This window comes from Ascaphus truei, chromosome 8 (assembly GCF_040206685.1).
Source record: "Ascaphus truei isolate aAscTru1 chromosome 8, aAscTru1.hap1, whole genome shotgun sequence".
NCBI classification, from domain to species: domain Eukaryota; kingdom Metazoa; phylum Chordata; class Amphibia; order Anura; family Ascaphidae; genus Ascaphus; species Ascaphus truei.
This window is the reverse complement of record NC_134490.1, coordinates 17,754,529-17,826,617: the sequence shown is the minus strand read 5'-3', so window position 1 is coordinate 17,826,617 and position 72,089 is coordinate 17,754,529. Positions and strand designations below refer to the sequence as shown.

Genomic DNA, 72,089 nt, shown 5'->3' with positions numbered 1-72,089 from the left:
TGCAGCGGAATTATTTGTACTGAGGATTTCTACTGCCAGTATTCACATCACTTAGACCAGGGGTGCTCAATTCCCAGTCCTCAAGCCCCACCCCCCCCCCCACCGGTCCGGTCCAGCACAGGTGGATCTGAGGCTCAGTCTCCTCTGATTGAGCCACTTGTGCTGAGGTTGGGATATCCTGAAAACTGACCTGTTGGTGGGGGAGAGCGCCTGAGGACTGGAGTTGAGAACCCCTGATTTAAGACACTCCAGATGGTTCTTATAAGAAGGATTCAAAGGTCTGAAATAAATTCACAGGCTACACACTGAAATAAGGGAACAGAAGTGTATTTATATTATTTGTTCTTGTGTAATACACATTTTAATGAATGTCACCATAGTCTATGTATTAGCTCAATTTTAAGTTCAGGAATTTTGTTTAGGTTTTTAAACCGTATGTGTCAAATAATTAATGCATTTTTTTATATAAATGAATGAAGCCATTACTATGTGCATATCTAAGGCATTTATCATTGCATTTTTTTTTTTTGCTTTATTTCAATGTTGAAAATAGACAAAGATATAAATAAACCAACCATCTGTCCATATTTCTTTTTGAGCAGAAATAGAACACAATCAGCGCTTATTATTGTGCTTTTCAATGCATTGCTTACAGCTGTTATCCCCAAGCGCTTATTTACACAGACAAATAGATTAAAAATATCTTTCATGCATCATTTTGACATCTGACCTTTGCAAAACTTGCCCATTTGTATGATAGTTTCTTTCGATGAAGTTTTTTTTTGGCAGTCTATTGGAAATGAGATACAAAGCTGCATTCTATAGATTGTGTAATGACATCATGTACTCATCGCAGTGTGATCTCAGCTCATTGTCTCACCAAAGAACCCATCCTGCACCCAGCAGACCACATGTAGTAGCCATATATCCATTGTCAAGTGAAATAACAGAGGGGGGAGGGGGGATTATATTTGACAACCAGAAATTCAGGAGATTAGTTAAAACATATGAACTTAAAGCTGCAGTTCAGTCAATATCCTGCATGTATTTTTTTTAATAAATCAGTTCTGTAGTAAGAAAAAATACTTTAAGCATTTTCTGTTTTAAAAACAACAACTTTGAAAGACAAATTTTCTTGTATTCTATTTTAACAAGCATTTACTAAGGCACTGCCCCTTCATGTCCTGTCACAAGCTCTGGCACACCCCTTTGTCAGCCCTGCTCTCCCTCTTGCACATGTCAGTGCAGGAGTGCTCATGAATATTCATGAGCTTCCACTGACTGATAGAAGCAGATGAAAAACATATGCCATATCTAAAGATGTAGCCAAATTTCGCCGACCAATACATGGAGAACGAATTGACTGGCAGCTATACAGTTCTTTAGGTAATTAGAGATTGCCCACATTAAACTATTGAATTAAAAAAAAAAAAAAAAGACTGAACTGCAGCTTTAATACACAAAAAAAATCGACTTCTCACTCTGCAACACATTGACATACACCTGTCTTTTTGTGTTGCTCCAAATACACCCAATCTTTCCCAAAACTGACACAGGAAAGAAATCACAATTTCTGGACAGCTTGCCGCGTTATGAATTGCAATGATCTAATTAAGAAAGTGCTTTTTAATTATTCATCAGACAGGTCAGTGCGGAGGTGAATGGAAAGGCAGGCTGAATATAGAAACATGCAAAGAACAGTCATTTGGTATTTCTGCCCCCCTCCCCCCCCCCCCCCCTTCATGCCAACAAACTCTGTGGAAGGGATCTCCTGCTACTGGGGGTTAAATGCACATCTGAAACAGACGTGTTGCGCTCTAGCAATATAAAAGGGATATTTTATATCAAACACAGCAGCAATTGTTTTTTCCCCCAATGGGGATTTCCTACTGACCATGATCTGCTACTTTGACATTTTTCACACAAACTGTACACCACAAGATAAATGGAGATTCATGGTCGTTCAGTCGTGACCGTGAACTACAAACATTACACTTCGGTAACAAAGAAAGACACCAAGCTACTAAAAACGAGTTTGCTTCTGCCACATCATGGTCGACACGATCAGGCACACAGGGCAAAACCGAGCAAGGGGAACCTACTGCTTTCAACTACAAAGCCACAAATTGTATGGCAATACCTAGAGGGAAAAAATGGTTCTCCATGAGGGTTAATTCTATAAGCTCTGAGGCTGCTATTCACACAGTGATCGGCCAAAAACTGCTACTGACTTGAATGGGAGTGTTCGAGCGATAACGGTGTCATCGGCTGCTTCGGAGCTTATAAAATAAGCCCTAAAACCTGACAATGCATGACACACAAGTGTTCGTTTTTCTATTTCGTATTCTTGTTGATGAATGGGCCATGTGTCGTCTTCCTGAGCTAGAACCCCACCGCTTATTAAATACATTCCTTAAGTGTCGTGGATCCCATTATTTCACCGCTCTCTGTGTCACTACACGCCCACCTTTCTTTGCCACTTTCTGCTGTTCCCAATGTGTATGTCACACCCCCCCCCCCCCCCCCCTTGTAAATCTGCCAAGTCTCCTTTAGGGACACCAGCCGTCCAGGTTGGGAAAACACTGGTTTAGTGCGTCATTTTTCACTTTGCCATGTAGCATATTTTCTGTTGATAAGATACCTGGTACTTTAGGCGAACTTCACACCTACAATCCTAGGCCGTAACGCTCTGGAAAGTGCTCTATTAAGTGTGGAGCGCCCCAATCTAGCACAATGCTTGTAATGAAAGATTTTATTCATAGAGTTCTATATATCACTGTCTGAGAAACTGGGGCTAAAAGCCTGAACAGATTTAGTAACCTCTTCACTGCCACAGTAGGCAGTGTTAGCCCCAAAAGTCAGAAGAGTGGTTTAAAGGGTAACAAATCCATTGCTTTTAACCAGATTCTATTTCCTTGGTTAATCTGATGCGGTCTTTTGCAACAGTTTGGACGCAGGGAAACGTAGACCCAATTAAGTTTAATAATGTTTCATTCTCGCTGTGGCGTCTTTTATCAACGTTGCACAGCAGATAGCAGAAAGAAATCTGAAAGACGTCACAGCCGCATTTCACCGTCACAAAACTGTACTCAAGCATGGCAAAAGGTTTCCCAGAACTGGACCGTACCTTCCAAAAACAGAGGCCCCTCTATGTGAACACTGCTTATTCAAACAAGAAAAGCAGACATTTTTATCCCAAGTGAAATCCTTAGCATGTTATTGAGACAGTATTTTATTGTCCATCTATAGCCATCTCTCTCTCTCTCTATAGCCATCTCCCTCTCTCTCTCTATAGCCACCTCTCCCTCTCTCTCTCTATAGCCATCTCTCTCTCTATATATATATATATATATATATATATATATATATATATATATATATATATATATATATATATATATATATATATATATATATATATATATATATATATATATATATATAGCCATCTCTCTCTCTCTATATATATATATATATATATAGCCATCTCTCTCTCTCTATATATATATATAGCCATCTCTCTCTCTCTCTCTATATATATATAGCCATCTCTCTCTCTCTCTCTATATATAGCCATCTTTCTCTCTCTCTATATATAGCCATCTCTCTCTAGCCATCTCTCTCTAGCCATCTCTCTCTCTCTCTCTATATATATATATATATATATATATATAGCCATCTCTCTCACTCTATATATATATATATATACAGTGGTTGACAAATCACCAAAAAATCTACTCGCCACACAAAAAAATCTACTCGCCACCTAGTACCAAACGTGTGCTGCTTGGGCCAATATTTACTCGCCCGGGGGTTAAATCCACTCGCCCGGGGCGAGCAAATGTATAGGTTTGTCGAACACTGTATATATATATATATATCCATCTCTCTCTCTCTATAGCCATATCTCTCTCTCTATAGCCATCTCTGTCTCTCTCTATAGCCATCTCTGTCTCTCTCTATAGCCATCTCTGTCTCTCTCTATAGCCATCTCTGTCTCTCTCTATAGCCATCTCTCTCTCTCGTCATCTATCTCTATATAGATATCTCATATATATTGGATATTCTAGGCAAAAAGTGAAACATTGTGTACTCATTTGCATGTCGTCATTTCCCAGAATCCCTTGCTGCGGTGGAAGCACTGTATGCTAGGTGATAATGGTTGAAAGGCAAGGTTGCAGACCTGTCTAAGACATGTGAATGTGCTCACGAGTGATATTCTTTATTGGAGAGCTATAGATATATTAACGACAAAAAAAGAATCCAACAATATACTGATAACCCCCCAAAAAACTGGCGTATACTCAGATTATATATTACAGGCCAGTGGTGCTCCAGGGAAAAAGGATCATAGAACAGGGGAGAAAGTATAAAAAATGGTGGGGGACTCCTCACTAACACCTCAGGGGACAAGAGGGAAAGTGCATGGAAACACACAAATGTCTGGACGGTGTGTCAAACACTGGGAAAAAGTAACTGAAATGACACAACTAAGTATACAACCGTATGCTGGACCTGATAATAATGTATCCAGCTACATATGAAACAGGCTGATGGAAAGTGGCAAGGCATACATGTAAATGCACCAAAAATACACAATATGCACACTCGCAAAAATGCTAAGCAAACACACTTTAATAGATGGTGAGCCTCGCAAATAGTCCAGATTCCTCTGGAATCTATTAGTGTGGTGATGTATCTGACACTAGTATCTATATGGACTATAGTGATCGGACATTGGAAACTATGCTTTGCAGCATTAACGCATGATTTGGATTTTAACCATCTACTATTATCATTACTCTTGTTATGATTAAAGCAACTTTTGCGGATTTACTCTGTGTGTTTGCTCAGCATTTTTGCGAGTGTGCATATTGTGTATCTTTGGCCCATTTACATGTATGCCTTGCCACTTCCCATCAGCATGTTTCATACGTAGCTGGATACATTACCATCAGGTCCAGCATACGGTTGTATACTTAGTTGTGTAATTTCTGTTACTTTTCCCCAGTGTTTGACACACAGTCCAGACATTCGTATGTTTCCATGCACTTTCCCTCTTGTTCCCTGAGGTGTTAGTGAGGAGCCCCCACCATATTTTATACTTCCTCCCGTTTTTAATTATCTCAATAAACTGTTATTTTTCGATATACCCATGTGCTCCGGTAGGGATTCTTTTTTTGTCGTTATTCTATGATCCTTTTCCCTGGAGCACCCCTGGCCTGTAATATATAAATCAGAGTATACGCCAGGTTTTTTGGGGGTATCAGTACATTGTTGGTGTGCATGCTGTAGTCTGTGTGTCGAGAGAGAGGTGTGTGTCTCTTCAATGATTTACTGACAACAGCTCATAAAACCAAAACATTCATTTTTTAATTGTTCAAGGAAGGCCTTTTACACAGGTTCAATAACTCGTATGAAGGTATAGCCCAAAGCAACTTGTATACCTGTGTCCTCAGAGTATTACCAGCATTCCCAGGTGACATGATTGGGTTTATCATGTTGATTCTAGGACTGCAGATATGCCCAGTATCAGTCTGTCCATAAAAGCTGCCACTGCTCAGCTCTCATCTGCCAACATCAATCCCCTTCAGTGCTCATGGTCCCAAAATATATTGCATTGCAGGCACCACCAAATGGCATGATAAATCTTTCCCAAACCTCAGAAAAATGCAGTCAGTTGGAAATTAAAGTTACACTTTTATATCTCATGGTCGATAGTTGGAAACCTTCTCAGTAGTGCGTTTATTTGTTTTGGTGGAAGCCGTCCTGCTTGTGCATCCTTATTAATTCCAGACTTTTTATCTGCCTGAAAGAGAGAACAAAAATTAGCAACTATTTCCTATATTTAAACAGCATTGAAAAAAATATATATATTGTTACAGTGTCTATCTATACTATATTTCTAAGTTTGTTATTCGTTTGTTTGTATGTCCAAAGCATCGAAATCTCAAAACGGCACGACGTAGCACAACAAAACCTTTACTGGACATTGTGCTGCGGATTTGTAGGTCAACGCAACTATTTTGAGCTTCCAATATGACTCACCTCCCAAATTATGGACATTCTAAGTTTCCATCGGGTGTCCTGCAAAAATGTTAGAGCAGGAGCAGGGGCGTGGCTACTAAGGGAGGGGGCGTGTCCTTGGCTGGATCAGGGCTGTGTTTGTGATGTGAGGGGAGATGTGCCAGCTTTATGTACCGGTGAGGGGGGGGGGAGGGAGAGATGTGCCAGCGGGTGGGAGGGGGGGGGGGGGAGAGATGTGCCGGCAGCAGGGGGGGGGGGGAGGGGAGGCGGGAGATGTGCCGGCAGCAGGGGGGGGGGGAGGGGAGGCGGGGAGATGTGCCGGCAGCAGGGGGGGGGGAGGGGAGGCGGGGAGATGTGCCGGCAGCAGGGGGGGGGAGGCGGGGAGATGTGCCGGCAGCAGGGGGGGGGGGAGGCGGGGAGATGTGCCGGCAGCAGGGGGGGGGGAGGCGGGGAGATGTGCCGGCAGCAGGGGGGGGGCGGGGAGATGTGCCGGCAGCAGGGGGGGGCGGGGAGATGTGCCGGCAGCAGGGGGGTAGGCGGGGAGATGTGCCGGCAGCGAGGGGAGATGCGGCAGCAGCGCGGGGATTTGTGCCGGAAGCTCCCCGGGCGAAGCCAGGTACAAAAGCTAGTACTTGAAATAAAAAAGCTCTGTTGCATTAATAACAAACTCAAGTACTGAAAGATGTGAAAAAATAGTGCTACCGACACGTTAAAAAGAAATTAAAAATAAGCCCACATATCTATACTTAGGTCAGTGGTTCCCAACCTTTTTTGGTTAAGGAACCCTATAATTAGATTATGAAACTCCAACCCTCTCTAATAGCACATCTGAGATCAGGTACATAGTAAATTCTTCTATATTTGGAACAATTTTCAAATGATCTGAAAATTGCAGGGAACCATTTTAGGATGACCGCAGAACCCAATGCTTCATAGGAAGTCTAGTTTAAAAAACACTGACTGGAGTAGAGGATTATTTTCCAGCTAAAGTTCTGTCAAACATTCCTGTGCAGACTGGCCAGCGAATATGTAATCATCTTATAAATTTTAGTACTGTCAATTTAAGCATCTTTGTATGTAGTACAATATTTAATCTGCAATGAATTCCTGCCAACACATTCAGAACTAGCTTTTTTAAAAGCAGCCATCCCGGCGGATGCTTTCCCCCCCCCCCCCCCTTCCTTTAATTATTTCTCTAAATCTTAACTAAATCAGGGGTCTCGCAGTTCCAGAGATGTTTGTAGTCTTATTTGTGCCAATTTTGACACACAGAAAAACTACAAATATGTCAATTGACAACAAACATGGCTGCCGGGCTCATTAATGGAAAGCATCTGGTGTAACAGCTTTCTACTGGCTGTCACAGCAAGCCCTGACCCTGGCAGCCATTATGTTTCTCCAGTCTCAATAAATAATGATACTATCTTTGTAACACTGTTATTTATATTGTATTTAAAGATTACGGTGTGGGATGCGCACCACATGAGAACAATCGCCCAATGAAAACCACTGGGAGCTAAATTAAATGTAATTCTTCATTTACCAGTCTATCAGTTTTAACCAAAAAAAATGATAATTGGTCAGTGATGTTTTATCAGGTTTTTTTTCTTCTTCCGGGTAAAAGTTAAAACCGGAATTCCCAACTATACTTCATCTGCCCACACTGACAATACAGCTGTTGCACAGCCACACAAGTGCTGACACTGAATCAACCCCAATTGCACAACACAAGCCTTGGTGCTACTTTAACGCTATAGGCTGGCACTGAAGGAGTTAAACTGGCAAAAAATGAATTACCTCTGTTTTTGTAACACAATCAAAGAAAATCTGAATTTCCTTGGAACAGGCGGTGTCACTGAACGTATTCTGTTTCCAACATCCCATCATCAAGGACATTTCTGTTATACAACTTGCCTCTGCACAAAATCGAAAACGTTAATAAATAAAAAAAGAGAATATTCTATCATAAATCTGACATACTGCCAATTACACTATGAACACCAAGTGGCACACACACACACACACACACACACACACACAACTGTACAATCCATACTGCAACATACAAAGCTACCCAGACACACAATTTCCCTTTTAAAAAGTTTCCTCTAATTTGTGCAAAATCCAAATAAAAAATTTAAAAATCATTAAAAAAAACAAACAAACAAAACATGTAAACGTTTAGATTTTTAATTCAGAGGAAGATAGCCATGTTAACCCTTCCACGCCCAGAGTGGTAGCAGCAGCCCCCCCCCCCCCCCCCCCTCATGTAAAGGGTTAAGCCAATTATGTTTTCTGATCATAGTTCATTCTTATATTGCCACTTTGCCATTTACTTTTTCTTAAACTTTTTTTGCAATAATAAAAATGGGCACAATTGACATTAAATATTATAGTAAGTATTTTTCACATTCTTAAATATACATGAAGCACAATCAACAATTAACTCTTGGGTTGCCAGAGGGTGTGGCCGGTTAAGTGTTGCCTCGTTTGCAGTTGCCCTGTAGTACAAGTCCTAGGTAGGAGAATAAAGGATCCCAAAGGTCAAACATTTCCTCTCCTCTGCAGGCCACCTCACACCCCCCTGCTTAGGCCCAAGGGTCCTGCCCGTCTGTATTCCCAGGCTCCCCAGCCTTCCACCCACCTCCCAGCCTGGGCTTCCGATTGCCTACAGCGTTGGCCAGCACCAGGGGCCGGTTGGGCTTCAGTACGGGCTTCCCGTGCCGCCGGCTCAGCAGCTTGGCTATCTTGTTGTGCAGCGAGTTGCTAGGAGCCGCCATGACAGCTAAAGAGCGCCGCAAAGGACTGTGGGACTAGGAAAAGGGGGGAGGGGCGGGGGACGTGCAATCACGGCCCAGCCAGCCCGTGTGACGTCACTGCAGCCCTGCAGTGCAGGGAGTGGGTGTGCCTATCTGTGCAGCACTGAAATGGTTAATCAGAGTAAATCATCCCCTATATATCTTATGGGAATAAGTTACAAATAACTGATTCTCTAGACAATTATTGTAGTTATATATATATTTAATATATGTATAATATTCTATGCATTGATATGTTTTGCTGAAGTGATATACATATACTTTTAAACACACAAGTTCCTGCCCTGAAGAGCTTACAATATAGTTTGGAGTTGGAGGGGCCAAATTGTGATGCAAATGTAACCCATATTCTTTCCCCCCCCCCCCCCCCCCTAGACTCATCTGCTGTCTCTAGGGTGTGTGAGGGCAGATTACATGTGCTTCGGTGGTGCATACCTGTGAGGAACAGGAGGGCCTGAGCTTCCCGCGTTGTTGGGGAGACAGGACCAGGCTTCTGGGGTAGTAGCCTCCATTCTCTTAGTGGTGGTGCAGCGCCTTCATCTTCTATAGCTCCCAGGGATATGGGATAGGACCCGTATAGAAGAGAAACCCTGGTCCCAGGGTGGATGCTCCAAATGCCACACACAGTCTTTAGTAAAAGCGGTAATGTCTCTTTATTATCTCGCCACGGAAGTCAAACAGCATACAGCAGTCCAGTACACACAACACTCCAAATGTATGTACAGGCCTTTCCTCCTCTCCTCCCTCCAAGTATGCTCTCCTCAGGATGGTCTGTGGGGGGCCGCAATACCCTGATGCCCACCTCAGAGGGTATCCTCTGGGTGGGGGTAGAATCTCCCTCTCACCCCCTCATCAGGGTGAGGGGCATTGTTCCACCGGAGCCTCTGCTCACTCTCCAAACTCATAGGCCAGACTCTGCCTATCGTCCTCCTCCAACTCCCAGGACAGACAGGACTGGACTCACTCCAGCCTCAGACCAACTAACTGTCTCCTCCAACTCCCACGACAGACAGGACTGGACTGCTAATTAGAGGCAGCCCCACCCCTCATGATGTCAGCAGAACCTCCCCTCTGTCTCATGCCTGCAGCAGAGTCAGAGGCCTGCATCTATCACTCAAGGCAGGGCTTGAAGGGGGAATATCCCATGATTACTACTGGTGCCTGCCCTTAACAGGACTTACCACAGTAGGAGGAAGATATATAGCCCGTGCTGTTTACAGGGGGCTACACATATATTTTTATAGCGCCAACCGGGTACTCAGTGCTTTTCCATTTTGATGGTGTCCATTGTGCATAGTCTCCCGCCTGGTGGACCAGAGAAAGGAACCAGTGTTCCACAGAAAAGACATTCTGCTAAAAGCAAAAAAGATTTTATCTTTGATAAATATGGTGCACTTTCTTTTGGGCCCCATTATTACCCCCATTTTGCAGGCCTGAGACTTTGGTAAATTGACCCTGAAGTGACCTGCCCACTGTTTTAAGAGCTGACACTGGTACTCTGTACCACTCTGTGCCAACACACTTTTGCTACTGACTCTAGGTTTCATTTATTGTGGACATCTGTCAAGTTTGTATTTCCCATGCAGCACAGTATACTTTGTAAGCGTCTTTCCCTTTGCTCCAAGGGAAGCACACAGAACATTCTCTCCCTACCAAAAACATTCCCCCTGTCGCCCCTGTAGTTCAAAGTTCTAACTGCACTTATAGCGCCGGCGACAGCGACGCAACGTCACGTCAAAAACAAATGCATTGTTGCCGTCGTCGGCGCTTATAGTGCACGTGATGGCGACCAAACGACAGCGCTACCAAAAATCTGGTAGTCACTGTTATTTGATTTTTTTCAGCGACGGTCTCTCCTTGTGGCCAATCAGAGAGCTTCTCCGTCCCTCTCCCTTCCCCTTTTGTGACATCACTGGCCTTGCAGCCAGCGACGTCGCCTAAAAATGAATTGCAACTATCGCAATGACGACAGGTGACGTCATTGGTCGCGTCGCCGGCACTATAAGCGCAGCCGGTCGTCACCCTGGAGAAATGCATCTCCTTGTACCCTTCAATTGACAGTGGCATTGTATTGTATCACATCCTGCTCACAATATTGTGTGCTAATTCATTCAGATCACGTCCTCGTTCCCCTAATAAAACCTGTCTCTGAAATGCACCAGCTTTTTACAGGAATAAGGATGCTTGTGATAATATGTAACGATTTACGTAAAACACTAGCATTTGATTGATGGGAAGCCATACCCATGCAATGTATACAGATGATGTACTGTGCTTCAACTTGGCACCTAGTGCTAAACTGTAGCACAGCAAATTAAATCCATTACTATATCAGACAGTAAGATGCTCGTTCTCTTTTCCTTCACTTACAGTTAGCATGAGGGTTTAATACAGAAAGTGTATTATAAACTAATTACTTCTTATTTTGCAGTAAGCATCAGCGTTTGAAGAGCTTTATTTCAGGAAATTCTAACCTTGTTAAACATTGGAGCAATCTGCCTTGGACTTTATTTTACAAAGATTTAATGCAATGTGTAAAGTGAGAAAAACTGAAGATATATATATATATTTTTTACAAGTAGATAAAAAGTGGTGCTACTTTGGGGTGCGAAATAAAAAGTTAGAGATATTCACTGGCATCCCCAATGGTACAATAATACTTTGGCCGAGATCAACACAAGGGTGCAAAAGCGTGCAAAAGCGTGCAAAAGCTTAGCACCATTTTGTCGATCTGGGTCTTGTTCTATTAGTGCAGGGGTGGCCAACTCCTGTCCCCAAGGGCCACCAATGGGCCAGGTATTCAGGATATCCCTGCTTCAGCACAGGTGGCTCAATCAGTCCCTGCTTCAGCACAGGTGATCGAGCCACCTGTGCTGAAGCAGGGACTGATTGTGCCACCTGTGCTGAAGCAGGGACTGATTGTGCCACCTGTGCTGAAGCAGGAATATCCTGATCTGTTTGTGGCCCTTGAGGACTGCAGTTGGCCACTCCTGTATTAGGTCTTTAGATCCATGCTCTATTGAAGGGGCAGTCCCTACAACCAAAGTGTGAACTAATGGACCAATTTATTGAGTTCACACGTTTAAGTATTTTAAAATACTGGTTTAAAGTTAGCAAACAAGCAATACAGGAGAATTCAGACACAGTACATGCATAAGAGCACCAGCCTTAGAGGCAAATATAGAACGGGATTCCCTTCTCCAAAGTGTTTCTAAGAGCTTACAAGTTACATTTTCAGATAGATGCCCTCTGTCTCCAGGCACAGACCCCAGCAGGGAAAAGGTTAAGCTGTATCTAGATGTGAACATTTGGCTTTGACTGTGAAGATGATTAGCTAATGGAAGCAGATTCCAGACAGAGTCTCATTGAGATACTGACATCATCCAGCTCCATAAAAATCTCACAAACTATCAGAGACGAGCCAATTCATTCTTCTCCTCCTTCAGTGAGCACAAACTATACAGAATTCTGATGACAATGGCAGGGTCATTCACCAGTGTTAAAATGTGCTTGATTGATCTCTTTGTTTGTAATAATATACTAATTAATGATAGAACTATAGAATTTAATGTAAAAAGCCAAACTCTTGAATTGTCTCTATATCATTTTTTTAAAATAAAAAACTTGGTGGGCCACAGGACAACTACAAACACTCAGTTAGTCTATATTCTAAAGCGAAGATAATGTTGCACGCTAATACTGTGTACAGGTACTAATAATAATAACTTTCATATAGCACTTTTCTCCCAACGGGACTCAAAACGCTTCCCAATTACAGTATAGTGTGCGGTACGCAGCACCTAGGGATGTTACGGACACAGACACTGCCCAGATGAGCTTACAATCTATGTTTTTGGTGCCTGAGGCACAGGGAGATAAAGTGACTTGCCCAAGGTCAAGGGGAGCTGACACCGGGAATTGAACCAGGTGCCAGTGTCATTATTTACAGTCAGTGTCTTTACTCACTGAGCCGCTCCTTCTCCCTTCATACAGATTTATAAAGTTTCCAGTTAAAGCCGCAGTCCCCCCGCAACCTCCCTCCCGCCCCTTTAGTATGTGCATCAATACAATCCCCAAATAAGTAATTAGCTAAGTTGCCAATCGATACGGTCTTCTGTGATCGATTGGCGATGATTCAGCTCGGGGGTTCACTAAATGGCTGTCAGTGCAGCAGAAGAGGACCAAAGATGCAAGTTATGTGGGAAAGATCATGTGACCAGGCACTCACTAGATACAATTGGTGCACTGCTAGAGAGAGGACAGGGCTCAAAAAGGGGTGTGCCACAGCCTGTTTCAGAAGAGGAAGGGAATGTGACTTTGTAAATGGTTGCTAAAGAAAGAAAAAATGCTTGTTACATTATAATACATTAAAAATGTCATACAGAGTTGTTAAAAAAATGCTACAAATATTTTCTCATAGTGCAGAACTGATTTATTAAAAAAACTCATGTAGGATATTGCTTGGTCTGCAGCATTAAAGAAAGAAAGTCGCATATGTGGCCGTATGTATGTGTGTGTGTATGTATGTATGTATGTATGTATGTATGTATGTATGTATGTATGTCTTAATTGATATAGCGCCATCCAGGTACCCAGCGCTTTACAATACACATAACATAATATTATAACACAATGGGAATAAGCGCTTCAGACAGAACAATAGGAAAAAGAGTCCCTGCCCCGAAGAGCTTACAATCTAATGTGAGACAACCATGTATTTTATTGCAAATAAGTCATTTTTTCCAATATAAATTTCCTCTGCAAAATAACGTGTGATATTGTTTCTTTGTTAACTGAAATTACAAAGTATGTTCAGGAGGAAAATCTATTTTCAGGACATTCTAAATAGGACATTTAAAGGGTCAGTCTCACTTAGCGCACAAAAATGATGCTTCCCCCCCAACAGGTCAGGTTTTGAGGATAGCCCTGCTTCAGCACAGGTGGATCTATCAGTCCCTGCTTCTGCACAGGTGGACTGAGTCTTGGACTAAGCATCTGATTGATCCACCTGTGCTGAAGCAGGGACTGATATAGTCACCTGTTCTGCCGCTGGGATATCCAGAAAATGTGACCTGTTGGGGGGAGGGCTTGATGACTGGAGTTGATTACCCCTGACATACATAATGTATTCAACAACCCACCCAGCATCCCATGATGAGTCATATCCGAGCCCAGTTGGGAGGTAAGAGCTGTTTACTTTAGTCTGACACAATCTTTCTGTGCCCATCTCACTAAAAGGTTTTGGCTAATTAAATGATTCATTTCAGAGACAGAAAGGTCTTGGAGCTGAATAAAATACACAAACCTCCTGTGGAATACACTTACATCAGAGTCCCAAGAGAGTCATGTATCACTGTAGACTTGGGTGGATTAATACAGCCACTGCAAAATTCAAGCCCCAGGATTGTAAGGGTGTATTGTATTGGCGTCCTATGCAGAAATCTGTTTGGGAGAGAAAGAATGTGCTGCTTTTGTCTACAGCACAGATGGTTCATTCAATAATGCCTAAACTAATTGGAAAGTAATTCTATTAAATGCACACCCATACCGTAATGTGCTTAATGTAACAATCTTTCATTATCCAACTTATTCATGTCAATTGGGCTTCCTTACATAAATGCAATCACCCATAAAGTGAACATTTTACTCATTTGCCTCTTGTACAACAAATGGAGATTGTTTATATTTTTTACAGTGTTTTAACCGTTTTGGCTAATGATGGCATCGTAATGACTTTACAAACAAAACCCAGAGAAAAGAAGTTGGGGTTGACAGTTTACCTGCAGTCCTATCACAAAAGGGGTTCCATGCGCCTTTAAATCCACACATTGAAGGTTCCAAAAATATTAGTCTTCTAGAAATGGTCCTCCTGTTAACCCTTTCCACTCCATTCACATCCTTCCCTGTCAAATTCTTCAGTGGTTCAACATCCGAGAAATACTCAATCTTAAACACGACCAACATTATGAAGTCTTTTTTTTTTTGTAACCTTAAGCATTGAAGGGGTTACGTTACCGTGATTTGAGCCTTTTTAAACTCAGCGTAAATCACTATGACTCAGGAATAACTGCAGTATTCCCACCTCATTTTAGGCTCTAAGCAAAGCAGCTTCTATAATACTGTACATTCTTTTTTTTTAGTTTAGCTTCTTGAACCTAAACTTGAAAACCTATTAACCCTTCTATTGCAGAATGGGCCAAACGTGTTGCTTTGTGCGGCAGTGAAGATGTTAAACTTAACAAATGATGGAGCCGCTGTATTTCGGTACACCCTTAAATGTATTCACGATGTCATTTCTAAATGTACGCCGTTGTTAGGCTGCGCTTATAGTGCCGGCGACAGCGACGTCAAAACACATGCATTGACGCCGTCGCGTGCGCTGATAGTAAACGCGACACAACGGAGCGACGGCTTGGTCGCGTTCGCTGGAAGCCATCTGTATTTGATTTTTCCAGTGACCGCAGTCTGACGTCGCCGGCACTATAAGCGCAGCCTTAGACAAAGAAACACTGTGAAACAACTGAGAGCCTCTTGTTACAAAATGCAATTTCACCTTCACTCACATAAACCTGTACAGCAGTAAATCCTGACTCCATTCACAAACCCATGTTGAACATGCAGGTGTTTTGCCGTATTCTATACAGGCATACCCCGCTTTAAGGACACTCACTTTAAGTACACTCGCGAGTAAGTACACATCGCTCAACAGGCAAACGGCAGCTCACGCATGCGCCTGTCAGCACGTCCTGAACAGCAATACCGGCTCCCTACCTGTACTGAAGCTGTGCACAAGCGGGGAGACTATAGAGCCTGTTACAAATGCTTTATTTACATCAGTTATGCACGTATATGACGATTGCAGTGCAGTACATGCATCGATAAGTGGGAAAAAGGGAGTGCTTCACTTTAAGTACATTTTCACTTTACATACATGCTCCGGTCCCATTGTGTACGTTAATGCGGGGTATGCCTGTATTGCGTTCAAGGTGATAGTTCAAGGACATTGTGCTCTACAGTAGCAGAACGTTTTACTGCCATCTAGTGGTTATAAAGGTATTTTCTCCTCAATTATCTCATATTACTAGGGTTCCCCTAATTGCCAAAACTCAGCCTCAGTCAACGATTTTAGTACACCCCTTTGGAAAGTAGAGACTGTTTATTGACAGCAGCCTGCCATGTCCTTTATTATCACTGTTAAAAATGATTTAATGCTCCCAGGATGTGGAACTGATAGTTTTTTTTGGCAAAGACGACCATACTCCCAAGTTGGCTAAAACCATTTCCTCCTACGATACAACTAGATAAGCTGGTATTTTCCCAGATATGACACTATACTGGAAAACAAAATAAGAGCTTCCAACTTGTTTTTTTAATAATGATGTGTTTATTTAATAAAGGCCAAGAAATGTTTGGAAGGTCTTGGCACCTTCGAGGGCCACCACCTCGTTTCAAAAGGCACAGCGAAGACAATAGTGGCAAGTACAGCCAGGCTCCAAGAGATTTCTGTCAGAGCCTTTAAAACAAGGGTAGCAAACTCCAGTCCTCAAGAGCTACCAACAGGTCAGGTTTTCGGGATATCCTGACAGACTGAGCCACTGATTGAGCCACCTGTGCTAAAGCAAGGATATCCTGCAAACCTGACCTGTTGGTAGCTCTTGAGGACTGGAGTTGGCCACCCCTGCTCTAATGGGACAGATAATGCGCACTGAGCCAGTGCGAGCGTGGGACAATCTCGGCTTCTGCCTCCTCTTCTGCGCATGCGCTGCCTCCAATCTCTGTGCGGTCTGGAATGTTGAGGTGTGTACGTGCGTGCTGGCCCGAGGATCCTTCTGCGCAAGGGCCGAGGTCTGCAACCATTTCTGCGTCATGACGTCACTTCCGCCATGCGTTTTTGTTACAACCAACGAAGTTTTCCCCATCAAAACTCTGCAGGCGCCAGCAAAGAAGTTTCACTTCAAAAGTGCAGATCAGTTACTGGCTTTAATAACCCCCAAAACAGATATATATATTTTTAAATGGCTGAAGTTGTATATGAACATAAGAGGCCTCCAGCCCTAAGTCTATTCTGCAGATGCAATTATTAAAACACACTATACATCTTAGGCTGCGATTATAGTGACAGCGGCAGCGATGCGACACCGCTTCAAAACAAATGCATTGAATCTGTAGCATGCGCTTATAGTAGGGGCGACGGCGACGAAGCGACGAAGAGACATGAATCTCTGTAGTCAGTAGAATTTGATTTTTACAGAGACGGTCTCCTCATGTGACAGGCTGTAACCAATCAGATAGCTTCTGATCTGATGCAGGGAGAGGTGAAATGTGTCTGTGTGTGAGTGCAGGGAGAGGGGGGGCGGGGGTGGGATTGTGTGTGTGTGAGGGGGGATTGTGTGTGTGTGTGTGATGGATTGTGTGAATGTGTGGGAGGGGGGATTGTGTGTGTGTGTGATTGTGGGAGTGTGAGTGATTGTGTGTGAGTGGGGGGATTGTGTGTGTGTGTGGGGGGTTGTGTGTGTGTGGGAGGGGGGATTGTGATTGTGGGAGTGTGTGATTGTGTGAGTGATTGTGTGGGGGGATTGTGTGTGTGTGTGGGGGGGGGGGTGATTGTGTGTGTGGGAGTGTGTAATTGTGTGTGTGAGTGATTGTGTGTGTGTGAGTGATTGTGTGTGTGAGTGGGGGGATTGTATGTGTGTGTGGGATTGTGTGTGTGTGTGGGGGATTGTGATTGTGTGTGTGAGATTAGGGCCGCCAACAGAAATCATGGGGGCAAGGACAAATGAAAGGAGCTGACCCCCCCCCCCCCAACCCATAGCGCACCTACCACGGAAATATTTTTTTAGCGCGTAACTGTTACTTAACCCCCCAATACATACAAAAACACCCCCACCCCCCCCCCAATACATCTACAAATATACCCCACTCCCCCCCTCCCAATACATCTACAAATATACCCCACTCCCCCAATACATCTACAGATATACCCCACTCCCCCCCCAATACATCTACAAATATACCCCACTCCCCCCCAATACATCTACAAATATACCCCACTCCCCACCAATACATCTACAAATATACCCCACTCCCCCCAATACATTTACAGATATACCCCACTCCCCACCAATACATCTACAAATATACCCCACTCCCCACCAATACATCTACAAATATACCCCTCCCCAATACATCTACAAATATACCCCACTGCCCAACAATACATCTACAAATATACCCCACTCCCCCCAATACATCTACAGATATACCCCACTCCCCCCAATACATCTACAAATATACCCCACTCCCCACCAATACATCTACAAATATACCCCACTCCCCCCCCAATACATCTACAAATATACCCCACTGCCCAACAATACATCTACAAATATACCCCACTGCCCCTCAATACATCTACAGATATACCCCACTCCCCCAATACATCTACAGATATACCCCACACCCCCAATACATCTACAAATATACCCCACACCCCCCAATACATCTACAGATATACCCCACTCCCCCAATACATCTACAAATATACCCCACTCCCCACCAATACATCTACAGATATACCCCACTCCCCCCCAATACATCTACAAATATACCCCACTCCCCCCCCAATACATCTACAAATATACCCCACTCCCCCCCCAATACATCTACAAATATACCCCACTCCCCCCCCAATACATCTACAAATATACCCCACTCCAATACATCTACAAATATACCCCACTCCCCCCCAATACATCTACAAATATACCCCACTCCCCCCCCCAATACATCTACAAATATACCCCACTCCCCCCCAATACATCTACAAATATACCCCACTGCCCCCCAATACATCTACAAATATACCCCACTCCCCACCAATACATCTACAAATATACCCCACTGCCCCCCAATACATCTACAAATATACCCCACTCCCCCCCCAATACATCTACAAATATACCCCACTGCCCCCCAATACATCTACAAATATACCCCACTCCCCCCCCCAATACATCTACAAATATACCCAACTCCCCCAATACATCTACAAATATACCCCACTCCCCACAAATACATCTACAAATATACCCCACTCCCCCCAATACATCTACAGATATACCCCACTCCCCCCAATACATCTATAAATATACCCCACTCCCCCCCCCCCAATACATATATAAAATACACCCCCAATACATATACAAATCAGGCTTGCCTTGGGGATTATCACAAGTCGGGCCAGTGGCTGCAGGGGGAAGGGTGGTGGGGGTGCGGTGGCTGGCGATGGGGGGACGTTGCGGTGGCGGGGGCCCAGCGGCTGGCGGGACTGCGGGGGGCTGATGGTGGGGGCCCGGCAGCTGGCGGAACTGCGGGGGGCCAGTGGGTGGTGGTAGCCCGGCGGCTGGAGGGACTGCGGGGGGCTGGTGGTGGCAGGTCCCGTCTGCAGGTCACAGCAGTTGCTGCCGGCCCTGCCCCACTGCAGGCTCCTCTCAGTCCCACAATGGCTGCTCGTGTGTGCGCTGGGCCTCTCTCTCACGCCGGCGAGGCGTAAGCTTAGCCCAGCTGACTTGTGCCGACCCGGCACCGGGTGCAGCGTTTTATTATTGGGGTTGTATTTTTATATGTATTGGGGGGTTGGGGGTGTGTATATATATATATATATATATCTCTATATATATAGGCTGCTCCTTTCATTTGTCCTGGGCCCCATGATTTCTGTTGGCGGCTCTGATTGTGTGTGTGTGTCTGTCAACTGAAAAACACTATATGAACTTTAAAACAGTAAATCCTCTCGTAATTTAAAGTAAAAGTACTGTAAATTCAGCATACAAACAGAAATTACAACTCCTCTCCATTTCAGTCTTCCCACTTGCTCTTGTCCCCACCCCTCTGCCTTCTGTCACTCCCCTTGTAGCTAGAGACGTCTCCCAAACTCTAATTACAACTTTCGCTTGGGCTATGGAGACGGGAGACGGGAGACGTCATCTGTAGCCGGCACTATAAGCGCAGCCTAGAGACGTGGGAGGTCTCCAAGTTTCCTATTCACTTTTCAGAAACTCTTATTATTGTATTATTTATCTATCTATTATCTATCTGGTGGGTTTTTATTAAAAAAATATTGTACACAGTTTTGAGTAAGGGTTTTGCCATATCGCCTTCTTGTGATAACCGGCCGGTTATTAATCACTATGGGTACACCTGTCCCCATGGTGGTTTTATAGATTAAGGTTTTGTTTTGGTATTGTCCTCCCTGTTTATGTGTATTATTTGCTAGTCCCCCCCCCCCCCCTATTTGACCTTTATTTCTTTAGTCCAGCAGTCAGGGTTTCAGTCAGTTTTCTTGTTTATTATTTTTCATATGCTCATTATTTTTTTAAATATTTAGGACTCGGATACAATACCCTGAAGTATTGAATAATGCACATATTTATGGCCCATATTTGTGGTCAGCACCAACCTTTTTGACTCCAACATCAAGAAGAAAGTCTTCCAAATATTTAGATACATATAAATATATAATTTAATCACACCCCATAAGAAAACAAATGCTACACCTGGATGGTGAGATGCACCCAAGTTAGCAGTGTCACCGTATTGCCAACTTTTTGTTAACGGTGAGAGTTTGCTGGTCTGTACTTGAACGGTATGGATATTGCTACCGGCGGTGTTGAGTGTAGCAGTATATCACGGAGTGGTCATGTACTGTAGATGTTTTCAAGGCAACATTGTCTGTGTCCCATTTCAATGTTCCCACAATATATAACAGCTTGATAATACGATAAATAAATATTATGATAAAATAATTAGCCACCTCCACCTGCGTCCAATTCTGGCAAAAGTCAAAATAGCGATTACCAGGCCAATGGTTCGACGTGGCTTTAGAAAAAAGTAAAAAGATTACCAAGTTCCTTAAAAAGTACCTTTCTTTTTAATACTGTGTTGGTCGCTTCACATCTGGACCCGATCCTAGTTCATCTGTTTCCTGATATAAAATTATTTAGCACTTGCCCAAAATACTTTGGTAGTCAGACTGCGTAAGACAATACATAATACTGAGCTCACACACAGCTTAAAATGGTTATTGGCCCAAGAGGGTTTATAATGGCTTATTTCCCATAATTCCCTGAAAAAGGTCTTCTTAATGTCCACAGTTTTTGGTATAGTCTTTGGAGTTATAATATACAGCATTTGTGAGAGGGAAAAAAACCTATACAAAAATGTATATCGAAGTCAGTGATTCATGCTTCGTTTTATAAAGATTTCATGCATATAATCCCAAAAGTTTCCTTGGTCAGTTTCATTCCGATGGATCATGGCGGTCAGGGCTTCCGCCTGGTCAAGACTCTGCCAATAATCCTGCAGCCACATCTGTTTCCAACTGAAAGAAACCAACACAACGAGAACTATTAAGAACAGAGGAGAATACTAATTATTTCCCCACTAAACCAGGATGTTGTTACACTCATGAGAATTTTAGAAAAAAATAAAATAATAATAATATATTAATATATGAAAATGAAAGGAAATTGCAGACAAACTGTAAAACAAATAAATAAAAGTAAGATGCAGGAGAGAGAAAACATAGTGGTAACATCAGAGCCTTGGGCAAATCAGATTTAAATCCTATTATCAGTTCCTCGTGACCCCGGGCCAGGAGCAAAACTTTAGAATGTACGCTCTGTAAAACACTATATATATATATATATATATATATATATATGTGTGTATATATATATATATATATATATATATATATACACACACATACACATACATACACAATTATGCTAAACAATAGTGTTTACTTATTCAACAAAACATTTGCCCATAACAATACTTTGGGAACGATCATCTTGTTTTGGACGTGTGTCCTGCAATAACATGAGTAAGGGTGGCCCGTGTGTTTCAAACATCACCTATATTCATAAAGATGGGAACCAGTGTCAGAGTCTCTATAGCCATCTGTGACAATGGGAAAAGCGTACAGATGGGCACACGGAAGAACTGACTCTGTACAGTGACCAAGCTAATAAAGAACTGAAGAGTTAATATTAAAAGGTGACTTCCAGGTAACTAATATAACATAGGCATGGGGTTAGTGTAGTATATGGTAAAGACGGAATGTACCTGTCACTTTCTGGGAGCTCCTCAGCACTCCCCAGACCCGGCACTGGCATAGGGCAACCCATATGATTGTACTCAGCAATGTGTGGCTCTGGTGCTGGAGTTTTTCGATGTGTTTTTCTATGCTCCCTCTGTGCTGTGGTCCTAGCGTTCTCCTGATCACAGACAAAGCACTCAAACCCATTGAGATAATTGGGTATAGTCATGTCATTCACCCCCCATTCTCTCCTTTCAATGCTCCCCAGTAGGAATTTGTTGGTGGTTCCTCCAGGCTTCTTGTACTTCAGGTATTTCAGATACTCGTCGTCGTCTCCGTCCAGAGACGAGATGAACTCTGCCAGCTCCTTGGGAGAAGGAAAGTCATCGATCATTATAATCGAGAGGTTGTTGGGCATCCAATCCTTCACAGATGGGGAGCCTCGGTAAACGGGAATTGCTCCTAAATGCATTGGGCGCCAAAGCTTCTCTGTCAAATAGTCAGCACAGATGGCATTCTCCATGGCCAGGTGGAACTTATACCTGGCAGTAAATGCCATGAACTCTGGATCTTCAGTGGTGGCTGTTGATGTGTCCTCCAGCCTCTTGCTAGGAAAATGATGGTTGTTCAGGCACTGGCCATACGAATCTACCTGAATGACAAAAAAAGGCAATCATTAAAAAACAGTAAGAGTTGCAGCCTGAGCTTTAGAGAGTTATTTTATATGGTTCCATGTCTGTTGATTTATGGTGTTCTTAATGGACAAATATGAGTTCTTCAAATATGACATTTCAGTGTACAGAGGTTTAGAACAGTGGTGCCAGGCCTCAAGTCCTCCCAACACATCTTCAGGATATCACTGCTTCAGCACAGGTGGCTGAGTTGAAGACTGAGCAAGTGATTGAGTCACCAGTGCTGAAGCAGGGATATCCTGAAAGGGGAGTTGAGGACTGGAGTTGAGCACCCCTGGTATAGAAAACTCATAGGTTTTTTTTCTTTATGAAGAACTCCAAGGTACATTGCAATATATCACAACCTACAACATATCTACACTCTCCTGGATCATTACAACTTCTACAACTGTGGCCCATTTTGTTTGGTAATAAAGATTCTGCGTAAAGACTTATAGGCTGTGTCCATAGAGGGGGGAGCCGTGCTCGTCCGCGCTGATGCTGAGGCTCGTCTGTGCAATCAGGAGCGATTGCATGAACTAGCAGACGAGCCAGCGTGCGCGATCGGGAGACGGGGCATTGACGTCACTGGGCCAATAGCCCGCGAAGCCCCGACGTCAACATCAAGGCGCCGTTGACGCTGCTTCGCTGTGATTGTCGACTGAAAATCCCTGCGCCTCAGCACACCTGCGGAGGCTCGCGGGAGCCCCCTCTCAACACATCCTCATTGAGGATGACGGGGCTCATCGCGGAGCGTCCGCACGGCTCAGCGCTGACTGTCCTATGGACGCAGCCTTAGTTTTCCTGTGCTTTTGTTTGCATTTCTCTTGTGTCATGGTTCATTCGGTGTAATCCTGACCAAATCACTTTATTTCTACGCTGTTCAAGCTGCTTTTTGCAGGGATCGCTTAAAAAAAAAAAATTAAAAAAAGGCTTACTGGGGTGCTGAAATAGTGGAATACTGGAACAACAAACAACTACATTACTAATCATATCATGTGGCATCTATCCTGTTCTTTTCTTCTTTGCAAGTTACTACTGAAATGGGAATGATGTAATGTCGGGTATTTCAAAAGTGGAAATTATAGATGTGGAATTGAAAACGTAGCTACACGTAGCCAGCCTAAAAATCTTCCATCACAAGTGACATTACAGAAGTCCTAGATTCAACAAGTTTTATGTAATACAAATCTAACCAAGGTAAAATGACTTCATTGTGTAGTGCGGATTGCACAAAATTCTTACGTGCTGATTACCTGGATGTATTTCATAAGCTCCTTCACATATCTGTCTCTGTCTGATGGGACATCGCAGTGGGATTGCATGTACAATACAGGGGCATATCCATTCTTTCTCCATTGGTTTTTTTCAGCTAAAGGTACGGCTGAGTTCTGCAAGTAGCCAATGGTGGGCAACCACTGCAGAGTCAGGGGGTAATCGGACTCCCTTCTGAAAGTGGCAGTGTAATTAAAGAGCTTGATCCCTGGCAAATGTGACAGGACGTAGTTATTCATGGGAGACTCCTCGTGAAATAGCGCCCACGTCTGATGGGACAGCCTGGGGAGGGGTGCTTCATAGGCCCTGAAGTCTGTCCCATAAAAGATGATAGACTTAGTCCTCTTGTGAAGTTTCACCCTCTTATTTTTGGTGACCAAACAAGAGCTGAGAGGGCAGTTGATCCGCTCAGTCGCATCTGGGAAATGAGGAAAGAGGTTTTCACTCCACCAAAGGAGTATTGGCAGCTCTTTGTTGCTTCTAATGTCGTTGTTGCCAGGACCCCGGTAAGAGTCCACGGCCAGAGTCCCCAATTCCATTGCAGAGAAGGCGTTAGAGGGTCCCCAGTACTCAGACATCATGCTCTCTTCTGGGAACTCCCTCGTTTCCCCTGAGCTATGCTGGCTGTGACCTGGCAGCCATTCTTGGTTCATATCTTCCATACCTGGGTCAGGCCAAACTACCCCCTCTCCCTCTGGGCTCATGTCCCCCATATACCCCAGAGCATCGGGTTCCCCCTGTCTGGGTTCCGCCAAAGCAGAGACAGGAGTCAGTAAACACAAGGCACACAGTGCAACACAGTAACTAAGTAAGTCATATGTTTTATATTGCGGGAGATCTACAAACCTAGATGACATCCACCCCAAAGTCCAATCAGTATAGGGCAGCAGATAACCTCTGATCTCAGATGTAGTTTCTGGCCCATTCCCAGTCTTTGCTTCTGCACCTCTGACACGTTGCTTACTTGTATTCTCTGTAGAAGTATTGCCATAGAGATCGCTCCTGTGACATGTGCATTCAGTCCCAACACCAATTCCTGTGCAGGGAGCCGCGTTCTGCATTCTAGAGCCAGCGCTGCTTGCAGACTTGAAGTGTGTCGCTGTTTCCATCACTAGAGCTGCATCCTATCTCCCCTGCATGCAGTTACAGAGGGATACACTGTATCCCGGCAGGATGCGATCTCCTGGCAAAGCTTCCTGCCTGTGTGGCTGAGTAGGGAGGAAGCTTAAGCCTGCAACAAGCCAATCTCCCTTTTTTTTTTTTTTTTTTTTTTAATCAAACTTTATTAACATGAGCCTTACACTGCATTACAAGTATTAAATGGAAAAGAAGAAACTGAGGTCGTGTTAAATGTCATTTATACAAACTAAATGTTGATGAATCTCCAGCCACTCAAAGTTGAACATGTGGTCCATTTTTCATAGCACAGACCAACGTTTTGACCTTTAAGGAGTGTAATATAGTTATTAATATTAATAGCTTGCGCGTCTATTAGAATTGGCTGTGTTAGCCAGACGTTTCTGTACTAGGGACGTGCGCGCGTACGGGCGTGAGCAGTGGCGAGGCAGACCAGGGAAATGACAATAAAATTGTAGTTCTGCGCTGCTGTCACGCCGCAAACCAATCACAGCGCGGCCCTAACGATGTGCCGTCAGAGTCACGCCCCCTAACCACACGCATCACCTCTTGCACCCTAACAATTAAACGCGCACGCCACGTGCAACACCGGGTGCGCAAAAGTGTCTACTATATAACAAGCCTTAGGAAGGACCTTAATCTAGGTAACTCATGGTCTTTGCTATGTGGATCAAATATTCAACTTGAAGATTCGTCAATATTGATCTGTATGGGACAGGTGACTTTATTGTCTTCACTGGAGCACCCGGTAACTTCACTCTTTTACTTTGTGTATTGATCATGTTTTTTGATCTGGTTGTCGTCTTGGTCTTTCAATCTCTCTTGGGATCCAGTCGAATATCATCTTTGTCCAACAATGGTCATTTCTTCTTGCGGTATTTCCAGCTCACCGGCATTTTAATTTCGTTACCCTTGTGATGATGTCACAGACTATTCATTGGTTTCAAACCCATTCTGTTTACGGTCTCTTCGGGGAATACCCAGCAGATATCTCTCCATACTTCTTGAAGATGTCTGAAGCGTCTGAATTATCTTCGCATTTAGGATCCAAGTTTCACATCCATATGTGAGCATGGGCAGAATATACTGTTTGAACGCTTTCCTTTTGAGGCATAGTGGCAGGATCCTTTGAAAGATAGCAATTTCTTTCAAATGCACTTCATTATATTGTGGCAGGTCGGCCTCGCGGCAGGGTCAATAAGACGCTAAGACACCGTGTAAAGCTTAACTGTAGATGTTTATTATCCAGCAAACAAATAAGCATCATGTGCACTGTCCCTTTAAGAAAACCAAATCATATAAATAAACACCTATTCCCTTTAGGGAAAGCCAACTATACCATAGCTTTCGCCCTCACTAACTACATGGCCAGCTAAGCTGGTGGCCATGCCAAAAACATGCCCTGGCATATGCCACGATGTAACACAGTCTCTGCATACAATAATAAGGGTTTTGCTTATCTTAGTCCTTTTTGTAGCAGACGCCCCTGCTTCAGCACGGTCTCTCCTCCTTTCATCCTAGGGGAACTCAGCCCCACGTTGAGCCCAGAGAAACTCCTCTGTAGGTCCTCTATACCAGCTTCCGCAGCTGGAGAGCACGTCTATCTCCGCCCTTCTCTCGGGAAAACAGTTTCTCTGTCTGGCAGCTTCTTGTGTCTTTTAAAACACTCCCTCATTCAGTTAATTCAGACCAGGCTGATTAATTAGGCAGCAGCTGCATTAGCCATTCCAGTGAGGATTAACTCTCTGTGAGCAGGAAAAGTACATTTACTGCACTGTTCCAGCACCTAGAGATACCTGATGGTATCACAATATATATAACATTATCTATTCTCTACGTTTCGTCTCTCAACAGAGTTGGCCCCACTAGGCTTCCACTTGCCCCCTGACGGCACCAGAGGTTCACTACACTTGATTCTCAGGGTTTTTCTAGAGATCACAGGGCAGGGGTTAGAATATAAGTTGGTTCACTGTAGTTGTAATAATAATAATAGCATGTTCTTGTATAGCGCTGCATTTTATACGTAGCGCTTTACAGAGACATTTTGCAGGCACAGGTCCCTGTCCCAGTGGAGCTTACAATCTATGTTTTTGGTGCCTGAGGCACAGGGAGATAAAGTGACTTACCCAAGGTCATAAGGAGCCGACACCGGGAATTTAACCAGGCTCCCCTGCTTCAAACTCAGTGCCAGTCAGTGTCTTTACTCACTGAGCCACTCCCTTGTAGTGTTGGTGCTCTTGCTAAAGGCGGCATTGGGAGCCGAAACGTAGAGAATACATTTCACCTGGTACACATTGGAGTGTGTGTTCCCATTTTCTTTCTTTGTGCTGCTCTGCTGACTCTTGGACAGTATGCACCATTGAAGATCTACATCAATCAAGTGAGTGCTCTGTCTCTTACAGAGACAGACACGTTTGAAGTTGTGAGCAACAGAAAGCTCAATATGCAAGTGAAAATAGATGTACTATGACTTTTGGAGGTTGGATTCCAGGACATACATCCCCTACACTAATCTCTCCAGGTCCACGCACAAATCATTGTATGAGCATATCCAAACATGTTTAGCTGAATACAGTCCTCCTACTTACACAAAAATATTTTATATGCAATTATCAATGTAATTGTAATAAACATCCCCCCCAAAAAAATTATTTAATTAGTAACATACTATTGTAGCCCTCCGTTCCCAGCTTCTAGTGAGATTATTTGGGTGTGTTATGTATGGCTACTTCGCATGGGTTACTTTTCAGGGGCTAGATTCAGGCAGCTGGGTGATGAGGTAGCAAGGTTGTAAAATAATGGGCACCAGAAACTTTTGTAGTACAACTGTCATTTAGTAGTGTCTCTAAGCACAGGGACTAATCATACACATTTTGACAATGTTGCACTGTATTTTATATCAGACATACATAAATATGGTTCTTCCATCAGTGCCCACTCTTAACACTTGAATGGAAGTATATTTACTTAGTTGCTCTACATAGATGTGGGACCTGGCCCCCCTTGTTACTTCGGGATATCATTGGCATTAATCCAATTTTACTAGGCCCCATACGGGAGTCCTGGTGGATCTTTCTCACGTGACATGATACCTTTGGCCTTTTTAGGAATTGCCACTTCCATACAGACTGATAAGGAATATTCATGTAGATCTGCGGTTAGAGCTGATCCGCCAACACCCAGGAGCGCTCTTTCCTGAAGCCCTTTGTGGTGTGCCGTATTCCCTTTCCTGTAATATTCAGGGCTCCGTTCCTTCTTTTGGGGATCCTTACTTAAAAGGTGCTGTCCCTATCTACAACATAAACAGGGGGGCCTGGTCTGTGCTATTACTTTATAAACATCACTTATCTAATCTCCCCAAGGCTCCTCACCTCTTGTCCTCCTGGAACATAACCTTCTCGAACTTTCCATTCCCTTTATATACTCTCCATAATGTCATGATCCCATGACGACACAGGGTGGGATCTGGTACACACTTACCATACTAGTAACCTTTAAAGTGGGGGAGGGAGAGGGTGTGTTACACTATGATAGTAGCAGATTACATCAGTCGCCTTGTTCTCATTTTTTTTAAATGTTATTTTTCCATCTCATCAGCTTTTTATTTCACAGGGTTGAAATTTAGAGACATTTGGCAAACTTGTTTGCTTAATGCAGGGGTGGCCAACTCCAGTCCTCAAGGGCCACTAACAGATCAGGTTTTAAGGATATCCCTACTGCAGCACAGGTGGCTCAATCAGAGGTTCAGTCTTCAACAGAGCTTTTAATTTTGGGGCTAATGTCATTATTTTCTACACAAAAAAAAGGATATGATAAAAGTGTCAAATTACTATTCGCCTCTAGGTACAAAGTCTTCTGATAAATACAAAATATTACTGAAATGTATTCGGTTATAATGGAAATATTAAGCCTCATATTTAACCCAATATAATATATTAGTATATTAAACACATGACTAAAAAGAGATGACTTCAGTGCTGCACTTTTGAAGCAGCAATCCCCCTAAAACAGGTGTCTGCAGCCTCAAGAAAGACGAGCCATTGTATAAAAAAGTATTTCTCCAAAATATTCCGAGAGCCCCAACACATGCATGAATATTGCACTCCCACAAACATATATACTGTGCACACACTAATAGGTATATACCGTATAAGCATGAACATACGACAAAATATGTGGGGGAATAAAATGCATCTCACAATGAGTCCCTTTATTTTTTTTTTTTGTGCAAAAGTTTGTCATTTACAAATACACAATACATACACGACCCCCCCTCAGATTTTAAATATAAAAACAGCCTCAAAAAGTATGACGAGGTCTCTTAAATTAAAAAAATGCAACAAAAGATTAGCGTGGACTGCTGCTTTAATGCTTGGAGTGCCAGAGGGGCTACAGTACCACGGCCCCTCTGACCACGACCGCTGCTCTGAAGCAGTCATGTGATCACTCAGTCACGGATGAAGATGTGATTTTGGGCAGCAGGTCACACTGCCTTTCTCCTTACCGGCACCACTGAAGATATTTCCATTGAAAGGACCAGGAGATTGATCTGGTGAGAGCAGTAGTTCCTGCAATGCGTGGATTTATAAGTCACTGATGAAGGAAAAGGAGCCACCCCCCTTTCTGTTCCTGGTCAGTGTAGATCGCTCTTCACGAGCTAAAACAAGCAGGATTGTTTTTGATGGGGCACCTGGAGTGCCAGACCCCATGACATAGTAGCTACATCTTGGGGCACTCAAAAGGGGTTAACACTAGAAAAATCTCACCCATTCATTTGGAACAGTCAAGTTTACGTCGTTGGAATCATTCTTACAACCAGTGGGCTCCCAGAAATTAAAGGGCTGCTCATTTTCATCATCGTTGCTCTTCTGTACACTAAAACTGTGTCAACCATTGCTGTTCATTATGCACCACAGCATTATGCTGATAAACTAGACCAAGAGTGGTTAACTCGTTCTTAAGGGCCACCAAACAAGTCAAGATTTCATATATACTTGCTGCAGCACAGGAAGCTCAATCAGTGGCTCACTCATTTTGACTGAGCCACCTGTGCTGAAGCAGGGATAACCTGAATCCTTGACCTGTTGAGTGGCCCTTTAGGACTGGAGTTGGCCAGCCCTGAACTAGACCATGATGTACCTTTCTCTGTTACCACAGGTTTAGTGAATACAGCGACTAGCCGCCAATATATTAAAGGGGTAAGAGGCTTCGGCACTGTGTCTGAACCAGGAAGAGGAGGACAGGTACATTGTGGAGAAATGACAAGTGATTATTTGCTAAAGAAATAAGGCCACCAACATTAGTTTTCTGTAGACGAGGGGAAAGGAATGACCAATGTCTTGGCAACGATGGCCGTGTGTACATCAAACCAATAGTGCAACTTCCTCTTGCGATTGTGTATAGCTGCATCGTAAGCAGAATTACATTTGGCCATCACAAATAGAACTAAACCCAACCACGTTATTGCAGATGATCGCTGAAAACTGCTGATCAGAACAAGGCGGCATTCAGAAGTTTGAGCATTTGCTTGTTTTAACAAATGTTGCTGAGCTTCGACCTTGAGCAAAGTACATAAGAAGAGAAGTGTGAAATGTTTACTTAAGTTCCCGATGCAGGTGAAACTTGCCTATTTGGTTTTGCAAAAACCTGCAAATTTTGCACAACAAAACGTTTAGTCAAGCATTTAAAAGTCAATCTGCTAGGCCATATGCTTCTTTGTATACAGCCATGTTTGCTACATTATGTCACAGGAGTCGAAATCGACAACATTTTTGGCAAATAATTTTGCACTATGACTTTTAGAAGCATCATATCTACTCTTAAAATAAAGTCTCAACATTCAACAAATCTAGGCGTGTCAGTTTTAAAAACACAATTTAGATTATTCCCCAGTATTACAATACCTGTTTTTACTCTTGCCTCCATATAACATTGCCACCCCCCCCCAAAAAAAGTGTTCAAAACACAAGGGGGAAAACAAAAAAAATTGGTTTATCTGTTCACAAGCAATTCACTAAAATACATCTTAATTTATTTTATTTATTTCTTTACAAATTAAAAGATTCATTGGCAAAAACAAACACGAGTGAAGAAAAGATGTGAATATATGTATATAATTTATAGTTTCCCTGTTCAAATCAACACAACAGATAATACTAAGCATTAGTATCCAAAGTCGGTCAAGGCCTCTTTATTATGAGGTGTTTCTAGGTGTTTTCCTTGCTTGTTAGAAGTGAAAAAATACTGACAGTTGGCTACTTTAAATTATTCTCCATGGGAAGATGAATGAGCTACAGCCGAGGCTCCCGATGAAGGTTCTCCATCTGAGGTTGCAGTGAAGGTCTCAGAAATCATTGCCCTTCCCTTTTAGCAAAGTGAAAATGCAGGGCAGGCGTAGGTAAGAAATAAAAGGCATGGAATGCTAAAACGTAAGGCTACTGCACAGTTATGTCTAAAGACCTTATGCAACATCGCCCGAAGTGGCCGATCGCATGGCTATTGGCTCACAAACCTCCCACTGAAATCAGATTTCGGCTGGTAACAGCGACGCCACTTCACACTATGTTGGATCACACCGTAATTTTACCACACTTGCTTTTATGACCAAGATCTCCCACTTAAGAGACCCATCTTAATATGCAAAATATAGCTAGTACATGTCAAACCATGTCCCTGCTTACCCTCAATGGTACTGACCAACTCGATACATATTGCAAGAGAGCGAAAGAACATCTAGTGTTAAAAAGGAGTCTAGCCATCCTTCATGAATTCCCTGATCCTGCTACCCCCTACCCCCAAAAATAAAACAAAGCCCTTTAAAGTCTGAAAATCCCAAACATCTGGTTTCAGGAGCTTTAGTGCTGGTGACTTCTCTTCTGTGTAGGAGCACATACTGACGTCACGATGTCCTGAGGTACTTGTATGTCATTAGACGGAGTACAGGTCGTGTTTATAATAAATATAACAGGAGAATAAAATATCAATTAGAAATCATACTCAATGTTTCGCTGTGGCCTCCTGTGCTGTCTAAGGGTATACAGTGGGGTAACCCTTTCCCCCTGGATCTCAGTTCTATATTTAAACGTAATACTTTTGCATATAAACCTATACACTAATTGAACCATGCATCAAAATTTCCAGTTACTACAATTTTGTTACCAACAGGGTTGCTTGGACCAGGCATAGTTACCACTCTGACCAAGTAAACCTGGTCAATAGGGATTTAATGTTGTTAGAACTTTGATGGGACTGGAAAGTTAGAGTGAGGGACATGGATGGAACCGGTAACCATGATGGACGATGCAACAAGTCATGTTTGTAAACTAGTCTTGTCAAGAACAAATGATATGGAAGTCCAAGAGAACATTAAAGATGGATGATTTAATTCTGTATAGAAAAATAAAGTATTGTCAGCAAGCCATCTTTGAGCGGGGGTAAATCATTTTCTACTAACACGAGAACATGACAATCATTTATAGCTGAATTAAACTTTCAAATCCCAAATCCCCTTTTCCAGTGACTATTTGTTAAAGTTTTAACAGTAGGACGATTCTTTACAAGTTACACCTAAACAAAGGATCTTTTTGTTAACGGTTCTCATGACGAGGTGAATAAAACAAAGGGGGGAAAACAAAAAAAATGTGTCCCAGGCACAAGTTCAAAATGTTATTTTTGTCCTAAAAGCATATCACAGGCAAGTGAAATAGAAATGTTTTGATCTTTTTATATGCTGTCCCCAGCCAATCCATATGCCACAAGCAACATCCCTTTTCCATCTCTCAAAGTTAGCCCAACACATGTAGGACATTGCCAGTGTATTTTTAAATTATCTCTCTTCTGAGCCGAGAATCTACATTCATTGAGACAGGATTAGCGAACAATGGGTTTTCCTTTCTTTAAAAGCTTTTGAGAATTTCCAGGTACGATCTACTTAACAAAAAGGGACTTTTTTTTGGTTTTTGAAAACCATTACATGGTATTTTCAGCCTCTTCCTAGAAGTAGGTTTTAGGGGTGGCCGCTCTCTCTGTGTGGGATGTGTAATTAAGGAAGCTGGAAGGAAAAAAAAATCAAAAAAAAAAATTGTATTCATTTTCCTGCTCTCCTGGTTGTGGTAGCAGAGTTATTAGACCAAGGTCATTAGTGAAACAGCACAAATGTCACCGAGGGAGTGTACCACCAGCTCTTCTGTCTAACTTAGTAGTTGTCGGATCTCCTTGTGCATGTGACAGAGGAAGTCTACATATGAAGCTCCCCCATTGAGGTTCTTGTCTTCTACCAACAAGTGTTTGAAGAACATCTCAAGCTTGTCATCTTGTTTCACAATCATCAGCTGAGGAGGAAACAGAATAATGAGAAAACAATAAAATCCTGCATCCTACAAAAGATCCCTTTTCCTTTTTAAAGTCCTACTACGCAATACATTCCTGTGGCTGCGCCCTTTTGTGTGATGTCACTGTGTGACCCGCGAGAGCTCGTACAGCCAGAGCCGCTGCGCCCTCCCCCCCCCGCCTCTCTCACAAGTTTATTGATTTTCTGACAAGGACAGGGTGGGAAAAGGGAAAAGACAACCGTTGACTGAAACACTTCCCCATTCAGAGGCCCCATGGAATTTCAACTGTTCAACTACGTGGGATTGCACCTTTTAGAGAAAGTTTTCTGCAGTGATTCAGAAGTAACGATCATAACCTGTAAATCCGGTCTTACAATAAATATGGGAACTGGTCTCCACAGTGAAAAATGCCATTGGGAGCCGAAAAAAAAATGGAAAGTGAAGGCCTTGTGTTTGAGTGCCAACACCATAATGTAATTCATGAAGGCTTCTCCTGTTTGTCCCCTAAAAGTCATCACAACCTCAAAAAAACGTAAAGTTTGTAAGGCTATTAAGACGATACAACATTCTTTCCCGTTTCAGGATTTGTATTTCATTACCTTCATGTAACGCGGTCTCTGTGCTCGGAACATTGTGATAATCGCTTGCATTTTGTCTGAAACTGGATTATCCAGGACTAGCAGTGCACTCTAAAAGCAGAAAAACAAAACAAGTTTAAAAGAAACTTAGTCCAATATTGGTTAGTTTAAGTAAAAACAACAGATGTATGCATGTATATCTTTATTTATATAGCGCTCACAGTGTATTCAGCACTTCAAACGATACAATACACAGAATTATAACACAATAAATGCAAACAAAATCAGACAATAGGAAAGGAAATCCCTGCCCCGGAGAGCTTACAATCTAAGTGGTATGATGGGAGAGTTACAGAGACAGCAGGTGAGGGAATAAGTGCAGTAGATGGGAGTGCTTGGCCACAATGGTTGGTAGGAGCGACTGTGGGCGTGAGACAGTAGCTAATGCGTCTAGGCTAGTGTATGTATTTATTTTTTATAAAACCTTTTTGGTTAAGGAACCCTATAATTATAGTGTGACATTTTGGGAAAACTCCAACCCTCTCTAATAGCGCGTCTGAGATCAGATGCATTGTAAATAATTCTGTAATTGGGTCAATTTTCAGATGACCTGAAAATTGCAGGGAACTCAAGGGTTTCTATGAATCCCTGTAGAAAAATACTGGTCTAGGCTATTAAAATGTTTGATTTATGAAGTGCGTTTTTAGCTTTGACTTAAAAAGGTGGAGAGAGACGGTGCTTGGTGTATACCGAGTGTAAGGGAGTTCCATACATAAGGGGCATTGATGGAAAAAGTTTTAAGGAAAGAGCCAGAGATGAGCACGAACATAATAAGAGATCAAAGCGGATATGTAGGAGCAGATTACTGGAGAGCCTTGAAGGTAAGGAGGAGAACTTTGTCGGTGATCTGAAATTTGATGGGAAGCCAGCAGAGGGATTTAAAGAGGAAACGAGCAGGGACTGTTCTGGGAGAAGGTGAAAAGATTTTAGCAGCAGAATATTGGGTAGATTGCAAAGGAGAAAGATGCGAGACAGGGAGACTGTTAGCAGAATATTACAATTATCCAGAAGGGAGAGGATAAGGGCATGCGTTAAAGTTTTAGCAGTAGTGTGACAGTGGAAAGGGCAGATCTTGGCAATGTTACAGAGAAGCAACAAATCTTAGCAATGGCGTGAATGTTACATAGTTACATAGTAGACGAGGTTGAAAAAAAAAAAAGATATTCGTCCATCAAGTTCAACCTATGCTAAATTTAGACAACAGATACTTTATCCTATATCTATACTTCCTTATTAATCCAGAGGAAGGCAAACAAAAAACCCCAGTCATAACATCCAATGATATCTCACAAGGGGAAAAATAAATACCTTCCTGACTCCAAGAATTGGCAATCGGATTATTCCCTGGATCAACGTTCTTCCCATGTTTATTTGGTATATCCCTGTATACCTTTCCTTTCAAAAAAGATGTCCAACCTTTTTTTTGAACAAATTTATTGTATCTGCCATCAGTCTCCATGAGTAATGAATTCCACATTGTAACTGCCCTTACTGTAAAGAACCCTTTCCTTTGTTGCTGGTGAAATCTCCTTCCCTCCAACCTTAAGGGATGTGAACGGTGAAGTTCAGGGAAGAGTCAAAAGTCACACCTAGGCAACAGGATAGATGGTAATACCGTTTGCCGTGATAGAAAATCGGGATATTAAACCAGGAGGAGGAAATACGAGGAGTTCCGTTTTAGACATTAAGTTTAATGCGGGGGAGGGAAAGTGCCAGGGGACAAGGAGGAGTTATAGATATGGGTGAGGGTGGGGACTAAGAGGAACAAGGATTCTGCCCCTGCGTGTCTCCTGAGCTCTACCACAACCATCTCCTTTCCCCCCTTTCGCCTTAAACCCTATTCCCTCACTGCCCCTGCCCTTTTTTTGAACAAATTTATTGTATCTGCCATCACAGTCTCCATGAGTAATGAATTCCACATTTTAACTGCCCTTACTGTAAAGAACCCTTTCCTTTGTTTCTGGTGAAATCTCCTTTCCTCCAACCTTAAGGGATGTGAACGGTGAAGTTCAGGGAAGAGTCAAAATTCCCTAACATTCAGTATACGCCTAGCACCATCAAGACAAACCTGAAAAGCCAACTCTTACATGAAGCATCCCAATAACCTGAACTCATGGCTACTTTCCCAGTCACTCCTATCGAGCACTGCCATCTACTGCACTTATTCCCTCACCTGTCTCTAGGTTTCCCAACATACCACTTAGATTACAAGCTCTCCGGGGCAAGGATTTCCTTATTAATAAAATGTTTTACCAGGAAGTAATACATTGAGAGTTACCTCTCGTATTCAAGTATGTCCTGGGCACAGAGTTATAATGACAAATACATGGTTATAAATACATAGTTACAACGAGTGACTTTGTTGCGCTTATTGTATTATAAATCCCTGTATTGTCTTTGTAAAGTGCCGAGTACATTGTGGGCGCTATGCAAATAAAGATATACATACATATGGTGTAAGGTAATGGGAACGAGAGGGCATGTGGGTGAAGGGGAGAAGGAAATCGGCTTAGAAATGTCCAACTCTGTAACTGGAGAAAGGTATTCAAGAGTGGAAGGAGGTAGTTGCGATAGCAGAGAGGAGGGGGATGGGACAGAAGGAATTGTGGATTCCAGGTGGAAATTACTTATGATAACTCAATGAAATAGAACCAAGTTGCACATAAAATAACTAAAAACATTGACTATTAATAAAAAATTGTATTGCAAGAGTTTCATTTTGCAAGGCAATTCCTTTCAGACACTAAATGGCTGAATTACAGAATACAAAACTGAAATGATTAGGCTACGGCCCCAGACACTCCGCGCACGCTGGAGTCAGAGCCTGGCGGCGCGTGCACCGTGTCAAGCCGCGATCTGTGGTCTGAGGGGAAAGACAAGATTGCGACGGGGACGGGACGGCCATTACGTCACGCGGCTGGTTCGACCTCATTGACTGAACCGCCGCCGTGACGTGGCCAGCACTCCGTCGCCACTAGTAAAGACAAAATACATGTCTTTAAAAACTGTGGCTGCGCATTGCGATCTCTACACGCGCACGCTGGCAGGTACTGGGCCCGGCCCCATTGAGGGGCGCATCTTCTTCCCGCAGCACACGCTGCAGCTGACACTGGGGACCTAGCCTTACACGAGTCAACTCTATGATGCCTGGTCATGATCTGCCCTCCTATTGTCTCTGTATGTTCCTCCTACATACCAATTAGATTGTTAGCTCCTTGAAGCAGGGACTCCTCTTCCTAAATGTTACGTTTGTCTGAAGCACTTATTCCCATGACCCGTTATCTGTATTTGTTATTTATATGATTGTCACGTGTATTACTATTGTGAAGCGCTATGTACATTAATGGCGTTATATAAATAAAGACATACAATACAATCTCAGCTCATTGGTTAAACATCTCTTCTGAATAACAAAAAAAACCTATGTATTTTGCTTGTCCATACCAAACCAATAGCTTTAAGATTTAATCAGAAGATTGAACAAAGCTATATACAGCTAGCTATTTTTGGCAACCATTAACACATTTAAAATGATATTATCTAATTTACATAGACAAGTATTACATGAAAAACAATGTTTCCAAGACAAGTAAAAAATGAAAATGTACATCACCCCAACCTAAACATACAAATACAATAGGCCATTGCAAACACTCACCGTGCTACAGTCAATTTGGCTGAAAGATGATACTCCAAAGAGGTTTTGGATCAGGGACTGTTGCACATTCGCACCGACCCATACAAATAAATTCAATCCATTCTCAAGAAGGTACACTTCCCCCTTGGACAGGCGCTCTTCCGACGAACGGATAGCTACAGGCAAGGGCTCACTGTCAGGGTCCACATTGGACTGTTGAGAAATAAGAAAGAAAATGATCTTTAGACTACAATGTGTAGTGTAAAGGTAGAATATTGAAAGTAGTATTAATAATAGTATTTGAAAGAGAGATAGAGATATATATATATATATATATATATATTTTTTTTCTCCCTCACACTGTCACTATGTGACAACGTGGTTTCTTAACCCGGAAACAGAGTCCGCTTTCATTTCCCTTCAGTGCATAACATGTGCAGATCAAGACCTGCACTCCTATGATATCCAGATGAAAATGAGCCCTCTGCGGCCATGACACAGCCACATCATGGGGCCACTGGAGGGCCAGACCCACGATGTAGTGACTATGTCTTGGGGCAGACAAAGGGTTAAACTAGACTGAGGCGCTCAGGTGATGCCTAACCTAGCAAAGCGTGCAGGAATGCCATGAGTTTTACTTATGGCTGGATACCAACAATCTAGGAAGAGAACATGCAGCTCCGATTGTTTTATTAGGAGAAACACTTACGAAGGGCAGAAGCCTGGGGTAAAAGAAGACATTTGTATCTGCAACATCCATGGATGAGACTAGCTGGCGGATGTAGGCCCGGTCGTCAATGGTCACCTCTTGACCCGACTGCAGCACATCACTTTTGAGCACACAATTCAGGTAAACAGGAAGCAGCTTCATGCATTCTGGGAGTATGAGCTGATAGAAGCAAAAGAAAGTATAACGACCAATGCACTTGACCTGTTCACAGTATTTTCCACGACTGGAGGTATTAGGCCCTTTTTTTCTAATAAACACAGAAGTTGTGTACTAAATTATGCAAGCTCGCCATGCGAGTTCACTGCCAGAACAGCAATAATCACAACAAAATGGGCACTCAATACAATATTATAATTTTATAGCACAACAGAGAAAGAAACACACAAACTGTCTAACTGGACCTTAAAATGTTGAGTGAAAAGGTTATTAACGTAGTGACTAGATGGCCCACACTTGTGTATGTTTGCGTTTAACACGTGTTGGTTGGGTGTTTTACACACCAAGAGTCACTAAATATCAGCTCATTCAATTCAGTAATGCAACATTGAGCTGGGAGTACACATCTTCCACTATGTGAAGATTGCTTGCGTTCTTGTTGGGCAACAGTCAACAGAAGTAGCATATAGACACTATGTATAAGAAGATACCTGGCCAGCAGATGAAGGGCTTGCGCAGTTCTTCCGATAACAGGCCAGGATCTGTGCGCACTGACTGATTAGAGAGTCACGTACAGTCTTTGTTGGATTGCTCATAACTCCACGGTAAGCTAAAGAGATAGGGAAAGAGGTTAACTATATTCGAGTGCTCACAACCAATAACAAAGAAATAGAACATAGCATATTGTTATAGAGGTTGGGATCAGAGCAGTAAGGACAAATAATAACATCACAAGTGGAAGGGAAGTACCGGGGAAGTCTGGTACTTATTTGTCATACTAAAGCAAGGGAGTATGAAATGAGGGTATTGAATGTGTCCTTGAAAAGGATTAGAGTGCACTACTCAGAACGCCATTTGATTCAAAAGCACATTGTGTTACATAAAGCACTACTCTGGAACAGGGGTGGCCAACTCCAGTCCTCAAGGGCCACCAACAGGCCAGGTTTTAAGGATACCCCTGCTTCAGCACAGGTAGCTCAATCGACTGAGACACATGATTGAACCATCAGTGCTAAAGCAGGGATATCCTTAAAACCTGGCCTATTGGTGGCCCTTGAGGACTGGAGTTGGTCACCCCTGCTCTTGAATGAATAAGGGTAATAAACACAAGATTTCCAGCCCTGCTGAGGCTTCTATTTGCATAGTAAGGTCTAAGACTGCCTCTACTATTGCCCAATGGAACAAATGATAATGGCGATATAGAGCCACAGAGTTCATAGTGTTCGGTAAATCCCTACTGGATGTAATTCTTAACATGTCAGGAAGTGTCTAACGAGATATCGAAGGCTAAAGATTCGATGGAGAGTAAGAGGAGAAGGCCATGGAGCCAAGCCGCTTCTAGGCAATAAGCCCTTACCAAACTTCGCAAAGTAATTGATGAGTGTGTCGGTCTCGCAGTTTCGGTACAGATCAGCCAGCTGAGTGCAGCAATTCAGGGCCATGTTGTGAACGCGAAGTCGACGCTGGCCCCCGCAGCTGGTGTACAGCACAGCACACTGTGACAAAGCAAGAAGATACACAACCGTATAACAAATATTACAATACAGAAATTATCGGAAGGATAATAGGAAAAAGAAGATCTAGAGTCGATGTGAACATGAAAGACAAAGGGAGTCAGACTTAGGAAGTAATCAGAAAGTATGTTTTAAATTTGCTCCTATTTTAAGAATTCTTGGCTGAAACCAGTAGATGGATTTCACACTAGGGTCACTTTTCTCATTCGTGGACATCAAGGAAGAGAACTTTGGTCTGGTAATGGGGTAAAGGGTTTTTTAAAAGTTTCTTGTAACTCTTAAGAGTTTCATTTGTACAAAACCCCAACCATACTTTTTAAAATTCAATGACAAGACTTTAAAGTACTTAAGATAAAAGGTTGCTGGTCACCATGTTCTTTATTAGAATGAATATACCCCCAATATAATGCCATTATGTAAATATAACTTGCATGCATATAATGCATCATTACTGGATTCAAGACTGTGGGTGGAATATCAGTGCACTAGGTTTATATGGTACAGTGTACATATTACATAACAGGAAGAATATTCATAGTGGCACTTGTGTTCACCTGAAGGAGGGCACCACTGTCTTCACTGAGCTTGTCATCATGTTTGAACTCCACGGTGACTGTTTTATCACAGTCCAGCCCTGCTAGCTCCACATCCGTTGTATTGCTCATGTAAAAAGCACCAAAGAAGTCAGTTGCCCGGATGCCTGAAACAAGAACAAAATAAATGATGCTGTGAGCTGTTTCAATGTGTATGTGTATGTGTATTTGCAGGATTAGACATTTTCTGCTGTGTATAAGGTCTTCAGTATTTCTAATCATCTGCAGGAATATAATGTGTCAATTGTAAGATGCGAGTATAGCACAATGAATGCCAAAATGTACACACAGTCAAACTATGCTTTGCAAAAAGAAGATACCACATATAGAAATTTATATTAAAGCAATGATAAAGTTGGTCAGGTAAAGACAATTAGGGAAGCGTGTGGATAAATCACATGCATTGCCACTGTAAATGTGTTATCACCCCCATTTCCTGTTTCAAGGTACTATTCTCTGTGAAAGTAGTGGGTTGAAGGAGCGGGTCAGTGAGTAAAGGCACTGACTTATAATCACACTGAGTGTGAAGCAGGGGAACATGGTTCAATTCTCAGTGTCCGCCCTTTCTGACCTAGGGCAAGTCACTTTATCTCCCTGTGCCCCAGGCACCAAAAACAGATTGTAAGCTCGTCTGGGCAGTGCAGTGTCTGCAAAAAAATCTACGTGCTGTGTGCAGTATACTGTAGTTGTAAAGCGTTGAGTCCCATGGGAGAAAAGGGCTATATGAAATAAAGTTATTATTAATAAGTATGACAATAATTACTAATGCAAATTGCACAATGGCCACTGTATACATTGGTAATGTCCTCTGGCTCCTGATGGTTTGGCCTCCACCAGCTTTAAGGAAGTTACATTGGGATATGCGCATATAGATTGATAAAAGATAGTCACCAGTGCTAGTCCTGACCCTCATCACAGCATCAAATCCAATCTCTTTCTGCACATCTCGGCGCAAGTCGTTCAAGAATCGCTCCTTATCCGTTTCTAGCTACAGAGGAGAAAAGGGAAAACGTATAAAAGCTGAATGACATCAAATGTATTTCTTTACTTGTAATCGTTCACACCCTAAATGCAGGAGAGTCAGACGACAGTGAATTCCTAGTATGTTGCATGGAAGGTGCATGAGTGTGCATGGGTCTCAGGCACTGACAGGTTGCAGGACAAAATGTACAAATGGGGTTCCCAGTGCCAGCCTCCTATAAACCTTATGTCACAGGTAACCTACGTCAGCGGGTGCTCAACTCCAGTCCTCAAGAACCCCCCAACAGGTCAGGTTTTCAGGATATCCCTGCTTCAGCACAGGTAGCTCAATGAGAGGCTCAGTCGAAAAACTGAGCCACTGATTGAGCCACCTGTGCTGAAGCAGGGATATCCTGAAAACCTGACCTGTTGGGGGGGGGGGGGGGGGGGCTTGGGGACTGGAGTTGAGCACCCCCTGACCCACTGCAAATTAATTACACTGTGCTCAGAAAAAACTCATCGCAATTATAAATTGTACAAGAAACTGCTGTCAAAGTTATAATAGAGCAGATTATTATTAATAAGCTTTGGCGGAGTGTTATGCAAGTCGTATCGGAATACTAACTTGGAAGAAAGTGTACTTGTAGACTGAGCCCCCTGTCTGGTAAGGAACCACGCCGAGTGTCGCCACGTCCAAGTACTGATTGGGGAAGAGAAACAAGTCCACGCAGCAGCCTTGGGCCACACAATCCTTGGCCAGGTTATTGTAGAAACTGGTCTGGGGCTGGAATAACGTCTGCAGGAAGGGAGACAGGTAACCATTTTTATTGCAATCTATTTGAAACCAGAACTGCCTTAAAACTAAGGAAGAGAGAAGAGAATCCAAACAAACCAATGGAAAAAACATGTTCACTTGCACCACCCTAAATTACATATATTGCGCGATAGCAGCTTGCTCTGCATAGAAAATTGTGGATGTGCAAAAATTCATGTTCTGGACATTGTGCAATTAGAACTCAACATAAGCAAATGCAAAGGCTGCTGCTTAGGCATTTCCACTAACCACGTGTAGAAAAGTACGACTAAAGCATGTCCTATGGGCGGATCATGCACACACAGCTTGCTTTGTTTTCATCACATTGAGCCACCAGCATGGAACCTGTACACTTAAGGTGCACACACTGGTCTCTAGACCGACCTAAAGAAACAGGAGCTCCTTGTGTATGGTTTACCAGACTGTCGGCATCCAACACATTCACATGGAGACCTGCGGCTATACTCCCATCATACCAAGTCACAGGAAGGGCGCGGGTGCCCCTTTATTACTACCCAAGGCTCGCTTTACACTGTGTTTGAAACTCTCTCTCTCATTTGCAATTTGCAATTTGTCTTGTTATCCTGTTGGATGAGGACGGCACTGGTTCATCATACCAATTAGAGTGTAAGCTCTTCGGAGCAGGGACTCCTTTTCCTAAATGTTACTTTTAAGTCTGAAGCACTTCTTCCCTTTGTGTTATTTATATGATTGTAACTATTACTGCTGTGAAGCGCTATGTACATTAATGGCGCTATACAAATAAAGACAAACATACATCATTAAATTCATTGCCTACTAGTAATCACTTTATTGGGGCTCTTTGTTTGTTGTTTTTCGGAATTTATCATACAAATTGGGAACCTGTTCTGAGTGAGCAGCTATCCCTTAATTTGGTATTTTAAGTATAGATCACTGTTCATATTGTAACTTTGTTGTTATTTGCGCTTTATGTTCTCTTTTTTACTATTTAAAAAGCAGAGTCTATTACCTGCACCAATAAAAAAAAAAAAGTGTAGAGGAGGCCGCATCATTTCTACTGCAGATTAATAAGGAGAAGACAGAGGCACTTTATTTGTCAAAGGGGAAATTGGCATTAATGCAGGAGTTATCATAAATTTATTTCCCCTTTGACAAAGGAAAGTATTAGTGTTAGTCCCATTTTAAAGCTTACCTTTTCCTTGTCTGTATTAAGAAGCTTCTTGTCATCCCTGTTCTTTAACTTTCCTGGAGCTTCAGCGATGGGAAGAGTGGTGTGAAAAATGAAAAGCTTCCCAGCACAGTCTGCTGCCTAAAACAACAGGAAATACAGCGCGGTAAACAGGAGCAACCAAAACTGCAGGTGCTACAAGAAAGGCAAACAGACTTCGAGGTGCAGGACTGAAGGGCCGATTGGAAGTCAGTTTTGTAGCCATGCATCTGAACACTTTTGCTACTTAAGTGGCACTTCTTGCAGTAACCACATTTGCAATACTCAGGGGGTGGGCAACTCCAGTCCTCAAGGGCCAACAACAGGTCAGGTTTTCAGGATATCCCTGCTTCAGCACAGTTGGCTCAGTAAAAAAGACTGCTGAAGCAGGGATATCCTGAAAACCTGACCTGTTGGCTCTTGAGGACTGGAGTTCCCCATCCCTGCTTAAAGTGCTTCTCTTTTTACATTGCTTGTACATGCAAATGGCTGGTATTACCGCTCACCTTCAATGCTTCCAAACCAGCTTGGACAACTGGGGCAAACACCGTCTCTGTTTCTCTTGTATCAGCAAACATTTCAGGAATCTGGTCCAGCAAACTTTGGGAGCAGAGGGGGTAATATCAGAAAGAGGGCTTTGAGAAGCAGCAGCAATGTACGGTTGTGGCCGCACTTGGATGGGGAACACAAAGCTTGAAATGTTGCAAAAAGCATCCATGCTTCTCCAGGCGTTTGTATAGATTTGTTTATTAATTTAAAAGGCTCCAACACTTTAAATTAAGAATAATAAAGTAACATGTGCTATCGATAAAGACATAATATCAGACTCAGTAAATAAAAATGGTGCTTTCACTGGACCTGGCTGTCTAAACCAATCTCTTTCCTGCTCGTCTCAGTAAATAAAAATGTAACAAGTATTTCAACTTAAGTCTGGAAAGGCTGCTTCTTATTTTAGTTTGTAATAACAATTAAAAAGCAATGTGGTATATCCAGATCTCATTCTTAAATGTGGACTGTACTACCAAAAACTAAGGCATACCACTGGTTTATGCGACTGAAAGCAGACCATTTTTGGCATATCTTTACAGGCGCTTTGAATTCCCTTACCTGGTGATAACTGTCCTAGATTCATTAATGTTTACAAGAAAACCATCGAGCAGAGGAACAAACATATCCGCCACGTCCGACACCACCATCATCTGTGGCTGGGCCAGGGAGCTCTTCACATTATAGAAGTGGAGTACTTTGTTGTAGGTCACGAAGCCCACCCGGACCACCGACTCCTCCATATGTCCTTCCCTGGAAAGGAGAATGAAAAGGATGTCCATGTTTCCAGGAGAAAGTGTCCGGGGCGTCTACGTATGTTACATACAGAAACATTACCTGTAAGCGTCTCCCTATACTCGCATACCATAGTAAAATGGCAAGCTGAAGCTTGTACTGCTGGGGCTTGCAATGCATAACACAACAGGACAATAATATATGGTCCACTAAAATAAAATCTAATTAAGTTTATGCAGTCAAAACAGGTGACAAAGAAACAAGATCACCGTCTTCCTGTATGCAGCACGGAAGTTCAGTTTTGTTGTAGTAAGGGTTTTAACTTCAATCATGCAAGCAAGTTTTCCCAACTTAATGCACATTTCACTTGTTTCCAGCTCTATTCCTGCATTTGACAACCTCCATCTGTTTAACCCTTTCCCTAATGAAAACACAACCAGGCGATCGCTTGGGGGTAGCAATCACTTGGCAGCAACCAGGCCCCCAGTGACACGGACAGCACCAGAGCCTCCTCTCTAGTTCCGAGCGCTGAACGCCATCGAATTGAGAGGTGAGCGCACTGTTCCTCTTGAAAACAAATAAAATAACATGACATTCCCTGAATTTGATAAGGGACTCTAACAGTGCCAGCCATTGTAATATTGAGGGGAAAACTCATAAAGGCTGCCTAAGGCCGCAGATATAGTAGGCGCGCACGAGAGGGGGAGACACCCCGGGGAGGCATGTCGGAGGCGTGCCCTTGACGTCACGTGAGAAGGTTCGCCCTCATTGGCTGAACTGCTCAAGTGACTTGGCCGCCACGCGACAAAAGCAAATTATTTTGTCTGCCCGGGAATCATGCGGTTGCGCGCTCTATGGCCTTCCTCATTGAGGTACGGCCTTATGTTCGCGCCACGAGCAACATGGACGCCGCATAAGGGTTAATGCACCACCATCCTTACAGTATGGGCAGAGATTACTTATTTAACCCTTTGAGGCGCTAAGAACCTCTCACACAGAGTCTCTCTCGGACAGTTATTGTAGAAGGTGTTACTAACACATTACCTGGGCAGATAGTCCAGAAGAAGCTTGAGTTCTTCACAGACCAGTGCCACCAAGCCACTCTTCACAGCATTGTACGACACATCGATCATGAAGATGAAAGCCGGAGGATTAGGAATCTTCTTATTCTGAGACGGAGGTAAAAACAAATGTGACGTAGAATCTGTCTGATATTTCATGTAAATAAAGTCACAAGAACAAGTTAATATTTCTATTATAAACTGATCAGAAAATGTGCTACGTGGCAGAATTATGTTATGCCAGAAGCTGTTGTGTGAAACATTGACACAGGTTTCTGTATTGAGAGAACACTATAATCATATTAGACTAAGAATCAAAGTTACCGTTACAGAAATGGATACCAGAGTTGTTAGCATTGCTCGGATGTGCAGTGAGCATTTACACTACATTGCAGCGTCATTCCAAACTATGGGAACAATTCATACCAAGAACTGTACCATTTAGCATTTTGATGATTGAAAGCTTGGTCAGACTTCACTGCCGCTGCAGCCACCGTGTTTCAGTATGTTAAAGCTGCAGTTCAAGCTGTTTTTAAAAAAAATCCCCCGCCCCCCCCCCCCCCCGTTCAATATGTGCATCAATACAATCTGCACACTGACGAGTCATTAGCTAAACTGCAGATCGATTCGTTCTCCTGTAATCGATCGCTTGCTCCAGGTTATTTAATTCAGTTCTTGCACAGTATTCTGGGCCATGTAGTCCTGGAATATAATTGACTGGGCAGTTATTAGATACAATTGGTGCACTGCTAGAGAGTGGGCGGGGCTCAAGAGCCAGAGCCTATCAGAAGGGGAAGGGGCTGTAACTTTGGAAATGCTTCCGACATTAGATACATCAAAAATGTCTTAATTTTTTTTATTTTTTTTAAAAAATGCTACAAGTATTTTCTCACAGTACAGATCTGATTTAAAAAAGCAAAAAAACAAAAACACATGTAGGATATTGCTTGAACTGCTGCTATCATGCTTGTGTAAATAGATAGGGGGAAGAAAATTTAATACAGCTCAACCTCCTTATAACGCTGCGCTTGGGGTCCAAAGAATCACATCGCGTTATAAGCGGATCACGTTAGAAATAACGTACAATTGTATGCATTGTACAATAAAGTATTTAAGATACCAATAATCGTGTTGTAAAGTATTCATACATACGAAAATTGGGAGCCACGCTTGCACCGCGTTATAAGCGGATTCGCGTTGTAACGGATCGCGTTATAACGGGGTTGAGCTGTATCTGGTTTAAAAAGAGTACAAGCAATATAAGAACAAACCCTGTACCGGCCTGACTAAAAAGGGAAGCTCTAAAGAGAGAGATAAGTTTGTTTTACCTTACAGTAGTCGACTGTTGCTGTGAATTCGTAAGATCCCATAGACAGCTCAGGTCTCTCATAACAGTCCACCCTTTTCCCCGTGTGATCCAAGTGCTGGAAATAGTGAGGGGCCACTGTGACAAAAACACAGAAGTATTCAAGAAACTGCCCAAAGGCAGCAGAATCAGGATAAGAATCCATCAATCCGCAGAAATGAGTTTAAAACAATTATAAGAACTGGTTACAAACAAGTTAACTCTGTAGTAGGGCTCTTTAACTGGTGTCCCAAGGGCCAAATACAGACCGCGAACATTCCCAAAATGACCCTTTATACTAATTGCTTGGAAGGTGCAGTTTTTCACACAAACTCTCCTGTATATTAATGTAATTATGTATGGTGAAGATGTTCTAAATGCTTGCAAAATGTTGGAATATAATTCAGAAGTAAATGTAAGATTACATGGCAAGAAGCTTGTGGTCCTAATCCTAAATGTTTCCTGATCTAGTCCCTTTAGAGAACCAGTTGAAGAGATATGCTCTATAGGAGGGGTGGGCAACCCCAGTTATCAAGGGCCACTAACAAGTTCAGGTTTTGAGGATATCCCTGCTTCAGCACAGGTGGCATCATTGTTTGAGCCACCTGTGCTGAAGCAGGGATATCCTCAAAACCTGAACTGTTGGTAGACTGGAGTTGGCTACCCCTGATCTACAGTATATAGAAAAGGTGTTAAATGTATGGAACTGCATTATAGTACGTGAAAGGGGCGCAATTTAATAAGAAGCCTCTTAAATGCAGCGAGATGTGAATCCTCTGGGGAAAACAAAACAGATTTGTACAGACTTTATTGAAGCCTAGATGAGAGCACCGACTAAAAGCGCCTGGGGGTGTCTTTCACCAAATAAGACTGCACGAGGATCTACGATGAGTTAATTTCACCTCTATCTTTCTGCAGCTAACGAAACTGAAGCAGAGATCCGAGGGTTTTAATGCCTGTCCTGCTAGAGGGCACCGAAATACATTCCTTAAAGGTAGAACCTACTGTAAATAAGAGAAAGCCTGGATTATGTGCACAATTCACAAGCAGATCTATGAATGTTATTACCGGTGTATGATACACTCACCCTCTGTGACACAGCTGCAGAAACAGCACTGAAACCTTCTGCCGCCCTCAATGAACTGCATAAAAGGGCACATGTAGGCCTTGCATCTATTGCACCGAATGGGTCCAGTTTCTCCATGGTCAACCAAATACGGAGGGACCTGGAAGAGAAGAGGAAGCGACACTTTGATACTATTTCCGTTAGTAGTAGGATTGAGAGCAGTTCCCCCACCTGGAACGCCCCTCGTTTCTTAACCAGGATGGAAGCCAGGGGGTCCCCAGGCAGAAACGTATTAATTCCTGGGAACCCCGATTCCAGAGATACTAACCAGTAACAGGTAGTGCCAGAACTTCCTGGTATTTAACTCCTGTGCCACACAGGGCAAATAGGGAAATAACTTGGGCGGTAATTAAACCAGGGGAAAAAAAAAAAAACCTTATGTTTCGGCTCTGGGGACTCACCGCTTCCCATTCTGGGAAACAAAACCTTGAAGCAGAGGTAGCTAAGTCCAGTCCTCAAGTGCCACAAACAAGACAGGTATAGGTATTCTATGTTTTTTTTTTTTTTAAACACATGGTTAGAAAGATGGCAATCTGTAATTAATTACGTGTAGTATAGGCGAGCTTATGCAGTCTGTCTGGACTTGGAGATGTAATGTCAACCTTACTGGGCGACATTTATAGTTCACTTATGTTGCTTTCGTATCCAGGGGAACAGCCACAACAATGTAACACACACACACACACACACAAAACAGAACAATCTTGATTGGCTACAGCTCTTCGATTCACCCTCAGACAGAAGGTGGGTTACCTTAAATAAAACCAACAGTAAAAGCCACATCCAATAACGTATTAAAACCGATCATTTTAATAATGGAACGCCCATAAATGAGATTTAAACAGAAATGTTTAAACTTTTCAAATAATCACTTTTAAGATGTCATATGTTCCCATTTTAGTGCTACACTAATTAGGAGGGATTTGGGGTCCTAGTAATCACTGTTGCTGCTCAGAAAAAAGTAAGAATAAATGAGCACAAAGATTTATATTCAGGCAGCTCACAGGATCACAGCCAAGTTAGGAACATAAAAAAAAAAAAACATTTACAAATTACATTTAAAATCATTCAATACGATGAATTGTAAAACTATAAAAATATGATATCCCAGCTTCAGCACAGGTGGCTCAACCAGTACCTGCGTCAGCACAGGTGGCCCAATCAGTGGCTTAGTCTGACTAAGCCACTGATTGAGTCACCTGTGCTGAAGCAGGGATATCCTGAAAACTTGACCTGGTGGGAGTGGGAGGTCTTAAAGGCTGCAGTTGCCCACCCCAGGGTTAGCTCCTGCAGTGGGGCTTCATTTACAGTCTCCGATTCCCACCGACAGCTGCATGGAGGAAGGCCCATCCTCCCTCTCTAGCCTTTCCCTGGCATGGGAGAGTTAAGGCAGCAGCACGAGATCTGGTAATGTGGCTAAAATGCCAAATGGAAGCAGCAAAGGAGACGATTGATAGTAAGTCTGATAGATGTAACATACAGGTCTTGAACAGAAAACGTGTGTGTGTTTATAGCCACCCACCCCTTCCATGCTGTGCAATCCTGGGCAAATCCCTCTCTCTCACCTAACCTACCTGCTGCAAACATGCGGACAAGATTTGCATATAAACAATTTTTTTTTTTTTTTTTTTAGAAAAACCTTGGACGATACATAGAACATAGAAAACGTCGGTTGTACAACCACTTGAAATAACATTAAACACGAAGGATAATGGGACACTAGTTCCCCATGATTGGCTCATGCCTCGATGTGAACCAGGCAATAACACTAATGCTTACAAAACATGGTCTCCAAAATGTGAAAAAGGACCTGAATGTATCATTACCTCATCCGCTGGTAAGGTTGCCAGTGGTTTAATAATTGCAGCCAGTGGAACCTGGGACTGCTTTGCCATGTCTGAACTGGCAGGGAAGTTGTACGATGTGCATCTTATATAGCGAGGGCTGGCATTTCCTGCATTGGAGGAAAACAAGACAAGACACAGGTTAGTTAGTAATGCCCGAGACTTTGCAAGAGCTGAGCTGCTGTTCATGGAACCTACAGAGGAGCCGCCAGTGCGGGGTTCTAGGGAGGTCGGTTAGGATTTGAAGCTGGATGAGTCAGTTGAAGAGGGACTTAGTCACAGGACTCAGAGAGAGGGGCATAAATTGACAAGCATGTAAGGAGATGTAAATAAATATTTTAAGGTGCCAAGTTGTGCTAAGTTTTCCTCCCGTCTCTCCTTGGGAATGATGGTGAAGGTGTCCTGCGTGTTATTTGGTGAATCATAAGATAGATTTGTGGAACGTGGAAGGGGGATACCTTATATCCCGTTCGTGAAGGTAAAGCTGTAAGGAGTGAAACGCAGGAGGCTCCCGACTGACACCATGGCATTCGCACAGATAATAAATATGTATGGTATGTATCGCTGTACCCCCAACATTATGCTATACGCCTTTTGAGCGCCCTAGCTGCCAAAGTTTACCGGTAAGGAGACAGATCCATCTCACAGTTTGTGTCAGTTGAAGTCACAGGACTCAGATGCATAAATTGACATGAATGTAAGGAGATGCCATTAAATTGTTTACAGTGCTAAATTGTGCTAGATTTCCCCCCCTCCTCTACTTGGGAATTATGGTAACGGTATCCTGCCTGTTATAGGTGAATAATTAGATTTGTGGAAATGTGGAAGGGTGGACCTTACAAGTTCAAATAAGACAAATTCAGGATTTTCTCCCAAACACAGACTTGTAACGGTTTTGATCTGTCAATAACACCACGATGAAACCTTGAAATGGCCCACACCACCTTATAAAAACATAATAGTCTATCACACAGGTTCTAAACACATGACCTGTAAAATGGAATGTAGACTCTCTTTAATTGGCATTAATTAAGGTTAAAGCAAATCTGAAAGGAATGTTTTACTTGGCTTACAACCGATTGTTGAAGGCCAAAGTTTGTGTTTTCTCATTAGAGGCAAAGAGAAAGGAGCTTTACTGTACCTTGATCTTTGACTAAGAAATTTGTAGTTACAAGTGGTGGAACTTGTCCCCTCAATCCGGTAATAAAAGGCTCAGAGCTGCGGTTGTTCCTATCGTCCTCAATTACTTGGATCTATGATAGGAAAGAGATGTTAGCAAAGATAAATAATTGCTAGCATGATGCACACTTACAGAAACACGAAGGCCTATACCTAACTACATGAGGGAAAATTATTATATAGTAATTACACACCTCAACAACTGGAGAGGTATGATAGAGCGATGTATATTTAGGGTATGTCCAAACATTATTTTGTCATAAATTTGTAATGTCCAAGCTATTTACACACTTCACAGCAGTGTTCACTCGCATGTATTTCTGCTCATTTTAGCATAGAGCTAGGGGTTCTCAACACCAGTCCTCAAGACCCACCCCCCCACCAACAGGTCAGGTTTTCAGAATATCCCAGCTTCAGCACAGATGGCTCAATCAGTGGTAAAGGGTAGGAGATAAACAGACACACAGACTTGCTATTCAGAAAAGATTTATTGTGCCAAAAGAAACCAACGTTTTGGCTGCATATATCAATCAGCCTCTGTCATGGGGAGGGCTACGAAGAGTGAGCCCCCTGTGCTGAAAAACAAGGGGGACTCCAGCTCTGCTTAGAATAAATGTGAAGGAGGGGGGAGGGGAAGGTGCTACTCTGGGTGGAAGGGTACATATAGAACTATAGCAAGACAAGTAAACCCAGTTGTGGCCACTCAAATCCCCTAAATCAGGGGTGGGGAACCTTTTTTCTGCCAAGGGCCATTTGGATATTTATAACATCTTTCGCGGGCCATACAGACACAGACAGGCACACGGCAGGCACACGGCACCCCGCCCCACTACCTCTGGTAGTTGCTGCTGCTGGGGGGGATCGTGTAGGGCGGATGCTGGGATAAGTGCGGGTGGAACTGCTGGAGAAGCATGGGGGAAGTGCGGGGACTGCTGCTGGGGGATTGCTGGGGCTAGTACGGTGGCTGCTGGGGATCATGTAGGGCTGTCGGCGCCTCACACCACCTCCTCCCGATCAGGCGCGCGGCGGCCATTTAAAAAAAAATCAGCGCGACCCCGGTTATAGCAGTTGCCTTAGCAGGGCCAGACCAAATGATTTCGAGGGCTTTATACGGCCCTCGGGACTGACGTTCCCCACCCCTGCCCTAAATGGATGTATTATGACAATTAAAAAAGTATTTATTAACATAGATCCTCTAAAATAATGGTGGTGGAAAAACAACGCGCAGAGTTGGATTCCTCAATCACCCTTATAGGTGTTGGAATCTATAAAATAATGAAGGAGTAAGGTACACTATAATGCTCAATCGCCTTAGGTATAATAAGCAATTGTTGTTATTCTAATATCCTGTCTATGAGAACAGGGATAAGAAAGTGTGAACACTCAAAAATGCCAAGTTAGAGTAATCTGGACTGCTTGACAAATGAATGCTGCATACAGATGCTTGTAAAAAATGTAACCAGCTATGTCATAATGTTGGTCTGACTACTCAAAATGTGCTCAGTTGTATCATATGGAAAAAACTTTAAATAGTCCAAAATGAAGTCAGTATGGACAAATGAACTATACTATGTGTCCTATTCCTATAGGCATAAGTAAAAGTGAAGTCCCTATAATATTCGATAATATTAGTAGCCACAGATCTTGCTTAACACCACCCCCCCCCCCCAGGCCCTGAGAAAGCGTGGCTATAAGCGAAACGCGCGCGTCGGCGGTACATGCACGAGCAGGGAAGACGAAGTTATAGCGCAAGGTGGAGAGACAGACACACCAGCGCTCCCATGCACATAGTAAGACTCTGCAAAATAGCCTCCAGGCAAGCCGAGCAATCTAGGGGGTGTTTCTAGAACATCGACTAAAAGTAGAAGTCCTGTGGAGTTCCTATACTAACCAGCTGAATACAACTACTTTGCTGTATTTGGCTACCCTGTTTATGTATACCTATTAAGAGTGTCAGTTTTCAAGTGGACACATTGGTGGATACTTTGTATAAGTGATATGCTGCTATATATACACCAAGGGATTCATCATCATATTATACAGCGAGTTGCCACCATTTAGGGGTTAACAATTGGTGTTAGCAGGTTTGCACTTAAAGCCCACTACTTTCAGCAATAGAGGTTATATGTGTACCAGGCAAGAACTATTATTTATTGCTGGCTAAGACATATACTACAGTACACTAGTGGCATTTAATGATTGAGCCCTACAGGGTTATGCAGGTTCACTCTGGTGCATTGACCAGGAATAACATTTTGAGCACTACATTTGAGGATCAACAACCTGCATTACCTTAATAAGCAAGATCTGTAGCTACTAAGATTACCCAATATTATAGGGACTTCACTTTGGCTTATGCCTATAGGAATAGGACACAGTATAGTTCATTTGTCCATACCGATTTAATTTTGGACTATTTAAAATGTTTTCCATATGATACAACCAAGCACATTTGAGTAGTCAGACCAACATTATGACTTAGCTGGTTACATTTATTACAAGCATCTGTGTGCAGCATTCATTTGTCAAGCAGTCTAGATCAGCGGTGGGCAAACTGGGGGGCGCGAGACTGACTGCGGAGGGCGCGGGGTTTACAGGGGCCACGCACGCTTCCCAAAGGCACTTAAATTAAGTGCCGGGGAAGCGGCGAAGACCTCTATAAACTGCACTTAACTTGCTCCCGGAGAAGCGTCGCCACGGCAACGTGACGTCATGACACCGACGCCAAGGTCAGGGGGCGTGAAGAAAGATTGCGCTCCCCTGGTCTAGATTACTCCAACTTGGAACTACTATACTGAGTCCATTAACCCTCAGCCATTTTTGGGTGTTCACACTCTCTTAGCCATGTTCTCATAGATGGGATACTAGATTAGCAACAATTGGTTATTATACCTAAGGAGATTGAGCATTATAGTGTACCTTACTCCATTATTATATAGATTCCAACAACTATAAGAGTGATTGAGGAATCCAACTCTGTCGTTTTCCCACCACCATTATTTTAGAGGATCTATGTTAAAAAATAAGTTTATAACTATGTCATAATACATCCATTTAGGGGATTTGAGTGCCCACAACTGGGTTTACTTGTCTAGATATAGATATATATACCACCTGTGCTGAAGCATGGATATCCTGAAAACCTGACCTGTTTGGGGGGGGGGGGGCGGGGGCAGAAGTCTTGAGAACCCCTGGCATAGGTCATCACTAGTGGAGGGCAAAATGGTCCATGCAAATCATAATAGTGGAAATGGCAAGCAAATCTCTGCAAACGTGAAAGGAAACAGTAGGACATGGTGACATGGTAGAAATGTTCTGACATTTCTCCATGCAAAAAGGAAACGAAGGATTAGGTTAGATGAGGATATCAACAAATCAGCATTGTGCTACATACAGAGGGGAGCTCAATCTCTGCCGTCAGAGCTTCGGCAGATACTAATGACATCGTCACAAATGCATATTGTGTTTCAGATGGTTTCAGGTAGAAAGCCTTCAGCAAATCAGAACTCAAGTGTAAGGAATAGCTATCATACATACATACATACATACATACATACATACATACATACATACACACACACAATCTGGTAAATTGTATACACTATTTTATGTGTGTGTGTATATATATATATTTTTTTTTTTTGCAGAAAGGTTTTATATTTTGAAGTCAAACAAACAATACAGAACTGGAATTTTCTTTTGTAGGAGGTACCAATACAAGATATCCAGGAGATGGCAATGCATTGTCCTGCAGCATTTATTACTTTAATAGCAGGTGAAACGTCAGAAATTAGGCTTCCTAGAAATATACCATCTGAGTAACTTATCTATGACAACTTGGAGGTGTGACTTCTTGTTAAGTAGACCATGGGAATGTGGAATCAGTAGTAGTAGTGTGGCCTACTCCACACACCAACAGAAGTCATTTTTTTGTGAGTCAGTGGGTTTAGTAATGAGATTTTAACACCTGCAGACAATGGATCAGAACAATTCCAACTTTTAAAATGTAAAAAAATGGTTCAATGTGCAGTGTTTGCTTATAAACGCAGCACGTTTTTCTAACCTACATGAGGTGCCGTAAGTATCTTCAGGGGTTGAGTGGTCGCCAAATGTTTGTCATTGCAAGGTCAGGGGTTTCCTGGGATCACATCAAAAAGCTGAGGACTAATTGCTAACCCCAACACTCACAATACATAACTATTTGGCAAAACATAACATTGCCATTCCTCCTCCCCCCCCCAATAAAAAAAGGGGCAGTTCCATGTAGTGGGTCATTGTTTATTTAAAAAAAAAAAAAAAAGTTTTCAGTGCAATTTGCTTTCTTACCAAAAAACCAACAAGAAAAACAGCTCTTAAAGTAATGATTCTACTTATTTGTATCTAGATAAATATTAATATGGTCTACTTATGCAACTCCTTATAATGTGAGGATTGGCATACTGTCCCATCACTTAAAGCAGCAATCCTGTTTTCCAATTTTTTTTTTTTTTTAGCGTTACACGTTTTAAGCAGGGGGTCTCTGGAGCTGAACTTCGGTAATGTCAGCCCCGGGGACCACCTGCTTCCTGAGATACTTACCTCCGTAGGGGATGCCGGTATCTCTGTAGGTAGCAGCTCATACGGGGCTTGGTGGGGCTATTAAAATTGCAGCATTTAAATGGTTTATATCACGAGGGCCAATAGGAAGCTGTGACATCACCCCGTGGCCTGCGTGACCAGGACATTTAAACCTGCAGAGAGATTCGGGCACCCCCTACAGAGGTAAGTATCTCAGGAAGCAGGGGCTCCCCGGAGCGGAAGTTAACAGCTGAGCGCTGGAGACCCCCTGCTTCAATCATATCATTGTAAAGTAAAAAAATTGATGGCAAGCAGGATTGCTGCTTTAAAGATGTTAAATAAAAATTGTACAAACACCCAGAGCTTGTTTCCATTTGTTTTAAAATCAGCCCTTTCCGTTGTTAAACATTTTTATTGAGATTTAACTATTATATAAAAAGACAATGGACAATAAACCACTTAATGTTAAAGGCAGTAACCTTCATTGAACAAAGACACGTTTTCCTTTCCTGAACAACTATACTTGCATACATTTTGTATTGTTTGATTGTTTATTAATGTAGGAGGTTCAAGTTGCATTAAATTCGGTTTTATGTATATTGATTTGATTTTTGTTTATGCAGTGAAAAGCACATTTCCAATGCAATACTTCAACACTTCTAATATAAATTCTTGATTACGGATACAATGTATTTGCACAAAACGGCTTTCCAGAGGTTTCTGCATTGGTCAAGTTCATTACAGACATTAATATAGATTCAATCTATAAAACATTATTAATGATTAACAGCAAGTAAAGGCAAGAAAATGAAATATGAACCTGTCATTTCCTGCAGATATAAATATATATATTTGTTCCTCTCTAATGAATCAGAGGGAAGAAATAACATTGTCCAATTGCAAATCATTTGTTGAGTGTGTTTAAGTTCTGAACATACCAGCAGTTCTCCCCGGGCAGATTCCCCCAAGCCTAGATAACATTGATATTGTTTTCTTTGTTACATTTACCTGGAGGAGATGTGTAGCTTTTATTTAGTATCTTGGTTCAATTAAAGAGGCATTTCCTCTTGTCCAATTTTGTTTTATTAAATAAATGCAGCAGTTCCTTGCCTTTACAGCAATACAATTATCTAAGCTGCCGATCATTCTCCCGTGATCGATCGGTGTAGATCCTGCTTCCGAGGGCACCCAATATGGCTGCCTATTTCAAAAGAGGAAGTGGTAATGTTACTCCCTAAGTAGTTGCTTTCGCAATCCAAGGAGACTTCATACATAAAGAAACAATGCTCTCTATGCCCTTCTTTTAAAAATACACCAAGTATTATCTAATACTACACATTTAATTTATAGTAAAAAAAATAGGATTTTGAATGAAATGCTGCTTTAACCTGCTGACCTTAGTTCACTTTGGTGCTAAGAGGAACTGCCCCTTTAAGCAGGCCAGAGTATTAGGAATGTAGTGTATAATGTGAGGACATGCACCTGTGATCCATGGTGATCACTGATCACGTATCATCTCCCATAACTAATGGTAAGAATGACAGAGGAGGGAGTTTTGTATTTCTTTATACACTTATTTTACACTGGGAATGAAACAGGAAAGACAATAAATAAGGCCAGTGTTTATTTTCTCCTCTATTCCAAGTGCCTTGGATATTAATTAGGAAAATATTATGTACTGCTTCTGGTTCCAAGCTCTGTAATGCTGAACAAGCTTCTCCATATAACAACGTTAGACATACATATATACATTGAATGCACTGGACATACACTAACACACATTTCCCAGTGACAGATCACGTACAAATAAGTGAATGTAATACCAATTTAAAGAACAGAGCCAGGAAAATATTTGCGAGGCTCAGACGCGTACGAAATCAGAGAAGAATTACAATTATTTAGAACAGCAGGAGCCACTTATCGCACTAATACAACTGATACAAACAAAGGAAACGCTCATAACACTGTTCTCATTAACACCATCAAAATAATTTGGCCTGAAAGAATTTGCAGGACACGGCTTTTAAGAAGTAGTTTTTGTTTCATCTGAAAATCTGCTCGTTTTAGCCCTTTACTGAAGGTGCCCAGCACACATTGCAGAGCAATACATAGCACAAGGCTGCACAGAAGGGGCTACAATGCATTTGCCTGGTTGTTGGAATTTCTATTACTCCTATTTAAATGAAATATGATCCTTGTAACATTGAATTTCCATCACCACGTGAACAAATAAAGTGATTAGTGATAGGAGGAAGGTTGAAGGCTACATGCGTTAGTAAGGTGAGCGCTCAGGCGTCGGGCATGCACAGGGCGGTGTGACACATTTCACCATCACACACAAAACAAGGGAAAGACAGACACGCTTCACTTACTGGGCTAGGAATTGCGTCTGGGTCTATTCTGTGTCTCGTTTTCTGCGCGGGTGGCAGCTCATTAAGTTGCTTTTTTTTAATTGTTTTTAAGACGAGAACAAACAGGGTACCACAAAATAGCAAAGAGAGAGAGTATTAAAGAATAAAGAAACAAAAGAAAAAAGGCAACATTGTTATTCACCCCTCACCATATCACCTTCCATGTTTCAGTCGACAGGAACATTTCTATGGCAATTCATGCAAACTGTTAATTGCGAGGCTACGCTTACAAAAAGAGTCACAGAGAGGTGTATAGTGACCCGGCATTCAAAATATGCAAAGGATTACATGCCATATCTAGGTAGGAAACCAAAATATAAAGGACACAAGCAGCAGGACATTATGCCGAGCACAGAAATGTTACACTGCCACCTGACATTGGGCAAAACGTAAAACATGGCACTTTTGCCCCAAATGTAGTCTATAGATCTGCTTTGTGAGATGATTACACAACAATGTGTAGGTCTCACAAACCAACACAGGTACAAAAAAGAAAATCAAGCACATTTAACACAATCAGTTTTACAACTGCAGCTAAGTGGGAACCTGTTAAATACTATCCTGCTTGATGCTGAAGAACCCTAAAAAGGTACTGCCCCATAATATTACATGCCCTAAAGTAGCTTATTTTTTTAAAAAGTTTTTTTCTTATTTCTTTTCTTCAAATACAATTTATTGTGCATAAGTAGTCGTACTTAGCAGGGACATGACATGTTAAGTATTAGAAACTGCATCTTAAATCATGGTCTCTCCAGAAACCAATACCAAAAGGAAACGCATTCTGTGATCAAGACGACTTAAATGGTATATTTTATTTTAAATAGAACTTATTTCCTCTTGTTGATATAATCCTTCCACATAACATAAAAATGCTCAATTGTACAACCCACACAAAGCAAACATAAGGGAACAGGTTTAGCAATAAGAGGCAGACTGCACAAATGGAACAGGTATATAGTTATGTGAGGTGAAGTCACATTACAATTCCTTCTCATACAAAGCACAGTGTGACTTCAGTATCTTCATGTTCAATATTCTACGGACTTATGTTAAAGGTTTCGTATAAATAACGTGCTGCATGTAAACAATAAGGTGCCGTGCTAAGCACCAAGATACAGTCATTTACTGTACAAAATAAAAGTTGCTGATGTATTTGTAAAATTAATTTGGTGTCAGAATGGATATTGCAATTTAAGTTGGGAGTGAAGCTTCCCTATATATTGGCAGCGGTCATTGCTACTTCACAGGTCTTGCTGGTTATTACAGTAGCTTTGTTTTCAACAAGCAAATGTTCAGAGGTATAGCAGTTATTTAATTAAAAATGAGGACATTCCTATTACGTAACTCGTTATTTAAAGGCACTTCTCTGTCCAGCAAAAATGGTGTTCGCCAAGCGTCATACGCTGTTTAATATGCGGGGGTCACTACGTTCTCAATTTGCAAAACCCCCACACAAATACTATTGACGGTTATTGGCCAAGGCTTGAAAATGGAAGATGTCACACGCAGGTCTCCGAGTCTAGTACAAGACTAAGAGACTTGCAATGGTGCTTAAAGATTTCATTTTAACCACGAGTAATATAAGTAATCCTAATTATTACAGCTGCCCATACTGACCCTCTAAGGGCATGGAGTTCACATTTGGTGTACACAACCCCAGTTTGTAAAGGGTAACTTATTATTCACTTACAGGACTGGGAATGGAGTCTGGGTCCAACCTTTTCTGTGCAGGGGGTGGTGGTGCAGGAGGCCCTTGTGGACCCGGTTGAATTCCATAGTCAGGAGGAAGTGGATAAGTACCAGGGTACCCTGGCTGTGGACCCCTGGTTGGTCCGAAGGAACCTGAGCACAAACAACAAACAGTACATGAAATACATTAGACGTGTTTCATCTTTAGGACACATGCAAACTTACTTCTGTTCAGCTATTTTGCTGCTGGTGACGCAGCAGCAGGTTGCGTTAAGGAAACTATAGCCTCCAGAAAAAGTTACAGTTAAATAGGAGGACACATCTGGAGTTGCAGTTTTACGTACGTCAGGGGTTTCTCAACTCCATTCCTCAAGCCCTCCCCCCCCAACAAGTCAGGTTGTCAGGATGCAGTCTTCGACTGAGCCACCTGTGCTGAAGCAGGCATATCCTAAAAACCTGTCCTGTTGGGGGGTATGCAGACTGGAGCTGAGAACCCTTGATTTAAGCACTTCCACTGCTAAAAAAAAGAGCGCCAACTTTTAAAAAGGTGCATTTAGGGGGTTTACGTCGTTAAAAAAACAAACAAAAAAAAACCAACTCTAAAAAGACTACAGATTGTTATACAGCAATACTGCATCAAGTATTATTTTGTATTTTGATGGGTGATCAAAAACAATATTTAACAAAAAAAATAACTCCTCACTAGCTCAGGAAATATATACTTTGGTGGCCGTGTCAACAGCTGCCTCATGTTCTAAAGATAATCAATTAAAATGTAGAAAAAGCCAAGATCAAATAGGACAATAACCGATGCCTCTGTATTTTCCAGAGGTAGCCATGAAATGCTCCCATATTACACTCATGACTAAACTAGTAACTTTCGGTCTAATATGCAATTAAATTAGAAAATGTTACGTTTTTTGCACTGTGCCACTTTGTTATATAGTTGGCAATGTAAAGGAAAGTGACGCAAATACACTAAATTACTGCCCCGAAGATCTCCTTATCCAACAGTGTGACCTGAGACACAAGTACATCAAGGGACTTCATGAGGTCAATTACGGGGAAAAAAAATATACACCATTTAATTTTTAATCAAAAGTACCTTGGGTTTAACAACGTGTTCTGTTAAACCTGCTTGATACATAATGTACATGTTCTTAATTATCTTCATAGTTAACAGGATGGCTGATCTTTAACGTAAAACAGGGCAAAGAGACCTTTAACATTTCAACACAGCTTTCCAGCATTGCCTTCTAGTTTCATCAACGGTCTTGTTACAACAGCTACAGCCTATAAAACCCAAATATTATCCAGCGAAACACTACTGTGGTCTAAATGTGGTTGCAAGGCAAAATGTCAGTGTGTATTTCTACGTAAAGGGCCTTTGCAATGACATACCATTCTGCTGAAGAGGAAATCCGCTGTGAGCAGACGTCATAGGAGGTGGTCCTTGAAAACCAGTCATTGTAGGGCCTGGGGGAACTCCAGGCATGGTTGTTTGCGATTGAGTAGGGGAGCCATGGTCAAGCTGTGTTAATGGTGGTCCTGAAAGAACATGCTCTGCCAGTGGTGGACCTTGCATTGATGTGGGTCGAGGGGCTCCAGCAATAGGATGTTGATAACTTGGAGCAGAAGCAGGTGGAGGGCCATAACCTTGGGCTTGTGGAGCAGGAAAGCGCTGTGGGGCTGTCTGGCCGGCAAAATGCTGCTGTTGGGGCTGCTGAACCTGTGGCAGTCTGGTAGGAGGAACTTGGTTATTAGAGTATGGGGTGTAAACACCAGATCCAGTGGCAGGAAAGCTTCCCGAGGTCGGTGGAAGGGGACTCTGCGTACCTGTGGAAAAAACACAAAATAATAATTCTTCAGTAAATGACAAATATAAGCCTCAATTCTCCAAAGCTCTTTACGATGGTAAACGTGTCTTGATCCAACAATACTTACAGTACAAAGAAGCTAGCTATACTGTATGTTATATATTACATCCAATGAACTGGTGGGAGCCTAGTATTCTTTTGTGAAAAACTGTTAGTATCTATTCTAATCAAACCTAATAACCTATTCATGTATTAGTCAAATGCTTTTTCACATATTCTAGGACAAAATGCATGCAATTAAAAAAAAAACTCTATTTTCCCCATGGTTGTCAAACTAACTACATTCTTGATTTGAGAAAATTCTGTTGACACCAAGGGTTTTAATTCTACAAAAAAAATAAATTAAGCAATTACTATAATAATACAATAGGCAACATTTATAATTACATCAATTAAAAAAATAATATAAATAAGCATAAATACCCAACACCTCAAAGCATAGTACATGGCCTGATAAAAGTACTTTTATAGGTGCTACAGGTAACCTGTACAAGATGTCAGCGCTTTGTTACCCATCTACTTGAATCAAATATTTTTCTTGCACTCAGAACAAAACAACTCTCCAGCAAAATATCCATGTATTCCATTCACTGTATGAGGACGTCTGGCTAACGTGTGGAAATAAACCTGTAAAGATTCACAAAGTCTTACCGTAACCCAGCCCGGCAGGAGGGGGATTGGATGTTGCCACGCCACTAATCTGCATTCCCCTCATTTGGTTAGTTAGATGCTGTGCATTGGTTGAAGTGGGAGTATATGGCTGAAAACTAGCTGCCGGTGGCAAAGTCCCTGGTTGCATGTATGGTTGGGACATTGGAGGCCTGTTGAGGGAAGAACACCTTAAGTAAATCATCCGATAACAATGATGCTTTACACCCACTGGTCACATGTAAATCCTGCTAAATGTGGTCTAAACATGAAGGAAGCAATGCTCCGTATAGCACTGGTGTCCCAACGTCAGGCACTCAGCCAGTAACACCATGCTTTCAATGTAGTTTCATCATTGAACAAACATTTACTAGCTACTAAAATGTGAGCTTGAAAGCTGAACTACGAATAGCACAAACGGCAAACAAGGAAATATGTCATCTATATTGTTTACCTATGGGTAGTTAGCAAGGTTGAACACCCCCCAAAAAGAAAATAAAGTTGGAAAAATGTTTATTCAGATGAAAATAAGACAGCTTTTGCATAGCAGTCCAACCCATTCCAGTTTCTATTGCATGAAGCAAACCTGGGTAACAGGATTGTACCTTTTACATAACATCAAGCTTTGAGGTGTTAAAAAGTGACATAATACCTTTGCATCTGATTGCCTATTAATGCTGGTCCATTCTGCATGTCCCCCTGCCCATGCTGATTATACATCATCTGCTCAGGTGGAAGAGAAGCACCTGTTGTTGGGGGAGCCCCTGATGTAGGTGGAGATCTCACGGGACCTAAAAGTACATTATAATCAAAGACAAACTGTGAGTAATAATTAAAACTTCTCTGCAGATGTGGCTATTGACGACAAAACAGATCCCATGATTTTATTTAAATTGTATAGCAAAGCCAGCAAAATGGATTAGAAATATGTATTAGAAAAGAAAAATCACATTATTGTAAAATAAAATGTCAGAATTTGTGTCTTTGTAATACTTCCTTACTTTCAACCCCTGAAACCTCAAAGAGGTGTCTGATTAAGAATGAAGTCTGCTGGGTCTTGCTTTCTACCCCCTGCTGCTCATTTTGAATTTCAGGACTAGCTTTGGATGAGCCAGCAACAACTGCATGACATTGAACTATGTGCGTCTCAGACCATTGTCTGCTACATTCATAGCAACAAAAAACTGCATGGAAATATGCCCGAGGGAAGCACACTAACACGGCTAGTGAAAGCTATGCCACCCTTACACGTTCTGCTTTTGCTCTACTTCCATACGCCTTGTGTACCAAAAAGGTACAAATCTGACAGTGAAAGCTTTGCAAATAAATAAAACAGAATTGCACGTGGACAACAGCTTTTATGAAACGCACGCACCAGCATTTTTTTAAGTCAATGACACCTGATCATTAAAGCTCTAAACATTCAATAATATTACTATTAATATAAACAACGGATTGACTGCAGCAGTTCCGAAAATCCATTGTTTGTTTGAGGTTCTATCCCAGGGGTGGCCAACTCCAGTCCTCAAAGGCCACCAACAGGTCAGGTTTTAAGGATCTCTCTGCTTCAGCACAGGTGGCTCAATCAGTGACTGAGCCGAAACAGGGATATCCTTAAAACCTGAACGGTTGGTGGTCCTTTAGGACTGGAATTGGCCACTCCTGCCCTATCCAAAGAGTCTGTCATTAATAACAGATGTGATAATAGAAAAGGCTTACATAAGAACATTTACCTATATAGTCAGAGGTGACAGGGGAAGAAGTGTCAGAGGTGAAAGAATCAGGACCCCCCTTTAAAGGGAAAGCTGAATTAGGAGGGAAACCTGGAAATACACAAATAAGGAAGATAGAGATTAGAGATAAGAAGTGGCAAGGTCAGCAATGCAATAAACATTTAGAATAGATACCATACACAAAACAATATGTGGGTTTTACCACAAGGTTGCTTAAAATACGCGTTTTAGAACACGTGAGATTAATACGCCATCAAGACAAAGACCACCCTGTGTCAAAACATTTCTCAGTGTTCCGTAGGTTCTCTCCAATCACTCAAGTGTATATACCATTGGAACATATCCCCATTCCACAGGGAGCGGGGGGGGGGGGGGAAGAGGTAGGCTGCTACATCAGAGAGAAGCATTCTGGATATTAACATTGGGAACGCTTCAGCCCAATGGTCTCAATACTGAATGGGATCTGGGACGTTTTCTTAGTTGTGGCGGCCTATCTTAGTCCAGTTGATATGGTATTATACTTGAGACAGAGTTCCATTTTCAGTTAGTGTATTTGTGTATTATTTATCATGACTGTTTTTGTGTACTTTAATTATGATTATCTGTGTTGTCTTTACATTGGGATTACAAATTTGAGATTAGATTATCTAGATCATTTATTGTTACTACAATCCAGGATGAACATCTTTAATTTTCAATCATAATTCCCATTTTGTTATTAGGTAGTGTCATATAGTTTAAGCATTCAGGATATAGTTTAGTCAACTATTTTGCTGACAGCTGATATTTTCATTGACGTGTCTTTTGATTAAAAGAGTACTTTTGTAGCAATAATCATTATGTGGGTATGTTGCAACAAGTATCAAGTTCCTCATGCTCTGCTAAGTCTATACATGATCTTATATAACTATCAGTTTAGCAGTACAGGTTACAAAGTATATACTGGTGCAGTTTAATGGAGTAGTACATTTACAACCATACACATTTATCCAGGAACTTAGTATCCTTGGATTCAACATTACGAAGTTAGTGTTTGGTATGATAAGTAACAATGATTGTTTTCTCCATTTCTTGGTCTCATTATGTGTCAACATTATATGTTTTTTAAAACAATTGATAATTGATTTCAATGTAATTGTTTTCAATGCACCGAAAACAGCTGCGTCCGATACGGTTTCTTAATCAGTCAGTCTATATATATATGTATTCACTTCCGGTATATCATTGCTCCTTGAGAAAGCGCAACACTTACGTGAAACGCGTGGGAATTTTTTTCTTTTTGTACACCTACCAATGTTCCAATAAAGCCTTTTTTGTCGAGCTTCAGTGTACCTGGCTACCCATTTTTCTGGTTTCATTTGACTGTGGATTACGAGTGCCCCGTTTTTCCTTCTATTTTTTCACCGTTATCTACTCCATGACGGCGGCACCCGGAGGAGGGGGAGGATTTCCTGAGACTACGGAGGTCGGCGAGGATCAGTACTGCCAGCAGTGGGACCTCAGGTGGATGCGAGTGCGTACATAGGAGGTAAGAGGATTTTACTTACTTCCTTCTCCCCACCGTTTGTCCCATCGACTCAACTGCTTACATAGGCAGTCTCCCGCTTCAGTCCCTATATTGAACATAGCTGCAGTGCTACCACTTCCAGGGGCTGTCTGTGTTTCTCCCCCCGTTAAAGACGTCACTCAAACACGCCACAATATTTGCGGCCAGATGAGTTAAATTAAAAAAACAAAAGTCGCACACCAATGCTTAGGGCTCATGGAGTATAAATATTGCAGCAAGTTTGAGTGACGTCTTTAACCTTATCTCTGCACTGTAGGAACTAACTTCTGGGCTGGAGTTAGCATTAGTCTCTACGGACATTAGCTACACTGACCAATGGGGCCGGTACTTGGTGTTTTTGGTACTACACTACCGATACTTCACGGTCACCGCTATACGGGACGCTGTGTAGTAATGTAGGGGGTACCTACAGATACACTGCCGTGGTTCACTATACCGGAAGGTTTCCTGTGCTTTAACATTTACTCCTGTGACGACTACCTAAAAAAAGGACTGCTGCTCTCCACATACGCCTAGGAGGATCGATCGTACCCGCTGGTGCGGGGCCACCTATCGGGAGGAGCGTGTGGTTATCCAGGAGCCCAAGAAATGTATCAAGGAGTGACCAGAAGGCGTCCAATATCCTCTTTCATTCGGTCCCAGTGTGGTAACGCATGTCTTGTAACATGAAATACTTAAAAGATCTTGTCTATTGTACGCAGACTACTTACCCTTTTTTAGAAACAGTATCTTTACACTAAACTTTTTTATACTATGAGCGTTGTGCGCTGTTTTTTGTCTTTATCTCATTTGTACAGGACCTGAAGAATGCCCTTATATTACATCATGCAGGATTATTTTGTATTTGTTTGCAATATATAAACCTACTTATTCAAGTAAAGAAAATATATTGTTTTCCTATATAGCACCGACAGTGTATATGCATGTTATGAGGGTTATTCACTGGCACGGAATAAAGCAGCTACACTACTCTAGTGCAGGTGTGGCCAACTCCAGTCCTCAAGGGCCACCAACAGGTCAGGTTTTAAGGATCTCTGCTTCAGCACAGGTGGCTCAATTAGTGGCTCAGTGGACGACAGCTACCTGTGCTGAAGCAGGGATATCCTAAAAACCTGACATGTTGGTGGCTATTGAGGACTGGAGTTGGCCACCGTTAGATTCATTCAAAACAGGTCTTCCCACATCAAAAAGGCACTGAGCTACTCCTTCAGCCCAAATATTCAAGACATTTTTTGTTCCATTTCTATTATGCTAAAGTAGCATTTGATCTCATATAAAGCAGCTCTATAATTGTTTATTACATATGAAAATCAAATGTGAAATGTAATCATTGTATAGATTTATTTTCCTGTAAAAGCTATGCTTGTTTTGAAGTCTTCCATGAGTCTTCCTTTTGTTTACATACTGTAGCATGCCAGATGATGGTTATGTAACATGCACACACACCCACTCATGTATTATTATTTTCCTAAAGCTTTAGTTGCAGTTAGGCCACTTGTTCATAACATGTATCCTGCATGGCAGAGCTGTATAACTTTGCACAGAATTTCAGCCGAGATGTTAAATACAGCTGCAATTCAGTTCATATAATCATCAGATAAGGTTTTGTAGCCCTACACACAATTTAAATATGAAATGTAAATATTTCCAAGAGACAAATTTCCCATTTCATAGTCACTCTCACACAGGGTGCAACAAGCATACAACATCTGCAAATCACATCTAGTAAATGTATGTTTTACAGCTCTGACAATGTACATAATATTTCATAGGACTGGCATAACTAAATACAAAACGACACAGGAATTGGAACAAAATGTATGTATGTCTTCTAAAGAACGTAATACATTTATAATTGCCTTATAACAACTATGTAAAAAATTCTAATTAAATGTTTTGTATGCGCACAGTCTAAGGGTAGTAGTTCTAACCTTTTTAAAAGGAGATGCACACCAAACATACTGCAAAGCACAGGGTATAAATATTTAACAACATCCATGGTATCCGAATCCATAATACCTTGTGATGGGGCATGCTGTGGATACCCCTGCAATGGCCCATTGTATCCAGCATACTGAGGGCGAGGACCTCCAGGCATTGACTGCCCCCCATAAACTGGCTGTTGGTATCCTCCAGGCTGGGGCTGCATGTAAGGAGTAGCTGGGTGAGATTGCTGATTTACGTTCATCTTGTGTACATCCCCAGACTGGTCTCACCTGTACGGAAGGAAGCAGAAGGTGGTATTTAAAAGAACAGGTTTACCAGTGCCGCTTAGGACTAAGGGCTTACTGCACTCAAGTTAATGATACCTGTTCCTACAAAATGTTAGAACTGATAAATGATGAGGTCAAATAGTGTATACACGTCTCAGCATTTCCAGTTAGATCTGAAATAGATAATAGTTTCTATACAAACCAAGTGAATCTAGATAAAGATTATTTGCCTCTAGTCTAATCATTTGACAAGGTGTTGTAAAGCCTAATAACCTACTTAATTTGTATTTTATTCCTACTTCCAACACCTAACCACGTTTCATCTAAAAATGTCATTTACTACAAGAATCAAGCCAGCACTGCACTGGACCCTAAAAGGGACTCGCCGCACACGAAAAGAGTTTACAAATTATGTCAATATCAGTTAAAGCTGCAGACAAAAGCAATATCCCAAGTGCGTTTTTTTAAATAAATTAGTTCTGTACTATGAGAAAATACTTGTAGCATTTTTTTAAACAACTCTAAATTACATTTTAATGTATTATAATGTAACAAGCATTTTTGGTTTCTATAGCAACCATTTACAAAGTCACATCCCCTTCCTCTTCTGAAACAGGCTCTGCTACACCCTTTTTTGAGCTCTGCCCTTTCTCTAGCAGTGCACCTATTGTATCTAGTGACTGCCTGGTCACATTATCTTCCCCACAGAACTTTGCATCTTCGGTCCTCTTCTGCTTCACTGACAGCCATTTAGTGAACCCCCGAGTAGAATCTTGATCGATCGCATGAGAATGGATCGATTGGCAACTTAGCTAATTACTTGTGTGGATTTTACTGGGAATTATATATTCTACCCACACAGATACAGTATATACACACTACACTAAGGCATTCTAATAAATACCTGCATTATCTTATTAGCAGACTTTGAACAATACATGTGTGGCTAATCAATAGAGCACCATCCACTCTTAGAGGCCCACAAAACAGTGTGATCGAATACACCGTTGATCAGTGTAATGAGAATGGGAGAGGACTGTTTAGCCTCTTGCTCTGGCCAACAGCAAGTTACTCATTACTACTGCCTTACACACAGTTAGATAAGAAGACTATGATTGGTCACACCTGTACTGTTCTAGGCACTGTACCTTAGCAGTGCAGTGTCAGCTTATTTAACTGCAAACATGAGAGCCACAGCAAAGTGACTACTAAACAAGTTAGACTTAATTTCCTGCCATGATCACAGACTCCAGAACAAACCATTATTTTCCTGCGATCTCAGAATATATATATTGAAAATGAGATGAATAACCTCGCTTAAGTTTGCTCATTAAACACGTTTAAACAATAATTTAGCATCTAAAAAAGGATTCAACTCCTTTCAACTAGCTCCACAATATTTAAACCATTTAATTAAATGTTGGATTTTCACATTTTCAACCCTGACATTCAGAATCTGTAGTTCTGATCTTGGAAACTAACTCCAAAACCTATACCGGTAATGCACAGGACCAGACTGAACTACCCTGGAAATCTGGAGTCCTGTCTCAAGAGAGGTGGTGACAGGTGGAGCCTGGGTACCCTGGAGATACTGAGGACAGTGACTGCGGAGCCAAAGTTACTCTAACCATAAATATATTTCTATGGAAGGGGCGGTAGCGGCATTCGTATCCATCATTATCACACTAGCCTCACACCAAATTAACCCCTTCACTGCCACTGGGGAGTCTGCACTGAATTACAACACCCCCTCCCCCCCCAGCAACAAAGGGGTTTAAATGTGCATTTAACTGTATTTTTTTTTATTCTTGCCTTATTTATGGTCTAATTACCACGTTATGCAGCCCTACTAAATAAATGTTAAGGTCCAGGGGCCTATGTATATGCGAGTGGAGCTCAGTTCTGACTTCAGTGACATTACCGGGGGGGATGTAACTATTTTGCTGCCAGAGAGGCTTACAACACATTGAAATAAAGCTGCTGTGACCCCCATGCATCTGCTCATAGCCGCCGCCTCCTGCGGCTGGACCTGTGAGGTGACAGGGAGGCCTGTCAGTGATACACCGCAGGCTTTTGGCCTAGCTGTGGTGTATTGGTCTAAACAGCACCGGGGCGCCCGGGTCTCCCCCTCCGGCCTCACCTCCCTCAGGCCCCGTCTTCCTCGTCCCTATAGCAGGCCTCCCCGGAATCTCGCACTCACCGCCTCCCGTTCCGGCTCTCTCTTACTTCCCGTCCGCCTCTCAAAAGCGTCGTCTAGTTCCGACCGGAAATGACGCCGTAGCTCCCCACAGACTCCGCCAGCTTCTCTGCTGCTGCCACGTCCTCACTCTCACGCTCTCCCTCCTCCCGCAACAGAAGGGCAGAGACGGAAGGAGAAGCGGCCTCAGAAGACGCAGTGCGCATGCGCAATCCCCGGGGGGGGCGTGGGGGTGAATTGACCAACCTTTTGTATGAGGCATGGTCGGCCATCTTTGATTCAGGCAAACAGACCAGCCCCTAACAGCACTGCACCCTCACCAGTTATAGAAATGTTTTCTTTCTGTTATTGTCTCAGAACATTTCTCTCAATATTCCTCATAAATCTTACTAATATGTGAATAAATAACTTGAAATATCTGTGTAGCGGGGTACCCCTGGCTACTATTGTACCCAATGGGCTGGCAGTAAACCCTGGTATGTACAGGCTTGCCAGTAGTTGGTATGGGGTTTTCACCTTCACCTTTGGTACTGCACTTGAGTGACAGCGGGGGGTGGCACATCCTGTTGTAGCTGGGACAACGGGGTGCCCACCTTCTGGCTGTACTTAAGGGCAGGACCGCCCTAAAGTTAGAGGTTCTTCCTTACCATTTGAGGGAGGAAGGTCACACGTCGGAGAGCCTGAGATTGGGGCCTACCCATGTGCTCTTCCCTACGGGCAATACCTCTGCCTCCGCTAGGGAGGTGGGGAAGAGCTAGGACGGCTGTGGGTGCCCTTGGTCTGTAGTGACGGTCCAGGGACCATCTCCAGTGAGAGCTGATCTAAAGAGACTGTATCCGGCAGAAGACTGCTGAGTACCTGTTGTGTTACTGCAAAGTGTGTAGTAATAAACCGTTCCTGTTTGCAATATACACCGGCCTGGTGTGTGATCTAACTGGGGGAAGAGGTAATCAATTCTACCGTGGGAGATCATCTCCATTTCCCTGGAGCCCATGGCAGATGGAAGCGCTGCACTGCTAAGTATTACGTGGGGTATGGACCCCAGAAGCCTGTTCCCGTGTCCCCAAGTCATCACCGACTCAGCCCTCTTGTTACCAGCAGGTATGCACCACACCCACCCTGTAATGGCCCCTATCTGCGATTGGGGGGGAGAACACCGTTACATTTGGAGGCGCTGCTGAGATGCGATAACAGGACAGGCTTACAGCGAAAAAAAGCTGGAAGTAACAAGGTACGCTTCCAGAGCAAGTACTGAATGAAGGAGGGAAGCTAGGTGTAGTTAGGAGGAGAGTAACCTCACACAGATGACCTAGATGGCCCTATCGGGTGAATGGTCTGGAGACACAAAGGCTATTGCTTTTCTAAGTCATCATAAGGTGGGTAATCGGGATGCCTAGGGGGTGGCCTGCTTAACGCAGTTAAGAGGGACCCCTGGATAGGATCCGTGATACCGGCAGCCAAAAGGGGCGGCGTAAGAGTACTGCATTGGGAAGAAGCCCAGAGTACTACTAGCCAGTAGCCAGACTATGGAACCACAGAGTGCTTGTAATGGACTAAGATCGTGTACAGCATATTGAGATGGAGCTTTGCTAGCCTGGGTACAACCTACTCTTGGTAGACTGCTGATCTATGTGCTGTGAGGAACCACAGGGAACGGATTTCTGTCGGAATCGTGGTCACGACGTTGTCTGTGAAAGGACTGTACCCAAAATGGAGGTTCCCTTCCTTCTCAAGGGTTTGGCGCGAAAGCCAGAACCCCATCCAAGCGA

The 72,089-nt window shown here is 42.4% G+C and overlaps 3 protein-coding genes across 7 annotated transcripts; all 3 read right to left on the bottom strand.

Annotated features, from left to right (window-relative positions):
* Window positions 1-5,351: 5,351 nt before the first annotated feature.
* On the bottom strand, window positions 5,352-8,850 carry CHCHD1 (coiled-coil-helix-coiled-coil-helix domain containing 1). The gene is made up of 3 exons (XM_075610636.1): window positions 8,672-8,850; window positions 7,825-7,943; window positions 5,352-5,809 (listed from the first exon to the last, which is right to left on the bottom strand). Exons 1-3 carry the CDS (start codon window positions 8,805-8,807, stop codon window positions 5,702-5,704), a joined length of 363 nt encoding a protein of 120 aa, XP_075466751.1. The 5' UTR covers window positions 8,808-8,850; the 3' UTR covers window positions 5,352-5,701.
* An 11,324-nt stretch (window positions 8,851-20,174) lies between these two features.
* Window positions 20,175-25,100, bottom strand: POFUT4 (protein O-fucosyltransferase 4). The gene is made up of 3 exons (XM_075610635.1): window positions 23,876-25,100; window positions 21,975-22,600; window positions 20,175-21,225 (listed from the first exon to the last, which is right to left on the bottom strand). Exons 1-3 carry the CDS (start codon window positions 25,001-25,003, stop codon window positions 21,078-21,080), a joined length of 1,902 nt encoding a protein of 633 aa, XP_075466750.1. The 5' UTR covers window positions 25,004-25,100; the 3' UTR covers window positions 20,175-21,077.
* Window positions 25,101-31,045: 5,945 nt separating this feature from the next.
* SEC24C (SEC24 homolog C, COPII component) lies at window positions 31,046-70,477 on the bottom strand. Of its 5 annotated transcripts, none has more exons than XM_075610627.1 (25): window positions 70,324-70,477; window positions 67,930-68,126; window positions 64,344-64,433; window positions 63,263-63,401; window positions 62,614-62,783; window positions 61,487-61,921; window positions 60,087-60,238; window positions 58,358-58,426; window positions 51,391-51,502; window positions 50,232-50,359; window positions 48,367-48,505; window positions 47,263-47,378; window positions 45,918-46,042; window positions 44,700-44,891; window positions 44,099-44,192; window positions 43,578-43,694; window positions 42,215-42,385; window positions 41,521-41,617; window positions 40,591-40,736; window positions 39,880-40,018; window positions 39,014-39,132; window positions 38,346-38,525; window positions 37,658-37,849; window positions 33,961-34,050; window positions 31,046-33,361 (listed from the first exon to the last, which is right to left on the bottom strand). In XM_075610627.1, the coding sequence occupies exons 2-25, from the start codon at window positions 68,096-68,098 to the stop codon at window positions 33,221-33,223; spliced, it is 3,522 nt and encodes a 1,173-aa protein (XP_075466742.1). In that variant the 5' UTR covers window positions 68,099-68,126; window positions 70,324-70,477; the 3' UTR covers window positions 31,046-33,220. The 5 variants fall into 5 exon arrangements, with proteins under 5 accessions (XP_075466742.1, XP_075466743.1, XP_075466744.1 ...); XM_075610628.1 differs by having other exon boundaries at window positions 70,264-70,448; XM_075610629.1 differs by lacking the exon at window positions 58,358-58,426.
* Between the last annotated feature and the right edge of the window lie 1,612 nt (window positions 70,478-72,089).

Coding starts and splice junctions, on each gene's coding strand:
- SEC24C (XM_075610627.1), bottom strand. CDS start 68,098: ATGAACGTAAATCAGCAATCTCACCCAGCTACTCCTTACATGCAGCCC. Junction 64,434..67,929: donor ACAGCATGCCCCATCACAAG/GTATTATGGATT, acceptor GTGTATTTCCAG/GTTTCCCTCCTAATTCAGCT. Junction 50,360..51,390: donor TTTCTTAGTCAAAGATCAAG/GTACAGTAAAGC, acceptor CCTCCAATGCAG/GAAATGCCAGCCCTCGCTAT.
- POFUT4 (XM_075610635.1), bottom strand. CDS start 25,003: ATGGAAACAGCGACACACTTCAAGTCTGCAAGCAGCGCTGGCTCTAGA. Junction 22,601..23,875: donor AGCTTATGAAATACATCCAG/GTAATCAGCACG, acceptor TTTGTCATTCAG/GTAGATTCGTATGGCCAGTG. Junction 21,226..21,974: donor GAGCTCCCAGAAAGTGACAG/GTACATTCCGTC, acceptor GGTTTCTTTCAG/TTGGAAACAGATGTGGCTGC.
- CHCHD1 (XM_075610636.1), bottom strand. CDS start 8,807: ATGGCGGCTCCTAGCAACTCGCTGCACAACAAGATAGCCAAGCTGCTG. Junction 7,944..8,671: donor TCGGAAGCCCAGGCTGGGAG/GTGGGTGGAAGG, acceptor GATTTTGTGCAG/AGGCAAGTTGTATAACAGAA. Junction 5,810..7,824: donor ATTGTGTTACAAAAACAGAG/GTAATTCATTTT, acceptor TCTCTCTTTCAG/GCAGATAAAAAGTCTGGAAT.